This window comes from Cololabis saira, chromosome 13 (assembly GCF_033807715.1).
Source record: "Cololabis saira isolate AMF1-May2022 chromosome 13, fColSai1.1, whole genome shotgun sequence".
NCBI classification, from domain to species: domain Eukaryota; kingdom Metazoa; phylum Chordata; class Actinopteri; order Beloniformes; family Belonidae; genus Cololabis; species Cololabis saira.
In genome coordinates this window covers 23,390,532-23,462,471 of record NC_084599.1, presented here as the reverse complement: position 1 = coordinate 23,462,471, position 71,940 = coordinate 23,390,532, and the positions used below count along the sequence as shown (strand labels likewise).

The 71,940-nt window shown below is 39.5% G+C and overlaps 4 protein-coding genes across 6 annotated transcripts; all 4 read right to left on the bottom strand.

Moving 5' to 3' along the window:
* Positions 1-682: 682 nt before the first annotated feature.
* lpar3 (lysophosphatidic acid receptor 3) lies at positions 683-7,384 on the bottom strand. Its single transcript, XM_061738371.1, has 3 exons — positions 7,253-7,384; positions 5,794-6,547; positions 683-1,741 (listed from the first exon to the last, which is right to left on the bottom strand). Exons 2-3 carry the CDS (start codon positions 6,530-6,532, stop codon positions 1,413-1,415), a joined length of 1,068 nt encoding a protein of 355 aa, XP_061594355.1. The 5' UTR covers positions 6,533-6,547; positions 7,253-7,384; the 3' UTR covers positions 683-1,412.
* Positions 7,385-11,961: 4,577 nt separating this feature from the next.
* mcoln2 (mucolipin TRP cation channel 2) lies at positions 11,962-35,555 on the bottom strand. 2 transcript variants are annotated; one of them, XM_061738368.1, is made up of 14 exons: positions 35,448-35,555; positions 34,567-34,720; positions 33,688-33,861; positions 32,763-32,919; positions 32,368-32,446; positions 32,181-32,277; positions 31,985-32,084; positions 31,623-31,735; positions 31,277-31,426; positions 27,499-27,600; positions 27,188-27,310; positions 22,307-22,513; positions 20,480-20,610; positions 11,962-12,447 (listed from the first exon to the last, which is right to left on the bottom strand). In XM_061738368.1, the coding sequence occupies exons 2-14, from the start codon at positions 34,711-34,713 to the stop codon at positions 12,411-12,413; spliced, it is 1,617 nt and encodes a 538-aa protein (XP_061594352.1). In that variant the 5' UTR covers positions 34,714-34,720; positions 35,448-35,555; the 3' UTR covers positions 11,962-12,410. The 2 variants fall into 2 exon arrangements, with proteins under 2 accessions (XP_061594352.1, XP_061594350.1); XM_061738366.1 differs by having other exon boundaries at positions 35,416-35,540.
* A 2,644-nt stretch (positions 35,556-38,199) lies between these two features.
* On the bottom strand, positions 38,200-53,021 carry LOC133458774 (chloride channel CLIC-like protein 1). Its single transcript, XM_061738975.1, has 6 exons — positions 53,001-53,021; positions 51,565-51,705; positions 51,377-51,476; positions 41,062-41,159; positions 38,780-38,926; positions 38,200-38,694 (listed from the first exon to the last, which is right to left on the bottom strand). The coding sequence occupies exons 1-6, from the start codon at positions 53,019-53,021 to the stop codon at positions 38,200-38,202; spliced, it is 1,002 nt and encodes a 333-aa protein (XP_061594959.1).
* Positions 53,022-55,793: 2,772 nt separating this feature from the next.
* On the bottom strand, positions 55,794-67,719 carry LOC133458468 (chloride channel CLIC-like protein 1). 2 transcript variants are annotated; one of them, XM_061738363.1, is made up of 11 exons: positions 67,319-67,719; positions 65,720-65,827; positions 63,385-63,495; positions 62,978-63,199; positions 62,511-62,651; positions 62,323-62,422; positions 58,635-58,732; positions 58,176-58,322; positions 57,482-58,090; positions 57,331-57,378; positions 55,794-56,811 (listed from the first exon to the last, which is right to left on the bottom strand). In XM_061738363.1, exons 1-11 carry the CDS (start codon positions 67,454-67,456, stop codon positions 56,728-56,730), a joined length of 1,806 nt encoding a protein of 601 aa, XP_061594347.1. In that variant the 5' UTR covers positions 67,457-67,719; the 3' UTR covers positions 55,794-56,727. The 2 variants fall into 2 exon arrangements, with proteins under 2 accessions (XP_061594347.1, XP_061594348.1); XM_061738364.1 differs by lacking the exon at positions 57,331-57,378 and having other exon boundaries at positions 55,837-56,811.
* Positions 67,720-71,940: the final 4,221 nt, after the last annotated feature.

The window sequence follows — 71,940 nt, the reverse complement described above, 5'->3', positions numbered from 1 at the left end:
CCACATAACATACTGATTTTGAAGTTGGCCATTAAGTAAAACTAGAATTTACATAAAATTATGGATTTAAAGGAAAGCTCGGGAGATATAAGTCATAAAATCTTATTCTAAGGAGTCACACATGCAAGGAGCACATTTTATGGCTCACCTTCCACCAATTAGTGAGAGATTTTGCTAAGAAAAAGAATAAGAGAGAAACACAAATATCCAACCTCATGTTAATGTTTTAAAAAAAACTATAGATACTACTTCAAATAAATAATGTTGTGATGTTGCCGTGGTTACTTTAATCTTTTTTACAGCGAGGGGACGTAAATGCTTGAAGATTATGTAGTAAATCCCTAAACAAATGATTTAATTTGATGCTTTACAAAAAGCAGAAATCATCCGTTATATAAAGTCAGTGAATGTTTAAGGTTTGTCTGTGTAGGAAAAGCCTTGTTACGTTATCTTTGGTTGCTGCAGGCGCACATTGTCGGTTAATCCTCAGGCAAGAATTCAATGTGTTTCACAGCCCTTCCAGTGTCAGGCGAGCAGCTGTTTCATCAGGGCACCAACAACTATTTAGAGGTGGGGGCGGCCGCAGGAAAAATGTTACAATAACAAGTTTGTCTCCATTAGATGCTGCAGGCTTTTTTGATTTAGTTTTCTTGTAAAAACTATTAAATGGGAACAAAACGAAGAAGAGAGGAATATTTAAATCGAAATAATGGTGAACTCAATGCGATTACTCATGCGATCTTCAAGTAGATGCTTACACTACAGCAGTTTACAGTATTTTACACAGACTAATCTTAAAATTATGCACTGAAACGTCTACTAGATCCTCAACTGCAGTTTGTCTTCAAAAGCTACAAAGGCAGTAAGTATACAGTAAAGACATGTATGAAAAAATATGTTTTGATAAATGTTAAGTCACACCTGATGTGCTTTTTACCCTTCCAGGAGTAAAAGTGTTAATACATGGGTGTGTAGCTCATAAAGACACATTTTTGCCTTGCTACACAGCACATTACTATCAAAAAATGTACACACGTTAGGATGGGCAAGATTTAAAGTAAAAAAAAAAAAAGAATCAGGATAAAACTGGAACAGGAATCTCCCATTACACAAGCATAAGAGTCGTGTTCCCAAAAAATAAAATCAAGTACAAAACAACACATCTCTGTATCCATCAGGGAATTCATAGTGCATGAAAGGTCTTTTAAACTGATGCAACTGCGAAACCAGCTCCACAATGAAGCAGTTGACTTGACGCGTGCATTCAAGGAAAACCCTTTAACGTGAGGACAAGCACAACTCATCGCAGACTGCAGAAGAAGCCTGTAGCTTTACGAATTCTCCTTCAAGACATAAAATACTCCATTCCTTCCTGGACATTTATGTCACAGAAATCATCACAAGATCCCACTTCATGTCTTGAGCGTTTTGCTGTCATCACTTTTCATCTCTTCAGAGTGCTGCTGACTGTTGCCCGTGTCCTGACCAGAATTCAGAGGCCTGGCGTTGGCCCGCGTTGACCGCTGCCGACGGGTACCGTTGCCAATGCAGCGTATGAGGTTCTTGAAAGTTATCCACATATCCTCATCCTTGTAGGAGTAGATGCAAGGGTTCATGACGGAGTTGAGAACAGCCAGAAGCAGCAGCCAGCGTTTTAGTTTCACAACGTTACAGCGCTGACAGTTGAGACCATCCATAAGCAAGACGAGGAGGCCGGGAGTCCAGCAGATTACAAAGGCCCCTACAGGAAGATAAAAAGACCAAAAAATATATTATTTACAGTTATCTTTTAAAAGCATGGATTTATTTTCTTTGTGCGTGTATGCAAATAACAGAGATTTTGTTGTGTTTGATTGCCAGATGGGCAATATAAATCTACCTATACTTTACATAAGTCAATACTTGCTGTGAATGTAACTTTCCTCATAAAAGGTCCACAAGTCACCTAATTTTCTAATTTTAAGAACCCAAACAACTTGCTACTTTATCTCTTATGTTCCAATGTGACATTCCTGTGATAACTTATACAGTACATGTCCACATTGCTTCAGTTGCAGCCTTGACGGTACCTTCATTACAATGACAGGAGATCTATTTTATGGCTGTCAAGTTCCAAAAATTGCAGTGTGTGCATCAACTTTTGACTGTGATTGCTGAATATTAAAAGTTAGGTCACAAGACTACTAAAACGCAAGTAAGCTTTTTGCCTCAAACATGTTTGGGCACAAGAAGCAAGAGGGACTGACAGGAAGCTGCAAGTAAAAACTTGTCTGCACTAACATCTCTCGTCACTGCTGCAGAACAAACATGCACCTTCTAAAAGAAAAAAAGAGGGGGGAATATTTATACACACACACACACACACACACACACACACACACACACACACACACACACACACACACACACACACACACACACACACACACACACACACACACACACACACACACACACACACACACACACACACACACACACACCTCCTGTATCCCTCTGTACAAAGAAAGCTAAACTGGTAGAATAGTTGACCACAGTTTCAAGCTTAATGGTGATTCTACCTAAAGATCACTTGCCTTGTGACAGAAACTTTACATTTAAAAATAATACGAAATGAAAGGGAGGTTTTTAGAAGAACTGGTTTGGTACCCATGCTCTTTTTGTTATTCAATAGATGGTGGGGGTGGTTGCATTTAGAGGATGAATACCAGCATTACTTTGATGTTTTGATTCAAATGCAAACCCCAACACCCTCATGTATTCTCAGTTTAACTCTGAAGTTGGTGGCAAGCTTTAAACTACAAGCGCTCAAAGTTCAAAGCAATGCGTTATTTCACAAGATATTTCATTATCATTTCCTCTAAAACACTTGAGCGTTTCAATAATTAACTTCAGTGCAAAATGAAAGTAATTTTTCCTTTTATGCCATTTCAAGTAAACCAAGTAGATCTTCGTTCAATTCCAACATTGCTTCATAATTTCACCATTTCTAGCATTTGCAAGGTGCGTCTGGGTTACGCACATCTCAAAACTGGTCTGTCCAGTTGCAGATTCTGCCTCAGTAGACAGCTTTATGTCTGGAACAAAAGATTTTTTTCTTTTTCTCCCCCCTCTTAACTGATCCCTCAGAACTGGAGCTGAAAACACACCCTGTGATATGATTTCTTGTATAACTTATTAGAAAAACCTTAAGCTATCTCTTTAAAAACACTGCTTTGAATAAAATGATTTTTAATATTTATAGAAATAAATCCATCAAGCCACTCTGCTGAGATTTAGGCTGAGCACAACAAAACTTGTTTTGGGGGGGGGGGTTAAAGCCACCTTTTGATATCAAACACTGAGGATCAATAGTTCCAAAAAATTACAATAAACTAAATTTTGAGTAGAAAAAGAGCTTGAGAGAGACAACACTTGCACAACCGATGGAGAACTACATCTGTAAGCAATTCACAAAGTCCTTTAAATACGGCATTTCATTTAGGGGGGGAAGAGGTTGGGACGTTCATTGAAGGCCAGTGTGGTGTGGTGGATGGTACGCCACACAAACTGTGTCCTTGCAGGGAGAGATAATTACACAGCAGCTTGAAATACAGTGTGTAAACAGGCAAACAGCTCCCATGCTACATACAGTACAGTTCGGAGCCATGTGGATGGATAAGCTCCGGTATTTTAACATTAATCACATAACCATGTGATGAATATTTTTATTTGGGGAAACTGTACGAGGAGATAATTAAATATTAATCCACCCATCAACGTCCTCTTATATGGGTTTTGGTTGCTGTCCCCATAATCCAGAGAGGACCAGACCTCCCGCTTCCCAGCTGCCATCATTAACTCCTCCAGGAGGACACCGGGTTAATACCCAGACCTGCTAAGAAATAGAAGTTCTCAAGTTTATCTTTGGTCTGCCATGGGACCACTTCCCAGTTGAGGATGCCTAACACACCTTCCCATGCAGAGTAAAACATTTTTATTTTTCTCTCCTTGTAGCGCCTCTGCAGAGAGCAAAACAAACATGGATTGCAAGGTTTTCTGAAAATGCTTGTCCGACACGTCTCACTTCTGAAGCCATTTGTATTGTGCATTAAAACCGTGTATGACTATTGTTTTAAATACCTTTGGTGCTCCATCACAACAATATACTGTAATATAACAGTCCTTTTGTTCGGGTGAAGTACAGGGAGGGGGAGGACTTAAATCCTGCCCTGCTACTATAAGGTACCCTGATACAAATTCAAAACAAAAGAGTACCTTGCCAGGATATCTGGTTTCCATCTAGTCCCTTTCACACAAAGACACAACTATAATAGCCTACTCCAAGAAAGCTTCCTCATTGTGCTAGTTGTGCTTGTTCAAAGTGCAGGAGTAATGCTATTCCAGTGTCTGCCTTCAGAAAGCATAGCAGCATTTCAGAATTAAAGGCACAGCATGCAAAAGTCTTTACCGTGTGATGTATTTTGCCACACCGGATCTATTTTTCACATAGACGTCAACAACATATCCTGCTGGCTTTTAGGCACAGTAATAATGCTGTGAAATTGGATCCTAATGCAACATACAGACCAATGCAGCACATTGATTCCCTTTTAACTGGCTTATTTATTTATCCGTTCATCTTTTCTTTACATTTACCCCATTATGTTTATTCCTCCATGTTTTGTTTAGGTTCTTAAAGAAAACAAAAAGTTTAAAATAGTGCTCATAATAAATGTTTTTTGCTGGAAAACGGCAGTTGACTACAGGATAAAGAGATCACAGTGTGAGACTGAAGCATTGTTGTCTGACTGGGTGGTCCACAGCGCAGGAGCACCACAGGGGACTCTCATCAAACCTCTACATTTTGTACACCTGAGACTTCCAGTAAGAGTCAGAGTCATCTGCAGAAATATTGACTCTGCAGTTGTGAGGCACATCAATGGTGGGCAAGAGACTGAATACAGAGAACTGGTGGACTGCTTTGCGTCCAGGAGTGGGAGGAATCATTTCATCTTGAAAGTGAACAAAATAAAACATATTGATGTTGATTTTAGGGAGTTTAGGGGTCCAGCAATATACTGAACACTATTTCAATCGGTGAATGAGTACAAGAAGTCTTAGCTCCATCACTACTTACAAGAAGTGCCAGAGCAGACTGTATTTCTTGAGGAAGCTTCGGTCCTTCAGTGTATGCAGCAAGATGTTGGACATATTACCTAATCCTATTCTGGATCGTGCTCGTCTCATTTGCATTTGTCGCTTGTTGGGAGTTGTTTTTTTTTTATTAACTGAACAAAGTAATGAAGAAGGCTGTCTCTGATCTGGAGCCTCTGGAGATGATTTTGCAAAGAAGCAAGCTTCATAAAATGGAAAACATACAAGACAGTGATTAAAAAAAAAAGAGTTTTCAATCAGAGAACACTGTTCCAGATATGCTGCAACAGACCGCTGCAGGAGATCCTTCCTGCCCACATACAGCCATAACCATCTATAAAGGGATCTTAAATGATGTCACTGCAACTACAATATCCTTTCAGGCTTTAGTAAAGTATTATTGAATTTAATCGATGTTTACAAGTATATTTTTGAAATGGCGACGATGTTGTTGCTCCCAGTGGTGCCTTTAATGACTTACCAGTTGAATGCAAAGACTAATCTACAGGCAACCCTTATGCATAAAATGTTGATTGAAAACCCACAGCTGTACACCACAACTACTCCTCTATGCTCTGACTCACAGATTTGTACTGACTCACTGTGGTGCATCATCAGTCAAGCAACACAGACAACACTTTTACAAGCAACACGTACCGAGGACAGCCATGACGGTCTTGATGAGCTTGATTGGAGTCCTCTTACGGTTGAGGGAGCTGCGGGTATGTGGCGTAAGCACTGCCGTCTTCTTCTTGACATAAGTGTATATCCTTATGTAGATCACGACCATGACCAGGAACACCACCAGGTTAGAGACGGACCAAAAGACCAAATAGCTTCTGCTAAAAATTGGAGCGAGCTGAGAGCAGCTGGCCAGGTCACAGATACAGTTCCATCCCAGGCTCGGCACGGCCCCCATGAGGATTGAAAGGGCCCACACCAGAATAATCAGCAGGGTCACCCTCCTCTTTGTCAGGTTGCTGTGTACTTTCCAGTTCATGACAGAAATGTAGCGCTCCAGAGCGATAACAAGTAAATTTGCCAGTGAGGCTGAGAGACTGATATCCAAAAGACCTTGTCGGATGAAGTATCCTCTCACTGAAAGTTTCTGCGACACTGGCCCGGTGTTAAACATGAGGTACACATAGGCTATACCTGCGAGGAAGTCCGAGGCAGCAAGGTTGGCAAGAAGATAATAGAAAGGATAATGAAACCTCTTATTGGTGATGACTGCAGCTATGACCATAGCGTTGGAAAACAGGATGAAGCCACAGAAGAAGGAGCCCACCACCTGGACCAGGATGAGCTGAGTGTTCTCCCAATTATCCGGGGTACTTTTGTTGTAGAAAAAGCCCATGGACTCATTATAATGACAGCTGTAGTTCTCCTGGGCCATTTTATAAGTAGGTCTCTGAAATGAGATGAATGACAAAATGCACTGTAAACGTTGGAATGGGAGTACATTACCATTTAACATGCACACTCAGTAGCATTAGAGTTAAACATAATGTTTCTACGTGTATTCTTCAATACCTCAGCAATGATAAAAGAATGCCATTCAGCTACTTTACAAGGGCTTAAACTCATATTCAAGGGATTCAGTTAATAAACAAGCAGATAAATAAAGAGCTGAAGTCTGCTATCAGATCTGTGCACCTTACCAACCTTTATTCAAGGACCGATTACTTTTAGAGACTTTCTCTGATTTGAATTTAAGAGGAAAACTGATTTGTTAACCCTTTGTGCAAGATTTGACACAATAATATATATATCTGTAGTGATGTTACAATCAGAGAGAAAACAGTAGTTCTGTACATGTACGTGACATTCCGTTAAAAAATAAATAAATAAAAAAAAACTAACCAAGAACAAACAACCTTTAAATAGGCTACTACAGGTATGCTGCAAGACAAAAGTTTCCTCTGTGACTTCTTTTATTATGCAACTTTACGACAGTGTAAAGCAAACAGGAAACGAAATCCCAATCGAAGTCAAAGATCTGTATCGGATAATAATAATAATATAGGTAACTAAATGAGACCTAAAAGAAACAATCGGAGTCAGAGAGTAGAAGAAACAGTTCAAGTTTAAGAAAAAGTACACAGGTAAAACTTACCTCTGGGAAGGGCTTTCCCGTGTTGCCCTAGTAGATCAAAAGTTGCGAAATCTCCTGTACAGCCGCGATGATAAGCATTGCAGCATTGTGTGTCTGCTGTGGACTGAGGGAGGTGACTGACTGCAGCCAGCAGGACTGACATGAGCGCACAGAGGAGTTGAGCCTGAATTATGGTTCCGCGTTAAATCAACGCAGAGCCTACCCCGTAGGGTATGCGGGAACGCGCACCGTACGGTGCGTTTCGCCGCGTAACCTACGGCGAAAGTTCTGCGTTGGTGTAACGCGGAACCATAAATCAGCCTAAATCAGAGGTTTCATGGCAGTGACGCAGAGGGCGTGAACCGCCCCCGCTCGCAATTCTTCACCAGCTCTACACTGATGATGACGATCAATAATAATAATGCACTTGAAATAACACTTGAACTTTTTGGTTTTGTTTTGTTTTAATATTTTTATTAGGGGGTAAGGCACAGTAGAACAGGAATTAAAAAAAAGATATACAGTCTACCTCCTAGGATGTTTTTTTATTTTTTATTTAAGAACATTAGACAATTCTACGAAAATAATGATAAATAACTGAAAATGATTTTAAGTAATATTTAAGTATTAAAGCTACACAGTATAAATTAAAAAATAGATTGATTGATTGATTGATTGAATTGTTTATTTCGAACACATAAAAAAATATAAGATTTTAAAACAAATTCAAAACATACAGAAAAAAAAGCAACAACAAAAACGTAATACAAACAGGGGGGGAAAAAACAGTGTCCGAAAAGGAGCAGGTAGAAGTAAAACTTATTTAACCCTGCCCCTTTGTTACCTCTATCATAAATTAAACATAAATCTTAATAATAAATAGCTGCAATTACCTAATAGATGAATAAAAAGGGGGAAAAAAAACAAAAAAAAAACAAAAAAAACAAAGGAAAAGTAAATAAATAGATAAATAGGAGGAAGAAAGAGAGAAAAGAGGGAAGAGAGGGAGGGGGGATCTGTCAATCAGGAGGCAGGGACTGGAGAGAGTGGAAGAATGTAAGAAAGGGAAGCCACTTATTGTAAATTTTGTTACAGCTACCTCACTGAATATCTGATCTTTTCCAGCTTCAGAAAAAACATGGTATCGTTGAGCCACTGAGTACTAGAGGGAGCCTTAGTGACTTCCAGTGGAGAAGAAGGTGGCGTCTTGCCAGTAAGGAAGTAAAAGCCAAAATGCCTATTTGAGTTGAAGGAAACCGGCCATGGTCCTCTGGGAGCCCGAATATGGCAACATGGGGGGAGACTTTTTTTATTCATTGGAAGTATTTTTGACATATGAACTTTTTTTTAAAGTCTTAATAGTGTTACAACTTGGTTTATTTTTTCACTCGGAGTGAAAACTAAAACAACCTAGAATATGATTATCTTCCTGGCTATTGAAAACTACAACTAGTTAATGAAAAAAAAACTACAATTAAGTTCACCTGAGTTCGCGGGTAATTGTGAGCAAACAGACTTCTGGGTAATGATTTCAAGAAAGAAAATAATAATTCACACCTTCCTCCATACAAGGAACGAAACCACGAGGACATGAAGTTATTCTGGATTAATCTTTCAATGTCTGTGTTTATTTCCCTGGCTTCTCTTTGTTGTTTAAAAACTCATGAGGCTTTTTTTTTTCTTTTACATTTTTGTCACAATTTTAGTATTTCTGATCCCCATGAAGCTTAATGGTCTCTGTCTTTCGCATCATTGTAGCCTCTGGTCATTTTAAATATTTTTTCCTCCTTTTAATTAGGATGCCCCTTTTTAAGTCTTATTTTATGCAGTCATCCTTTATTCCTTCTATTTACCTCTGAGTTAAAAAAAAAAAAAAAAAAAAAGGAGTCTAAACTGCTATAGTTCATACTAGAATAACCAATAAAACCAATAAATGTTACTTTATTTTTTATTTTTTTATCTTCATACCTGCTAAAATGTCGATTAATGTAAGCAATAACTGGGTCATATCCTAACACTCACTGGGCAGGGGACAAATAATACGAGGTAAAAATGGTCAGTGTGAATGCATATGTGTGAATGAGTCGTCTCAGATCAAGCTTTTCCAAAATTAAGTTTGCAAAAGTAAGCACTTAGATGGGAAAGTTTTTGGTGAATCAAACTGATTGCATGAACAGAATATAATTAAATACTTTGTAATCCGTACCTACAATATTCGAGAAGAATATTTTCTTCTACTTACTTCATTTAGGTGACAGCCTGGTTTTGGAAATATTTTGATATAGAAAATGTATAGAGTTTATGAACTGCTGTGCAATTTGTTACAGATAAAATCTTGTTTAGAAATGAAATTGATATTCTTGGTATTATTTCACCTTATTAGAAACCATCTTGTAAAATGCAGTATATAAGGGGGTAGGGCTTCGTCTTGAAAGAGACAGCAAAATAGTTCTCTCATCATGCAACTTTCAAAATTACTACTAGAATAGCCTCCAGCTACGTATGAACCTAAAGGAGTCAAAGCAAGTGTAAAACATGAATGTAGAGGTAACCAACAATTCAAATTCACTGTTTAAATGGTTAAACCACACATGGTCTCAGGAACAATTTCTACTTCTACTTTATGAGCACTGACTGTATTTTGTCTGGTGAAGTTATATTACTGGAGACAGAATTTTAATTAAGTACATTTACTTGTAAAAGAGGATTTCTTCTAGTTGTATTGGCATTTCAAGTCTAATGAAAGTTCTGCTGAAAAAGGTTACAAGCCTATTCAACTAAATCCAGTTCACGCCGCAAATGGACCGATTAATTGTTTGCCTGAGACCATTAAAACCAACTACATCTGCGTGTCTCTACACATGAAAATCCCCAACTATTGTGGTGTTGAATTTATTTTAAGTGCTCACTCTCTTGTCTGATTGGCAGCTGATGGGCGGCGGGAGTGGTGGTGCTGCCGCTGGGCTGTGTGGGGTGGGGCTTCGCTAAATTGTTTGCCCTTGGCGGCACCATTGCCATGCTATTGCTATGTATACACTCCTGATCAAAATCTCAAGACCAGCTAAGAAATTGCAACAATTTGCATTTTGCACTGCTGGATCAAGAAGGTTCCAAGTAGAGCTTTCAACATGCAAAAAGAAGAAATAAAAGCAAGAGAAGAAAAAAAAATTGAGCATGCAATTTGTTGAAAACAACAATTTAACTGAAATGGGCTGTTCATCAGCTGGTCTAAAGTTTAAGACCATAGCCTTTAAAAGCCAAAATCTGCCCAAAAATGTTATTTTCTGTCAAGTAATCACTGTCAAGATCTCTTGATGGCTAAGGGAAAAAAGCTCAGTCTTTGCTTTGAACGTGGTAGGATTGTTGAGTTGCATAAGCAAAGCCTCACACAACGTGCCATCGCTACTGAGGTTGGATGCAATAAGAGTCATTTGTAATTTTTGTGGTAGAACCAAAAAAAAAAATGTTACTGGCACTGAGCTGAAGGATCCGAATGGCTGTCCATCAAGACACAGGACAATCCTTGATCTAAATTAAGGCCATTACTGGTGCTGACTACAGCCCAATAACCATCACACGGCATCTGCGAGGAAAGGGCTTCAAAAACAAAAAATGTCTTCCAAGGCCACGTCTCCTTCAACACCACAAAATAGCCCGTTTGGACTTTGCAAGGGAGCGCTCAAACATGGGACATTCAAAGGTGGAAGAACGTTAACCTTGATGGCCCTGATGGCTTCCAGCATTACTGGTATGCCCTTCGTGAAGCATCTTCACCACTTGGCACAACCTTCCCACTAGCCTTCACACTCGCATCAAGCGTGCCACTGTTTGGCTTAAGGTTTTTCTCCCACTAGGGGAGTTTTGACCTGACAATGTTTATGTAGTAATTGCTCAGGGGTCATGTTCTTCTTCTTAAAATCCAACAGTGCAAAATGCAAATTCTTGCAATTTCTTAACTGGTCTTAAGATTTTGATCAGGAGTGTATGTATGAACATCATAGACGTGTAACCGCCTATCCACAGATAATGTGTATAAATTACTTTTATGAAACCTCTCCATAATTATGCATTAAAAAAATAATTAAAATGAAAAAAAAAAGAAAAGCTCAGTCTTAGCTTGAACAAATTAGTATTCCTGGTTTGAAACAGTCCAAATACAGTGACATTTGTTAATCAGTTAACTTGATTGACCCTGATTGCACACAACCATGTTGAAAGAAAATCTTCAGTGACAGTGGAGTGACACGTTGGGACACGTTGTGACTGGTTGTCTCATGAGATAGGTGCTGTAGAAACCCCTCTACCCTAGTCATGCTTGAGACGTAGGAAATAAAAGTCAGGATACACTCTAGTCTAGACCCTCCTCAGCTCAGACAGAATAAAAGTAGGCACAGAAAATGGATGGATGTTTTGATTCCCACCAAAGTGAAGACAGGAATGAACCTTAATAGTGGGCCCATAAAAATGTTATGAATTTCCCTTTGAATTATGTTAAGTGTAAGAAGAAAGAAATCACTTGTTTAAAGTTGCTAAGTGAGAAAGTGGACTTATCTGTCATTCTTATGTCATTAAAAAAGAAACTTCTATTATATCCCGTTGCTGCGTTGTGGAGGAGTTCTTATGATTTAGAAAGGTTTGGAGCACGTATTTTTCTGCACACAGAGGGAACTGACTGTTCTGTTCTTTTATAAAGTATCATAACTTCAAAATTAACAAAGTGAGATAGAAGATAAACATTACTGCAATATTTAATCAATGACAAATAAATTACATCTGGAACCACAATATGTTACATAATACCCATTTACAAAAAAACACTTTCGATTCTGAGAAACCTCAATCCAGTTTTCTGGCATTGAAATGCAGGTGCAGACCTTAAAAAGGCCCAGAATACAGTACGAAACAGTACCCTCAATCTTATTCAATACCAGTGACAACTTCAGATTTTTTTTTAAGCTTGGTCTCAGTCCCAACAGAGCAACTCAAGGTCCATTTATACATTCAGAGGGAGGAACCTGATTTATGTTTCACATTCCACCTCACAGAATCTCACTCGTGCAACTCTTCGAGGGTTTTTCCACTGAAAATGTTTGAAGTCCATAGCGGTGGAAAAAAAAAAGTCCTTTTCCAAGAAACCTTCCCCTTTTTTGGACCAGCTCATCTGAGGATGGGGCGGCTATCAACTGATCAGTATGACATCATCATTTGCTGGAACTCTGCAAAGACATGATAAAGGAAGAAGAACCATGATTCATCCTTCATCTGCACAGCAACACAGTAATAAACAGCAGCATATTCTCCATATTAAGTAATTAGTAAGGGTGGCTGGATGGGAGATCTGCAAATGCTTTTCCATTAAATCAAAAATTAGACACTCTTCTCCTAAAGTTTTTTAAATGTATTCAAAGCAGAAAAAAAACCAAAACAAAATGCTTTAAGACTCAAAAATATTGCTCATCTGTTTTCGCAAATCGGTTTCAAGGTCTCAGCTTTACAGAACTGTGGCATAATGTTCCACAAATGTGTGTCACTCTCAATTGTGACTGACATCTTCAATGGCCCTTCAAAGGCCCCGGCATGTTTACACGCGAGTAAACCAGAGCTTGTTGCACATGTTGTGAAATGACGCCAAGCTTCACACATGAACGGTGTGTATGTGGTTTTCTAAAAATGTACAATGAAAGCTTGAGCCAAACTCCCATAAGAAATGTTGATTAAAATCAAATAGATGACATCTGTATTCCTGAACTGCATAGAAAGCTTTTTTTTTTCCCCCTCATAAGAATTTCAAAAGAAATTCTTTAAAAAAGGTTTGCTATGAATTTCCCCTGAATGTTAGGTCCAGATAAATCGAACATTGAATGACAGCGAGGCAATGAAGTACTTAAAATTTGGTAATTTTTGACGGAGATTACTTTGCATTTCTCGTTGAACACAACCATTCCAAAAGCAAAAGTTAAAACAATAATAAGACAAAATAGAAACAAGGAAGACTTTACTCTAAAATCAATATACACTTGCCAAATGAGTCAGTCAACAATAGCTTGCTTGATCACTTGTTTATGCCAACACCACATTTGCTAGCCTTGACTGCAACCTAAAAGAAATGAGCCATCCTTCCCTAGTTCATATCAAACAGCAAAACTATAAGCATGTTAATGAAAAAGGGCTAAATCCTGTTGAACATCTGTGGAAAGAGCGGCCACATGCAATCTGGAAAAGAAACCCCTCAAACCTGATACAGCTGGAGCAGTTTGCACGAGTGCACCAACTTGCTCGTCTCCAGGTGCAGGAGTCTTATTGAGAGTTACAAAAAAACAAATGATGGCCTCAAATGGTTGTGCAACAAAATTTTAAAGTTGTTTTTACCAACCAATTAACACCAGAGCCTGTTTCATTAGTATTTTTCCAATGATTTAACTGAACCACAATTCAAAAGCAATAGGTTCAGGTTTAAGGACACTTTGCCATAAATTTTGTCAGTTTCAAGTTATTTCAGTAACCATTGTGGGTTTTTCTTTTAATGGAAAGGTACCAGCAAATCTGTCCATATCGATACATTACTTTGAATTCCTGCGTTTTTTGTAAAGTCTGCTCATTCAAACTTGTGGGGTTTCGTCTAAATTAATTTAACATTCTTTTTGTTGCTGTAATTCCCAGATGTGTTGCAGATCATTACAATGGATTTTAAGGCCCGGTTTCACAGACAAGGCTTAAGCCTAGTCTCAGACTAAAATGCTGTTTGAGCTGGCTTAACTTTAAGTCACTTGCACAGACATATCTTAAAATAGTCATAGATTTAGTCTGTTCTGGATTAAACAAAGCCAATTGCAAGAGGGTGGATTAGAGCTACTCTAGGACTAAATTGAAGTTTATATTAATCCTGCAAAGAGGCAGGTTTAACTTCGGCTTAGTCCTGTTTGTGAAAGGGAGCACAGATAGTTTGGGAGCATGGAGTATTTGGAATATCTAAATGAAGACCAATATTCGCTACAGAGGCCTGCCAGACAAATACTTGTGGATAGGAATAATCCATTGAATCAGTTTGATGAAATAACTTTCCAAGACCGCTTTCGTATGTACAAAGAAGATGTACTGGAGATAATTACTTTGCTTGAGCCTAGACTTTCCTCCATGTCTCAAAGAGGAAGGCCTGTACCCAGTTCTCTCCAAGTTCTGATCACTTTGAGATTCTTGGCATCTGGAACCTTTCATCGTGAAACTGGTGATTTGTGTGGTGTCAGCAAAGCAACAGTGTGTAGAATAGTTCACAATGTCTGCAGTGCCATTTGTGAACTGAGAAATCTGTACATTAAGTTCCCTGATGCTGCTGAGCAAGCCAACTATAAATCGCGATTCTACGAATATGAGAACTTCCCAGGAGTGATTGTATTGATGGATGTCATATTGAAATCAAGTGTCCATCAACTCCTGATGCTGAGGAGTACAGGAACCGTAAGAACTGGTTTTCCATCAATGTTCAGGCTGTATGCACTCCCAATTTAGAGTTTTCAAACATTGTTGCCCGTTTGAAGGGAGCAACACATGACTCAAGGATTTTTCACAACTCTTCATTGTGTGCTCAGTTTGAGAGAGGGCAACATAGCGGAATACTAATTGGTGACAGTGCATATGCGCAGAGAATTTATTCACACCTTGGCCACATCCCACAACAACTGAGCAGCAAAGATATAACAGAGCTCATATTCGCACTAGAGGGATGGTCAAGCGTATGTTTGGAGTGTGGAAAAATCAATTCCAGTGTTTATGCAATACACTTCATTTTGAGCCAAGAATATGCTGCAAGGTGATCATTGCTACAACTGTTCTGCACAACTACCCGAAGCTGCACAACTACCTAAAGCAGTATAATTGTCCTGACCCTCCAATGGAAGACCAGAATGATTCAGACGTGGCCATGCCAGTCCAACGAGGACTTGCACTCAGAGCTGCTTTCACATTGCAGTGCAATAGTGTGCTGAAAAATTAAATGAGAAACTCAACCAAGGCTGTCCTAAAATTTAGGTTGTGGTGACTACAATACTCACACTCTTGTCAAGTGTATTTCATTACATTACATACCTATCTCAAGCATCTTTCTTTGAACAACTCTCTCTTCTAATTTCATATCCAATTCGACCTGTAGAATTCTCATTTTCATGTCATGCTCTTCTTTCAGATATTTCATTTTCTGCTCATGAACTTCTAAGGCTAACTTTTCATGCATTGACATCCTTTTTGGTCTCTTCTGGAAGGTTTTGGCAGCATCTTTTCTCTGGGATGCCATGCCAGATGTGGAGGGTGCACAGTCATACATTTTTATTTGCATTGAATTCACTGCAAATGGCAGCCCAAGCATTGTTCGTCTTATGTTCAACAGCAGCATTATGCACTTTACTTTCAATAACAGCATGATTTCCCAAAAGTTGTTTAAGTAGAGTTTTTTTTCATACATAGTATAGGTCTTTGAGCGTGTTCTTTTAGCTTCAACCATGTTTTGTGTCAAAATTCCCTCCAGCAAAACTGTCCTCAATTCCATTCCAGGTTTTTGTGAGCACCATTAGGCTAACAGACTGTGCTCCCACTTAGGCTAATGAGGCGTTCTCATTTAAGCTTACTCCAGGACTCCACAGTCTGGGACTAACTAAGACAAATATAAGCCACGCTCATGCAAGCCACTTAAATGACCTAGCTTTACTAGTCTGACTTAAGCCTACTCCTGGCTTGATATAAGCCTTGTCTGTGAAACCGGGCCTAAGAGTCATTCCAGGGCAAGCATGGCTTTTTATTGTTTGATATATTTTACCTCCATACAGGTTTGGCACGGATGCCTACAGACACAATGAAAGGATATATAATAGTTATTATACTGCTTTTAGAAAGAAATCAGATTTGACAGTTTACAACAAGTGGTCGTGAGACTTTTGTCATCCGAGGATACCACATCATGTGTGGAAGACTACAACTACAGTACAGACTACAACTTGTAAGACAGTATGAATGTAATCACAAGCTGGAAGTAAGGTCCAGTCACCTGTCTCTTTTAATCAAATGTATATTTAAAACTGCTCAAAAGAGCAAAAGTACCTGCGGACCGACTGTTGCAGATATCAAAATTTGACAATCTTCCCTTCCCACTCCTAATACAATAAAATGATCATGGTGATTTCTGTTTGAAAGGGATTTCTGTTTATCAATCATTTGAAATTTGCTTCTGTAGATGCCTCATTTATGAATTGTTTGAACAGTTTTACTGTAGATGACTGCATATGAAGTTACCAATTTTGCCAAGAAATTTCATCATCAGCATGAGTAGCAAGCAGTTTCTTGATTGAATTTTCATTACAGTTTCCTGTCATTTCTTTTTACAAATACATTATTTTCCTGAAAGAGTGCTGTGATGGACTGCAGTGCTATAATGTGTCAGTGACACATTGCATAGTAATTATGTCATTATTGACATTACCACATCATATGCCCATAGGACACTAAACACGTAAACATGTTTTAAAAGACAACCATTATTTATGGTGAGGGTGCTACCGGGTCACAAGCTCGCTTATTAATTTTTTTTAAAGATTCGGAGAGACAGCTATGTTATGGCTTCTTATGTAAGAGGGATATTACAATTCTGGTTAGCATGTGTATCAATTTTAACAATCAATGCATAAATCAAGCAATTTAAAAGTCAGCTAGCAAGCAGATCAGTTTTTCAAGCTTGACTGATCAATGGAATCAAGTTGGGGGAAAAAAATTTAAAATTAATTTAGTGACTGCAGACTGATGATGCTGATGTATAAGAAAAAGGTAGAAACCTGCCTATCCTATCATTTCTTTTGTCATTGGGTGTTCTCTCATTAAATACTTCATAAAATGGTCATTGCATTTAACAAAGATTTTTCAAATGACGTTTTAGACGTTTCTTAAATAGATTTTCTCTTGGGTTGAAATTCGAGTCATTCGTGTTTTACGTCTTACCGACCAACTCTCAAACGAATGAACTCTTCAACCAAATTCTCTTGAGATATACTTACGCCACACCGTTTACGTAAATTGCAGTCAATATGGTCAAGTCTAAATATTCAGAAATATTACTGTCATGGGGCTTAATGGTTATTTCAATGACTACCACAAACTTCATTTTGACACTGAATTTTATTCACATTGAATCTGCACTTGATTTAATTTTCAAGTTGTGAGAAAGCCCAATAGGAGCGCTTGTATCGCATCCAACACATCTTTACATGGGTCACTGGTTAGTTTTGCACATTTATATTAAAACAGTTTTAAAAGTTTAACATTATATGGACCTTTCCCCGACCCTGAACCTAACCTGGGGTTAGGGAGCTGCGTGCTGGCCTGCGGTCCCCACCCCCCGTCATCCCATTGCTGCTTCCACCTGCCTGCTGTGCTGCTGACGTCCCCGACGCCCCCAGTCTGGCCTTCGGCAGGAGGGTCCCCCCTTATGAGCCAGGTCCTGCTCAAGGTTTCTTCCCTCCTAAAGGGGAGTTTTTCCTTGCCACTGTTTGGCTTAAGGCTTTTCTCCCACTATGGGAGTTTTTACCTGCCATTGTTTATGTAATAATTGCTCGGGGGTCATGTTCTGGATCTCTGGAAAGTGTCTGGAGACAACTTTTGTTGTATTAGATGCTATATAAATAAAACTGAATTTGCAATACACCAACATTAAGTTTTATGGCTCATAAAAATGAAATACTATTTTTATAAATGGAGAAAGCTCCTATATTACAATTACAATTCTTCTTGAACTGCAGCAACTTATTAATGTTCCTATTCATTTTCAGCCTTTCATATTGCATTCTCCTTTTTCTTGGGGTAGTGCTTTTTGTTTGAAGTGTGCTTTATAAATTGAGTTTTTTAACTTTTTAACAATTATGATTTCAATCAATAAAAAAGGTTCCAATGACTAGGTGTGAAAAAAAAGATCCAGATGCACTTCTTAACTTGTAAAATAACCTCTCAAACTGAGATAAAAATACTACAGTAGAAAAAGACAGCAGGAAAAAGCAGCTAATTGCGAGATGAAATTTCATCCATCTAGACATGACCATGTTTACTGATCTAATTTTTGCCAGCACATCGAGACAAGATACTCAAAAGCAAAATTCAGTCAACAGCAGCAATTATATACAATTACACAGACTCTGAAACCTAAAACGACTTGATGACAACTTGGCTAACTCTAAAAGGCCACTAGATGTTTAGTCATTTGCATTGCTTAATATTACATACTGTAATGGCTCTGTAACTGAAACTATACTTCCTGAAACGCTTAAACATCCAGAACGGGAAACCGAGATTGATCAAATGGTAGACAACGGTTCCTCAACATGCATGACAGGCTCCATAGTCAGAGCGCTAATGAGCCATCAAACTACGAGTCCTGAAACCAGAAACGGCTTCACTTTTCAGAGCATCCAAAAATCACAAGAAATGTAGTCACAGCTGATAACTTGAATACTTGTAAAACTAACTTTTACAACCGTTACATTGTGTACAAACACAAAGCGTTTTGAAGATAATATTTTGATGTGGAAAAGCTGCACGAAGATGCATAAATGACTATATTAGGTGCTTTTCTGAGGTAAATTAGATCTTTCTGCACTCGGCCAGAAAACAGTTCAACACTTCTGAAGCGGAACGATAAGCCAGAAACTGAACCTGTCCGTTTACAGAGGGGCATTTTCCTGAACAGCAACCAGACACAACAAAATAATTTGTTATAAAACATTTTGGAAATCTCAATGCAGGACCAACCTCTGACTGGTTACAATATCCACCAATTTGCAGAATGTTTAGACAGTATAAGAGGAAGAAATAACTTAACTAGGATGTGGTGTTAAAATAAACATAAATTGGAAGTTGCCATTTCTTATTAGAAAGCTATTGTCGGACAAGCCATTAAATATAAAACAAGATTGGGGGGAAAAAAAAAACAAGCTGGAGAGACACTTAACTCCATTTGGCGTGACATTCAATATGCCTTTTTTTTTTTAATTCTCAAACCTCATCTCTGCTACTAACGACTGTACTATAAAAACTTTTCTGGCTCTGTTTGTGAACCAGCGATGAGCGTGACTTGTTTATTTAGAAGTCAACACAGCAAAGAGGGAGCTGTGGGTGAAAAGGGGGGGGGCGGGGGGGGGGGGTGTAGTGCTGGTGGTGGGAAGGTGGAGGGGGGTTCTTCCCAGTGTTCAGCCTCAAAGTTTCTCTGTAATCAGTCCATCAACTGGGTGTGTCGGCATAGCTCCCACCACTAATTTCATTGCACTCAGACCATGTAAGACTGAGCCAAACCACAGTGTAGAGGAAACATTGCTCCTTGCGAATGATAGGAATTGCCTCACAGAACAGGAATGCCAATTTAAAAAAAATAAAAGAAGGGGGGACACAGTAGAAAATGTGTGTCTAGTGGTAGAAATGTGGTGCTAGCTATGCAAATAAGTCCTAGTTTCCAATAGTACAGCTTTTACTGTGAGAAGTGATTGTGCACTTTGTGTGTCTGTTCTTTGCCGTCTATTTTTTATTACTATTTTATTGATCATCCTAGTACATTAATGATTTCATTGTTTCTGCACTTTGTACTGTATTTTCTTTTGGTATTGTTTCATTTTAATGTATACTGTACAGCACTTTGGTCGACCTCGGTTGTTTTTAAATGTGCTATATAAATAAAATTGACATTGACCTCCTTGTTATGTCATTCCTTCTCACAACGTTTAAAATGCTTCCCGACGTTGAGGATACCAGGAAAGGATGCATTTTAGTTGTAATTGTGTCCGTTATTCTGACATTTTTATTTCAAAATTCTGCATGTTCTCTGTTGGGAGAAGATCTTGACTGCAGGCGTGTCACCCGAGTATCCTTTTCTTTTCAGCTGAGTGTGCCATATGTGATCCTCCTGTTAAAAATGTTCAGCACTGAAACTCCCCCAGATTCCTTGAGCTGTTGAATTATTACATTTCACTGAGGAAGGTGAAAGTTGGTAATCTTACCCAACCTTTCATTGGGACAATTTATCCTTATGGGAGAATGATAATGGCACCATTTATTTTATCAGGCATGAAAGTACAAAAGAATCAGAGACAAAGAAAGTTACGGAATATTAGCATATTAAAACTAAAGTTGCTGATAACCTAATTTTGGCATCATTTCCAGGGATTCCTCTAGAAGAATACGAATATTGGTGGACTATTGTTTAAGCAGTGAGGGTGAGCACCATCATACCGTTTGCAGCAGCAGAGCACATTGTGGCTGATCTCAACATTCTGGCCATTCTCCTCTATGATTGGAAAATCTGTCTGATCCCGAAGAAATTTTTGCAGGTCTGTCAGTGGGAATCCAGTTCTCTGGTAGTTCTGTTAGTCAGGGGAGATTAAACAGCACATCAAGACAGAGAGAAGGTACAGAGCATTGACTTTTAGGCAAAATTTTAGTCATTTATCCCTTAATAGTGAATTAGAACCTGGATATGTCCCGCATGAAACAATTTACTATGAAACCAACTAAGATTTTCCATTTTTAGCCAAGTATAACACACTGATATGATCTAAATACATTAAAATATTGGTATTTCTGGACTCTATGACAATGCACAACATACATTTTGATATTTGGAAATATCCTTTAAAACGCTTAATAGATTAAGCATTTAGTGTTTAAAACCTATTATGCCAAATAAATGACACCAGTATAATTATCTAAGTAGATCTTCTTTTGGGGCTTTACAAATATGCATTCAAAAAGGTGAAAATCTCAGTGAAGTTCAACACAGGAAATGTTTTATTCCTAACCATATTACATACTTACCCCCATCAGATTTAATAAATAAAAATAATAGTATACTTGGCCACTCGGTGGCGCAGAGGGTTAAGCAGCGGCTCATATACTGAGGCTACAGTCCTCCTGCAGCGGTCGCAGGTTCGAATCCCGGCCTGCGCACCTTTGCTGCGTGTCATCCCCGATCTCTCTCTACCCCTTTCATATCTGCAGTTTGAATAAAGGGCCACTAGAGCCCAAAAAAATCTTTAAAAAAAAAAATAATAATAGTATACTTGGTCTTTCTACCTTAGTCTTGGTGATTGACCTAGTTCTCAAAACCCTTTTAATAATAAAAAAAAAAAAAAAGTGTCTTTCCATGTCTGTGGTGATGCATTTGTGTTACCGTGGCCACAATCCCTCGATCCCCCACTTTTTTTTTTTTTTATTACATGGAGTGATTTGACAAACCAAAAAAAACCAGAGTAATTTGCTTCATGGCTGATTCAGTTATCTATCAGATTCATCAAAGAGGTAAACTGATAAAAACACCACAAAACAGTTATATTTGAGGAATTTCAGAGATGAAGCATCAAATATAATCAAACATAACACTGAAGTGCGTAGTTCCTTCAACCATTATCCTGGACCCTATTTTTTCCACTTTATGAGTTTGACATTAACCACCTCAACAGTCCATCTCAGTGTTTTAGTCCAAAAACTTGAAAAAAAAAGAATGTAAAAAAAAAAACTGGCAGTGCTTCTTGGTTGTAAAATGTTGGTGCCGTTTCGGAATTGGTTTTCCTTGCTGACAAACGGATTTCAAATTCTTAATAAATTAAATTATTTGAAACCAAATACATTAAAAAAAAAAAATTTAACGGCTTTAATTAAAATGGGATAACTAGGGGCACTGCATATCTCACTTGGTTGATCAGACGCTTCATGTTGGGAGGCCATCGTCCTTGTGCAGGCAGTCCAGATTAAAATCCCGGCCTAATTTACAGCACCCATAAATTCATTGATATTTTCTTGTTGGCTGGTATATACATATTTCCAAAGCAACAGATTCTGTTGTACAAGCACTAAATTTGGTGCCGGGGATAAAACTAGCATGAAAAAAAAGAAAACTATTCTAATTGGTGCATATTCTGTGTGCAACTTTAAAGTGTTGAGAACCACAATGTGCACAGGACATGAGACATAACCAACATTAGGTTTTAATGTTTTTCAGTCAGTCATACACCTGTGATGGCATAGCAAGATTCAACAATCAGTCAGGCAACACCGAATTACCTTGATGGTCTCATAGGAGTCAGTGATGAGGGCAATGAAGAGTGACAACACCATGTAAATGAACAGGGAGATGAAGGAGTAGAGGTAAGCCCGACTGAAGAGCCACACCAAAGTGTTTTTGTCCTTTAGCTCGGCGAACGTGGAGAACATGTCGTCCCCATTCAGGAGAGAGAAGAGGCACTCTGCTACACGACTCAGACCCTCAAACTGGAGAGAAGACAGCGACAATGCAATCAGCAACTAACGTAGGACATTTAAAATTATGGAAAACAATAGCAAAATACTACTGAAAGAAAGAAAAAAACAATAATCAGATTGGATGTTTCACGAAAATGATGCCAAGCTGTAAATTATTTCTTTTGATTAAAAATAAAATGCATAAAAAAAACATCAACAAAAGATAATACTAACACTAAAGGCAAGTTTCTTGAGAAATTGTATTAACTTGTTAATTTTTTTTTCTTTGCAATGGCCTATAATAAACAACATGTGACTAAAGAGGATGCAGAAAATCAAAAGATGGATGACAGTTGACGATAAAAAGAATGAAAAGAAAACAAAGTGGCAAAAGATGAGTAGAGAGCCTGAAAGCCAGACACATGCATTTTGAAAGAATCTATGTTCCACCAGAATCTGATACCATCTAAAATCAACATCCCTCTGCGACACCGCGGATCCAGAGCACAGCAGCCGAAGACGTGTGGAAAAGCAAGTCCGGAGACATCCTTGTTTATTCATACCGTAAATACACAGACAAGGCTGGAATGGCTGACACTTCACTGCAGGGGATTACCCCAACAATTGCAGAGTAAATATCCTGAATCTGTATAATTATTGACAACAGCTTAGATCAAACTGTGCATTTAAAAATCTATTATACCTCCATTGTCACACAACTTTCAAAGCCAAAGATTAAGAACTAAAGGAGACTGCAGTTGTAATGAAACTAACAGTGATGTGGTCTGCATAGTGCCCCCGTGCCGGCATATCTTTTTGTTTTTGTTTGTTTATCCCCTTTTCCCCCCACGGTACTCCAGTCTTATCCCTCATCAGAAAAACATACATATTAGTTTAATTGGTGACACTCAACTGTCCATAGATATGAGTGAGTGACTGCGTCTCCCGTGGCCCTGTGATGGACTGACAACCTGCATTTTTACATACTAATGAAATATGTGAAAACGTATTGGCCTTTTCTTTCGCCGTATATCATTCAAGTTAATATAGCCAATTAGAACCCCTCAAGAAACAACCAATTTAGAATAAACAGACAGACTTGGAATTATTATAAAAAATGTGTAAAATATATAAACCCGATACATGTTATACTCACTTATACACTTATACATAAAATATGCACGTTTTGTCATTTACTGAAGAAAGTTTTTTTTTTTTGTTTTTTTTTTTAAAAAACCTTGTATGCAATTCAGGTTAATTTTTACAGATTTAATATTCCTGCATACTTAGGAATTTGAGTCAACATCCAGCCATTTCTGAATTTAACTTTTTATACTAGTCCCATCTCCTTAGTTTAAGATTAATAATAAATCTATATTTGCTCTGGAAGAGTGGAAGTAGGCCAGCTGCTTTCTGTCCAACTTCACATCTGCATCTGAAGAGTATGACTCATTTCAACGCCCACTTGTGTTCAGACATCACTAAATAATTTGTCTTATCAAGTAGGATGGCTAAACAGTCATTTTCTCTAATGGCGCTTTCTGTCCAGGGATCTTCCACTTAAGGTGACCATCCCTCTGAGTTAAAGAGGAGCTCCAATCGTTTGAAGTAAAATGTTGATTTTATATTTGCAAGTGCTACTGGCAAAGATCATTTTTGATTTAAAAAAAATGTGTTCTCTACAGATTATTTCAACATCTACAAATAATTGAATGTGGAGCATGTCATCTATTAAGCACACAGAGCAGCAGTCAGGGAAACTGAGGCATTCACAGGAAACAGCGACATCTAGTGGCTCTATTGTGTCAAACGTCAATATTGAAAACAGTATCCTTGACTGCACCTGAACTTCTTACTTTTTTTTTGTTCTTGTTCCATAATTACAAATGCATATTTCTGAAAAAGCAACTCAAAACTATCTGTTGCAGAAAGCCTGATTGTTACATCCGTCCTGATACAGGAAGTAAAACATGGGTTTTGATAAAAACTAAAAGGTTCCCAACACCATCATGTCAAGCGAAGAAAATATATTTTTTAGCTACATTTACCAGTGTTGAGCAGGACAAAACTTAATGCTACCTCACTTTTGAAATCTGTTCTTCATTCACAGGAACTCAAAAATAGCCAATCTACAAAAAACTTTCCTTATGCGATTGAGCAACACAACTTCATGGTCATTCGTTTCCAGTCATTTAGATCACATTCCATATACTGGTCAAATGTGTGACCATGTGACAATTTTTGCAATGTCAGTTAATTGCCTTTGGAAAAAGAGAAGAGGATAGCATATTTTTCCAACCACATCAAAAACAGAAGATGTTTGTTGCCAGGTCAGCCTTTTCAAAGCTAGATATTGTTGCTCAGAATATGGAGAGGATCATAGCAACCTATTTGTACCGACAGGGATTTTGTCTTCAAACTGTAACACACTGCAGTTAAAGTTCAGTCATGAGCCTCTCCATGACTAAATTGTAATTGCTGATATTTCTTTAGTTGCGTAAAAAAAAGATACCTGGCGGAGCACACTAATTTTAAACATTTTCTAAAATAAATGTTTCCTATATAAAATTAGGATAGGAGGAATAACTACCTCGTAACGTGCCTCAAGTCTCTGGATGTCGTAGGGCTGTCTTGGTTGACACGCCTCTGCGACATTGCATGGAGGAAGGGGACAGTACTGTTGGAGTGGCAAACCGGGGTGGTGGTCCCTCTTTTTAAAAAGGGGGGCCGGAGAGTGTGTTCCAACTACAGGGGGATCACACTTCTCAGCCTCCCCGGGAAAGTCTACGCCAGGGTACAGGAGAGGAGATTACGGCCGATAGTTGAACCTCGGATTCAGGAGGAACAATGCGGTTTTCATCCCGGTCGTGGAACACTGGACCAGCTCTATACCCTCCGCAGGGTGCTCGAGGGTTAATGGGAATTTGCCCAACCAGTCTACATGTGTTTTGTGGATCTGGAGAAGGCATTTGACCGTGTCCCTCGTGCCATTCTGTGGGGGGTGCTGAGTGAGTATGGAGTCCGGGGCCCTCTACTAAGGGCTGTCCGGTCTCTGTATGATCGGAGCAGGAGTCTGGTTCGCATTGCCGGCAGTAGGTCAGACTTGTTCCCTGTGCATGTTGGACTCCGGCAGGGCTGCCCTTTGTCTCGGTCCTGTTCATAATTTTTATGGACAGGATTTCTAGGCGTAGCCAGGGGCCGGAGGGGATCCGGTTTGGGAACCTCAGGATTTCATTTCTGCTTTTTGCGGATAACGTTGTCCTGTTGGCTTCATCGGACCAAGACCTTCAGCATGTGCTGGGGCAGTCTGAGGCTGAGTGCGACGCGGCAGGGATGAGAATCAGCACCTCCAAAACCGAGGCCATGGTTCTCCACCGGGAAAGGGTGGCGTGCCTTCTCCGGGTGGGTGGAGAAGTCCTGCCTCAGGTGGAGGAGTTCAAGTATCTCGGGGTCTTGTTCACGAGTGAGGGAACGATGGAGCGGGAGATTGACAGACGGATCGGTGCAGCGTCCGCAGTTATGCGGTCGATGTAACGGACCGTCGTGGTGAAGAAGGAGCTGAGTCGAAAGGCGAAGCTCTCGATTTACCGGTCAATCTACGCACCTACCCTCACCTATGGTCATGAACTTTGGGTAGTGACCGAAAGGACGAGATCGCGGATACAAGCGGCCGAGATGAGTTTCCTCGGCAGGGTGGCTGGACGCTCCCTTAGAGATAGGGTGAGGAGTTCGGTCACCCGGGAGGAGCTCGGAGTCGAGCCGCTGCTCCTCCACATTGAGAGGAGTCAGCTGAGGTGGCTTGAGCATCTGTATCGGATCCTCCTGGACGCCTCACTAGGGAGGTGTTCCAGGCATGTCCCTCCGGGAGGAGACCCCGGGGAAGACCCAGGACACGCTGGAGAGACTATGTCTCTCGGCTGGCCTGGGAACGCCTCGGTCTCCCCCGGCAGAGCTGGAGGAAGAGCTGGAGGAAGTGTCTGGGGTGAAGGAAGTCTGGGCATCCCTGTTGAGACTGCTGCCACCGCGACCCGGGAATGGATAAGCGGAAGAAGATTGATGGATGGATGGATGGATGGAATAACTTTTTCTATCTTGTATTTTCTTTTTCCTGCATCAAATCATTGTCTTATCTGTCACCAGGCTACCAAATACCTGAGGTGAAATCCAGAAGCAAATAAAGTGTCTTTATTATGGCACCTGGATCAGTTTGTCAAAATATACTTTGTGTCATATCAGCATTTTCACTTGTTGTTCATAATCATAATCTATTTAATCATTCTCAAGTACTTTTTTTTTTAATATATTTTTTTATCCCGGTTCTTTTCCCCATTATATCACCCAGTGCTCCTATCAACTGACAGTCCTGGGCATTGCCATCCTCTACCAACCCCGGGAGGCCCTGCACTGAGCTTAGGTCTCCTCCATAACCTGAGGAGTGAGCAGGCCGCATCTTTTCACCAGGCAGGGTGGGGCACAGTTCCCATAGATTTAAAGATGCGCACACACTTGGGTGTTTCTTTATTCCTATTTTAAAATGTGTAGCTTCAGCTGTTCTGCATGCATAAAAAGGATTAGTCAATCAAAACAGATGTTACATTTCCTCTATTCTGAGTTTCGCCACACCTCTCGCAGCAACATTCAGACAAGCAATAATCCAACCCTCTCCACTGCTTCTGCTTTCCTCAAGCCTGTTAAGACACTTACCTTCTCATGGTAAGGCCCTAGTACGATCCATCCGCAGAACGTATAGCCAAGATAGATCATGCCAGCACAGCAGCAGAAACGGAGGACTTTGGGGAATGCCGCTTTCATCGTTAAAATCAGGACCTAAGGAAAAAGTATGCAGACAAAGAGTCTTTTTTTATCCGTAAAGGTAATGGTTAGGCTAAGGTTACACCTGAGAACTGCTTCAAAAACACTCAAACAATATATTTTGGAGTATACAGAGCATTTATTTTAAGGTCTGTTCACTGCTAAGGCTAAAAGGAGAAAAATAAGAATAACTCCCAACTCACATTGTACTTCTGAAAGTATCCCAGGTATCTTATCACTCCAACCCACACCATTAATGTTGATGTTCCCAGGAAGATACTGCACACATCATAACTCGTCAGACTCTATAGAAGAAAGAGAAAAAGAGACCTCATCCAAAAACAGAACTCAAATTGGTGCCTGTCAAATAAAGCTGGTATGGCTTTTATTTTATTTTAGCATAGGGAGCAGGAACCTCAGGCCTGCAATCCTTCAGACACGAGACTGCTTTCAAAAGAGGATGTTGATCTAATTTCATCAGAAATTGCTCATCCCCACCCATAAATGTTTGTTTTTATGTTATTGTTCAACCTGCTGCTAAGTTTCTGTTTGGCAGATTTGAGTCCTCTACCCACTGCTGACCTGGTTGCTGCTGTGTATTTGGATCTGAATGTAGCATCCCAGCCTTTTGAATACATCCCACAACCTTTGGTTTCGGAAACATTGCATTTTCCCTGCTGATGATATTGTCCACACACCAGCTTATGTAACCCATTATGATAACTGATAAGAAGGTTAGCTCTGTTCTGGAGCTTCTGAAGCAAATTGTACAAAGAAAGAAGCTTCATAAAATGAAAACATAATGGACAACACTGAAGATCCTCTTCACAAGACAGTGCCTTCAGTCAGAGGCTTCTTTGCATCTCCTGCAACACAGACCACTACAGGAGATCCTTCCCTTTCAAAGCTATCTAGCTCGCGCGCTCACACACGCAAAACTAGTGTGGTAGTTTATATAAGGTGAAACCTTGAAACGCATTGATCACTGCTTTCATTCCAACTTTTCTTAATCCAATGCCATTACTTTTTCCAAATCACTTCTGACATTTTATGTAAAAGGTACATTTGTACAGACAGTTTTTCCTTCCTTAGATAAAAGGTTTAGGTCTATAAATAGAATAGACTAGTTAAAATGGACCTTTACAATATTTACTTGGAGTCATTTAATTCCAAAGTTCAAAGAGGATCACTTAATTGCCACAGCGTGGCCGGAGTTTAACATACCACTTCTTAATGAATAACTGGAAATAAATTCAAAAGGTGATGCCCCAAATTTTGTCCTACACCGACACAGTACGTATACTGCAGCTAATAGAGACAACCAACCAGGGGCCTTTATACAACAGCTGCAGCAGACAAAAAAAAGATTTGTGCACCATTTTGGATGTTCAAAAATCAACTTTGTTGATTTGTCCGTACCGCCACACACACATATCTGCCCTGGCATGAAAATATATGTACCACCATGCAAATTTTGCCAGTTGACGGTACCCAGCTATAAAGCAGTGAAACTCACTTTTATACATCAAAATATGTTCCTCTACATAAACTGATAAGTTTTCTGTTTGTCACAAGATGTTAACATACATCAATGAGTGATCGGTTCTGAGGAACACAGACGTAATCACATGAAATGAGATGAACTCTCATTCTCACTGAGAAGAAAACAAAGTTGTTAATCATATTAAAAGGAGCTGTATGTAAGAGCAATAATAAAACGAATCATAAAATGACCCCGATATGTCAACAGACATTTAAAAATCATGTTCATTTCAAATACTTATGTCACTGACAACAGCACTCAAGCCAGGATATTCCAGTTTAAAAAGAGGAGTTGCAGCCCTCAACTGATGTTTATGTTGTCATTTTTTGTTTTGGCCTGAAGCTCCACCCTCCACCTATCTCCCAATCACAAGGTCAGTATTGTTTCGGCATCCAGCTCGGCTCTAATTATCGCAGCCCTGGCATCCTCTGGTCGGGGGGAGGAGGGGGAGGGTACACGCCGCTCAACAATATTTTGAAAGTGACTGCAGTACCAGTTTTGGACATTTCTTACAGACGACTCCTTTAAATAAAGGGGACCTATTATGAAAAACATGTTTTCTCTTGCTTTAACATATATAAAGGGGTCTCCCCTCAGCCTGCAAACTCAGAGAAGGAGGAAAGCAACCAAATTCTGCAGTGTCTGTACAGCCGCCCGGATGAGCCGTCCAGTGTGATGTGGCTTCTACGAGCCGTTCAGATTCTGCGCCCGTCGTTACGTCGGTTGAACTCCGATGCGTGAAACCACGCCCACAACTAACTCCGCCGGCCAGAGCTTCCGCCATTTTTTCGTAGCGGTGTATCGCGTCATTCAGGCAGCCAATCAACACAGTGCCTCATTATCATAGCCTCCCCGCCCACTCAGAATCCCTCAGAGAATGAGGTTAGAGACTGGGATGATAAAGACATGGTTTAGAGGCTGAATTTCTAATTTATTTAGCAAAAACAATCAAAATCTTGTTTTTAAGACATTCAAGGCCTGTTCAAAATAGATATTAGATGCCATAATAGGTCCCCTTTAAGAACTGGTCACATGTCAGTTATAAAATGAGATGGTTAATGAGATGGACAATTATGTGTTTCCTAGTAGTAGTAGTAGTAGTAAACCTTTATTTTACCAGGCAAGAATTGCTAAGAATACATTCTTATTAAGGCAATTCATTCATTCATTCCTATGAATGACTGTGTGTAGTCGTGCACAATTGCGCAACTTCGCGTTACCCAGAAGATCCTTCTGGATCTGCTTAACTGGACACATGTCCGAGCAACATGAACTTTCCAGCAGGAGCTGCTGACTGGTTGGATATCTGTCATTGTCCCTGAGCAGCACCATGCTGGCTGGATGAAACTCAGAGCCTTAAATATCCCAAAAACTGAACAATAAAACATTAAAATGCAATTTGCAAAGAAGAACCGTTTGCCCAGTGTAGTCTTAACATAAATCTAAGATGTCGCTGAAAGTTTGTTTGGTACAAATTGATGTGATCAAACAATACCTAAATAATGTTTTTATTGAATGTATACTTCCAGAGTCTTATATGGAGTTGCTTCCAAGTGCTGCTCCAGAAAGTGTTTCTCCAGTGATGGAGGCCGGTCTCTCCATGTGGCAGTAACACTCTGGGCAGTGACTGTTTTCGCGTTGATTTTTATGTCAACAATATATTCTTTACGTCAGTGAAGATAACGTGTAATGCTTTTGTTGTTTCACAGCTTGAAGAATTTGCAAATTCAACTCGCGCGGAATACGTTCAACAGGAGGACATATTTGAATTTGGGCTTGCTCACAAATGCTGGTTGGGAGAAGGTGGAATTAGGAGTCATTTATCACCCTCCATCTTCATTTATGGTGTCAATTCTTAAAATACAAGAATGAACAAAGAGTGTTACGCTACACTACAGCTGTACATAACCCCACAACTCTGCACTGAAGACAACACATAAAGCCACCAACAACAACAACACCCATAATCCACTGCAGTCACTACAACCACATTATGCCGCACTATTTCTTTTTTAGATTTACAACAGAAGAAATACCACCAAAAAAATGATTTTTCCTGGCCTCAGCTTCTGACAGGAGTGTGTGCAGCTCACAGCCAATACATTTTTTTTCCCACTTACTTTTGCCATTTCCTTGTTTGGATGAGCAGTTTCTCATTGATACTTATAGTTGCATATCAAATTGATCTACTTTTTTGCGTTGGCAAGATTTCTGCTCAAGGATTTAGGATGAAATGTATGCAACTTTTGAACATAAGGCCCCGAATCCAGAAAATGAAATGACACAGTATGTAGCTCATAATGGTGAACGGTCATTAGTACATAGTATAGCCTTGTAAAACGACATGATCCTATGAACACTGACACCATCTCCTGCTGTAATGGCACAGTCCATTGTCAGATAGTGAGTAACCGAAGCAACATGATTGTAAACCTTACCTTTGCCTGTATTTCCATCTTCAGTATGGATCCAATTATGGCCAAGATATCACTTATGATGACTAACACATACCAGCCATTGAGAAACTCCTTCTGATCATCTGCACACACACTGCGGTTGAAGTTTTCACGAAAGAATCGTGAGAATCTCTTTGGGAGGAAATAAAAAAACAATTTAAATTCACACTCTCATGTAAAATTCTAGATACATGTAAATGTCAAAATAATATAAGCAAAATCTCCAAATTGGCCGACGGTAAAATGAAGGAAGGATTACAAAAGGGGGCAAGATGACTTTTTTTTCATATATGATATTAGACTATGCAGTGAGAGTGGGTCACCTGACCTGGAGTAACCTGATGGCCAGTATGATGGAGCGTGTGCACAACACCACTGATATGATGCAAACCAGAATGACAAACCCATCAAACACCAGCAGATAGTGCGTGTTCTTCTGAGCTGAAACAGAAAGTAACAGTGAGTGGCAGAGTGTGAAGGTTTATCTCTTACACAACTCCGCCTAGTGGCAGATGGTGAAAAAGGTCTTAAATGTGCTAAACAGCTTTTAAACATTTGACTTCAGGAATCAATTAGAGAGTAATCCAAGGAAATACATTACTCATGAAAGGTCAAACTAGGCTAAAAAGTGTCTAAGATCTGCTCAGCTGTGGTAATTTTTTCTTTCAAGTTAAAGAAGTAAAACATTACCTGTCCCAGATATCTTCCAGTCTCGGCATGCGCTGCTTTCAGTATCTATGTCCAAGAATATTTTCACCTTTCCACTATGACACTGGTTATCGAATGTGATCTAATGAGACAATTTAAAAGAAAAACAAAAAAGGTTCATCATAACACAACCCAGTCAACTTAATTTCTACATTCACTTGTACTTCTTAATGCATACCGTCACATAAAAGGAGTAACAGTCAGGTAACTCCCGTGAACGAACGGTCTGCAAGTTGATTCCTTTAAGCTGGAAGTTTATCGTGATTTTAACAAGCCTGAAAACAAAGAGGTGCAAGTTAGACAAAGCAATGATTTTAATGAGTAGAATAAATATATAAGCAGTGCACTTGAAAGGCACTGTGTACCTGTGAAAGTGCAGATCAAAAAAGGATGCATTCTGGGTTTTCCACTGGTTTGCAGTTTTGGGATCATGTGACATACACTCTAAGAAAAATATATACCATTATTGATATATTCCGATTCTTCAGAGTGCCTTTTTCTAGGAACGTTCATACAGTATATTAAAAAGAAGGTATTTGATGGAATAAGAGCACAAATAAGCCCGTCACACTGCAAAATACAAACACATAGTTCCACTTTTAATGTTTACTGTGAAAAATATTGACTCATTTGTTTTTGCAATCATTTGAACCCACAACATTTTGAGAAACCTTGCGGCACGACTGAAATGACTGCTTCTAACTTAAACTGTTATAGTGGAGATCATCTAAATAAATTAATAAATACATAAAACTCTTACCTGTCTCCAGCCGTGCATCAATGTCAAAAGCCTCATCTGAAGACTCTACACTACCTCTTTTGTAGTGGTCTTTACAGAGTTTGACAGGAAGCAGCTTGCCATAATCATCCTCAGCATAACTGATGGGACCCACAGAAAGCTCGCCTAACTGACTGTACTGTAAATACCAGAAGAGAAAGGTCAAAACCACTATCCCAGGATAAGTTCAGGGGCAGAAAAGGGACTGTGTAACAGTTAATCCAGTAGATGGCAAAAACAAAACAAGATAGCAGCACAAATATCTCATCTCAACTGTCAAGCACAACGGTCCAGCAACAGCTTCTGGACAGCCTGCAGTCATCGAGTCATTGTGAACGCTGTATACCACGGTATTCTACAGACAAATGTGACACCATCTGTCTGAAAGCTAAGGTTTGGCTGAAACTGAGTTTTGCAAAAGTGCAATGATCCCAAGCACATTAGCAAATCTACATCAGAAAGGCTGAAAGATGATATTCCAATGACCAGATCAAAGTCTAGACCTCAATCCGATTGGAAGATAAGAGTGGTGTTCATGAGTCAGTCCTCAGAACCCTTGATAAAATAAGGCAACCTTGTAAAGGAGAGAGAGCCCACATTTATTGACAGTGACGTGAGAGACTGATAGCATCATAATGAAAATTATTAATTGTAGAAAATGGGTCTGAAAGCTATCAAACTTCAGGTTGTACTTTTTCCAGCCATACTGCTTCTTCACTTTGATTTATTTTTTGTTAAATAAAAGGCACAGTGCAACAAATTGTACTGTTATTCATCTGTGAGTAATGAAAATGATTAAAAATGATTAAACTGAAATTAGTTCAGGTTGTTTTTGACTGATTTTGACAAAAGCAATTACAATCATAATAAGATGCAAACAGCAATGACTCCTCTTTTTTCGACTTGCCTGATCGAGGACATAAAACAGGCTGTCGTAGAGACCACGCTGCGTGTACACAGCAACACTGTAGTCATCCTCATCCACCCCACTGTAGTCCTTCAGGAAAAGTTTTTTCAGGGCCATGGTGTTTTCCTCCTTATAGGAAACCACCAGCTGGTTGTTGAGACCAAACAGAATGAGCTGTGAAACAAAACAAAAGAGAAAGCTGATCATAAGTAGGAATTCAGGCAGAATTATTTTAGCTATTAACCTTTATTTTTTTAAAGATCTACAGTAACATTTATTTAAAGTTGTACTAAGACAAGAACAGACGTTTAAAATTCTTGCATGCGTGTTTTTGATCCACTTCAAATGTTGACTTCTGTATCTTTCGCTCTGCACACAGAACACTTTTGAAGTACGGTAGTCTTGTATTTTTACAAAGTTGACACTCAATATTTAGCCGTTCCTGGTTGCTCTGTTTTAAAAGTGAACTTCTACTCAGTTAGCTAGAGTCCAAAACCTTATGTCATTTAACATTACATAGTTAATCCATCTAACTATTTTCCAAAGATATAATTTTTTCTTGCAAAAAATATCAAACACGTTTATTTTTTGCTAATTTTGCCATTTGAAGCTTAACCAAGAACATAAAAAAGAAGATACATAACTTCAGTCTATTTTCTATAAAGAGAACAAGAAAATGTTCATGTGCAGTTAGTACATGATCTGAAATAATTTGGCTATGTAGGACTTTAAGTGTAAATAATTGTTAGAATGTGTCCATCATCTACAAGAATTCATGTGTATCAACTACACTTGTTTGTATGCATTGGATATATAACTGTTCCGGTTTTACAGTTATTGGGAGTCTCCCGGTTTTTCGTAACCTGTGACTGCACATACTTGCGTAGTGATCATGGCAATCTTCAATATTTGGACTCCCATTTTCCAGGGTAAATGCCGCCGGGCCCTGTACTTCTCACAAGGGCTCATGAAGTAATACTTTAGATCATCTCTCAGGCTCTCTTCCTTGATAACATCTTGAGTCATGACAGAGCTGGAACAAAACAGCAACATCATGAAAAAGCAGATGAGGAAATGTACCTTATCTATGACTGAGATAAAAAACACATTGAAGTTTAGAAGCGTTTGTTGTGTTTTTTCAAGTTGCTGCCATTTTCTCTGTGCAGATGAATTCAGTGTCAAAGCCTTCAGGATGAGAATGCAGAAGTGAAAGCGAAATGTGAGAAAAAGCAATTTCATAATTTTTTATTTTTTTTTTCAAATAACTACACCAGATTGGTGGAAAACTCCATGAACTGAGCACAGTGTCTGCATTCAGGCTGCTGCATGGGTGCAAGTCCAAGGTTAACTCAGTAAGTCAGTATGTGTACCGTCACTATTTTCCCCGAACAGTTTGTCAACCACAGTGTAAATCCCCTCCCGCTGCAAGTTGTAATGAAGAGGTTGTAGAAAGGTTTCGTTTCACAACTAAACAAAATAAATACATTAAAAAAACATGGAACTATCTTTATATCTTTAGTTCTGCCGTAAAATTATCATGTATAACTTATTTACATTCTGGTTTTATTGTAAGGTAACAGCCTTCATGATTTTTGACGATTTACTTCTAGTTGAAGGAGCTCTCAACACGTGTCGGATCTATCTTATCAGAACTTATGTGGTTTCAAGTCGTAAACAAAGTTTACGGCTCCTGGCTTGTATATCCTGGGCTTGCATAAACATACTTACCTAAGAGAGTTGCTCCTCTCCAAATAACGTACCAATAACTCCATGGCTGATGGCCCAGGTGGAAAAAGGGCTTTAATCGAGTGAGAGGAGTGACGGACAGCTCACACCGAGACCTTCCCCGGCTGCGCTCCCAGCGCGTCCACGCAGCTGCGCGCCAGCCAATCAGGACACGAGTTTCAGGCGGCGCTCAGGTGCGTAATCCACGGTGAGGGGCCAATTCGTGAGAGGACAGGAGAGTGTAATCAAACCCCCGTATAATGGGGATATTACATTGAAAAGATGTGATTCTGAAATTGAAAGAGTATCTGATATAAAATTCTCAGGGGTTGTTATTGATTGTAAATTAGCATGGAAACAACATATTAGATACATAAAAGGAAACTTTGCAAAGTCAATAGAAATCCTGTATAAGTCCAGAAATATATTAAATCATAAAGCACTACATTTAATTTATTGTTCACTAATACTAGCTTATATATCGTATTGTGTGGGAGTGTGGGGCTTGACATATAAGACAACAGTAAATGCTATAGTCAACAAGTTACAAAAACGAGCCATACGTATTATTATTAGGGTGGGATACTATGAACATACAAATCCATTGTTTATAAAATCCCATGTTAAGAAATTTTATGATTTGGTTTATTATAAAATAATGTAAATAATGTATAAATCTAAATTAAAGTTACTCCCTGTCTGTGTACAATGTTTTTTTCTCAATACATGAGTCAAAATATAATTTGCGTGATGTTTGTAAATTTGTTGTACAAAAAGCTATGAAAGAGACTAAAAGGAGATGTTTATCGGTTGTGAGAGTTAAACTATGGAATGAGGCTGCTAAGCTCATTTTCATTTTCGGTTTACAAAAAAAAGATTTGTAGAGCAATCTTTGAAAGCTACAAATGTTAATGTTTATTTGTTTTTGTTTGTTGCTGTTCTCTGATATTTATATATAAAAAAAATGTCTTTACTACTATATATGTAAACCTTATTGGTCCTCCTTTTCTGGTTTAGTTTTGCTATTGTTTGTTTGTTTGTATGTAGGACAGGCATTAATATAAGCATGCTCTGCCTGTGCCTTTTCAGTCACTATTTTTTCGATAATGTTTGTGTTGATAATGCTTGTAGTATGATGTGACTGAATAAATCATTTCAATCAATCAATCAAATCTATAATTAAAACAGACGTAAAAACTTGAATAGTGAAAACTTTAAAAAAGAAGATGAAACTAGACATTCAAATTAAAAAAAGAAGAACACATTTATTGTGTAATTAAATATGTGACTAAATCATAAAATAATAAGTGAGAGCTGGTGTCGCTGTTTTACAAATGATCGATTGTCTCTAGATTTTCAAGCCAGAGAAACTCTTCCACCTCCAATTTCCTCTGCAGAATGTCTGCGTCATCATTGTTACTGCTGTAGTTTCTTAGAATATCCCCTGGTAGACTTGACTGTATAAACTTCCAGCATATTGTACGTTACTGTTGATACATCCTCATTCATTTATTTTGACAGAATTGTTTGTTTTGCATGGGATAAGATTGCATAACTAAAACCATAAAGTCTAAATCATCAGAGAAAAATGTATTTATCATTCAAAAAGATTTGTACAACAATGTGATTAAAACTAAATAGTTTCCATGCAAGTGACATACATTTTTAGATAATTAAATTTTTTATTAACAGTGTGATATACAGATATTAATGTATTTTTGTCTTTTTTTTTGAATAGTCATCACTTTTCATGATCATGTAGAATGTAATGTTGTCTCCTATCTCATAGCTGCAGTTTTTCAATTTCATAATTCAATCATTTCTAATCAATCTCTACAGAGAAGTTATGTTGCTGCCGTTTTAATCTCATCTGTCTTGTATGGCATTTGCAAGTACAGCTTGTCATCCTCTGACACTTTTTTAAATGAAATCTTGAATTCCGGTTTTAATTTCTCCGGCGCATTTACAATCATGTTTAAGTTAGGACACACAAATGTGGAAAAAATTGGTATCCTTCCATTAAAGAAACAACAATTCATTGAAATAAAATTAAATTGATCAAAGTAATAATGAATATTAGTTTACTAAATATTGACAAATGAACATGAGGCATTATTTTTGAAATATGGGTCAGATGAATCATGAAAACGTTTTAAAATCAAATTAATAATTGCAATCAAGTAGCTCAATGAGACTTCTGCACCAATAGACAGATATTTTATCTCACTCCTCATGAACAAAATGCTCCCTTCCAGTTTGAAGAGTGCTTTCTCCAGATTGCATGTTTCAGCTCTTTACACAGGATTTTCAAAAGGATTTAAATAAGGGATTAATGAAGGCCACCTCAGAATCATCCAGTGTTTTGTTCTTAGGCATTTTTTATTGTTTTTGGCAGTATGTTTCAGATAATTGTCCTATTAGAGGAACCATGACCTGTGACTTGTATGTGTTTAAACAGAGTTGAATTTGATATTGACTGCCAATTGGTTGTGACAATGCCCTATTTATTGTTATTTAATCCAGCAAGTGAGCAGAAATTAATTCCCTCAAGTCAGGTGAAAATTTCTATTGTTTTCATTAAGCAGGTAACCAAAACCACTATTGACAAAACCATATTATTAAAGTTAAACATCAGAAATTGTACCATCTATGACAAAAAAAAGGCTAAAAATCAAAACAAAACTAACATATATTTGAGTGAAAGCATCCTTAGGCTACTGGCTTCACAAATACAAGTCAAACAAACTGTGTTAAACAGTATGTTTAAATATGATAAACATTCACCATTCATTCAACTCCTCCATGCATTTCCTTCTGGTTTTCAGAGTCTGATTCAGCAAATAAATTCTCCTGTTCCTCAGGACATTCCTGGTGCCGCTGAGCATCCATCTCTATCCTCACTGTCCACTGCTCCTCTATGACACTGGCAGGTCGCCGCTGATGAATGTTATTCCTTTGTATTCGGGCATTGTGGACTCGGTGCCTAGGAACATACTGAGGTGCAGGGGTAAGGGCAGGTGCAGGTGCAGGTGCAGGGGCAGGGGCAGGGGCAGGGGCAGGTGCAGGTGGAGGGGCAGGGGCAGGGGCAGGGGCAGGGGCAGGGGCAGGTGCAATGGCAGGGGCAGGTGCGTCACCTCCTCCTAAGTAACGATGGTCCTCAAGCCTCAGAGGACGGCGTTGCGGCTCCTCCAGCTCTGGAGGCGGTGGATCCGTTCGAGGGCGCCGTAGCGGTGCCATGATGCCATACTGAAAGACTGCCTGCACACTTCCATACAGGAACACCTTTGAAAGAATGAGATGTACAATTAAAGCAAGGAATTCCCTAATTTTATGAATTTGCACAAATGTAATTCAGCTCTATATTTACCAAAATTGAGAAGACAATAGTGAGAAGGACTGGGATCTGCAGAGTGAATGGCAGATCTTTCAGGAGGGCTCGAAGAAACTCGCTGATTCCCTGCCCAAGTTGTTTCAAAGGGTCTGTGATGAAGGTTGTTATGGTATATGTAATTGCCTGAAAAGAGATGAACTTTATATTCAGCTTCCTGCATTTTAACACAGAACTGGCCTAAGCTAATACTAACATGTAATAGCATTTGCTAAATCAAATGCATATCAGTTTAATGTCAATATATAAAACAGATACATTAACAAATTTGCTGTTTGGTGGTTCTGTTGTCGATGTTTAGTGACTCTGACACTTTGGCCTATTGAAAATGCACCAACAACCACAAGATTAAAAATGCACTGTTAAGTGACTAAAGTAGTTTTATGTTGTTGCAATTAAATATTCTGCTGTGAAATCATAGATACAGAGGGTTGCAAAAGTATTCACCCCCCTTGAACATTGTGACCTTTTGCCACATTTTAGGCTTCAAACATAAAGATATAAAACTGTAATTTTTTGTGAAGAATCAACATCAAATGGGACACAATCATGAAGTGGAACGAAATGTATTGGAAATTTCAAACTTTTTTAACAAATAAAAAACTGAAAAATTGGGTGTGCAAAATTATTCACCCCCTTTACTTTCAGTGCAGCAAACTCTGTCCAGAAGTTCAGTGAGGATCTCTGAATGATCCAGTGTTGACCTAAATGACTAATGATGATAAATGGAATCCACCAGTGTGTAATCACGTCTCCGTATAAATGCACCTGCACTGTGATCGTCTCAGAGGTCCGTTTAAAACGCAGAGAGCATCATGAAGAACAAGGAACACACCAGGCAGGTCCAAGATATTGTTGTGGAGAAGTTTAAAGCTGGATTTGGATACAAAAAGATTTCCCAAGCTTTAAACATCCCAAGGAGCACTGTCCAAGTGATAATATTGAAATGGAAGGAGTATCAGACCACTGCAAATCTACCAAGACCTGGTCGTCCCTCTACACTTTCAGCTCATACAAGGAGAAGACTGATCAGAGATGCAGCCAAGAGGCCCATGATCACTCTGGATGAACTGCAGAGCTCTACAGCTGAGGTGGGAGACTCTGTCTATACGACAACAATCAGTCGTGTACTGCACAATTCTGGCCTTTATGGAAGAGTGGCAAGAAGAAAGCCATTTCTTAAAGATATCCATATAAAGTGTTGTTTAAAGTTTGCCACATGCCACCGGGGAGACACAAACATGTAGAAGAAGCTGCTCTGGTCAGATCAGACCAAAATCAAACTTTTTGGCAACAATGCAAGACGTTATGTTTGGCGTAAAAGCAACACAGCTCATCCCCCTCAACACACCATCCCCACTGTCAAACATGGTGGTGGCAGCATCACGGTTCGGGCCTGCTTTTCTTCAGCAGGGACAGGAAAGATGGTTAAAATTGATGGGAAGATGGATGGAGCCAAATACAGGACCATTCTGGAAGAAAACCTGATGGAGTCTGCAAAAGACCTGAGACTGGGACGGAGATTTGTCTTCCAATAAGACAATGATCCAAAATATAAAGCAAAATCTACAATGGAATGGTTCACAAAAAATATATCCAGGGGTTAGAATGGCCAAGTCAAAGTCCAGACCTGAATCCAATGGAGAATTTGTGGAAAGAACTGAAAACTGCTGTTCACAAATGCTCTCCATCCAACCTCACTGAGCTCAAGCTGTTTTGCAAGGAGGAATGGGCAAAAATTTCAGTCTCTCGATGTGCAAAACTGATAGAGACATAACCCAAGAGACTTACAGCTGTAATCGCAGCAAAAGGTGGTGCTACAAAGTATTAAATTAAGGGGGATGAATAATTTTGCACGCCCAATTTTTCAGTTTTTTATTTGTTAAAAAAGTTTGAAATATCCAATACATTTCGTTCCACTTCATGATTGTGTCCCACTTGATGTTGATTCTTCACAAAAAATTACAGTTTTATATCTTTATGTTTGAAGCCTGAAATGTGGCAAAAGGTCACAAAGTTCAAGGGGGGTGAATACTTTTGCAACCCTCTGTATTCCTTTAACATGTACAACCTAAAGACAACTGCTGAAAACTGAGATCAATCACAAGCCAACTTGAGATCAACACACCCTCCCCCAACAGAACAGCACCCTCTTCAAAACTGCAATAACCACAAGGCCCCAGATTAAACAATAGTTCAAAGATCCCAAGATGCTGATCCAGTCTGATTTACTCAAAGGAGTTGTAAGCAAGATGAGCTACCTTGGTTGGAGGTACCTGCAGGACGGGGTTGACCATGAGGACTGCATAATATTTCTTACACGGGTCATCTTGAATAGTCCAGGTGCTTCTGAACCACTCTGGAGGTAAACAATGAAAGATGTCTGAAGTAACTAAATACATAGTGTTAGTAAAGTGACAAATGTATGTGTAGTGTAACTGTCTTTAAAGGCTTTTCAAAGTGACTCTGCAAAATATATATACTGAAGTTAGCATTTGATGGAGTGAAATGACCAGAATTCAGTTCTATACCTCTATGTTCATCAGTCTATACTGTATAGCCTTAAGAAGAAACTTTATCAAAAAATAAATAGATAAAACAAAATAAATTGGAGACAGAAATAATACAAATATATCATGATCTCAGAAATACACACTGTAGGAGCCATTTCTATGTGGGTGTGGGTGTGTGTAAGGTACCAAATTGGGCCAGTAGGTGTCCTCACTGTCTCAGTTTCAATCAGGTGTCAGGTGTTGCTAGACGGAGGAGCATATAGTTTTTTTCGGCCGCTATGCTCTGTCACTTTTGTTTATGGTTGTAGTGAAACAAGTCACAGATAAATGGACTTTTACATGCACTGGTAATGGATCCTTGCACGATATTGAAGATCCTGAAACGGTGATCAATAAAGAAAGCACCAATAAAGAAGTGAAGCTGTAGTTGGGTTTACAGAGTTTCATGGTGAAACTACGTGTTCATTTTGAAACCACGGATGTGAGATGCGTGAATGTTTGGAGTTGCGAGTCCTTATTGGAGCGGTACCGGAGCTGCAGGATCAGCTGGAACCAGGACAAGCCGAACCAGCACCATCACACCGGACACAATCATCTCAGCTGGCCAACTGGGAGCTCACCTGTTAACATCCGCTGTCGGCGGGAGGACACCGGAAGCTGATTTTCGGACGCCAGCGGTACAGGAGTCATTCATCGGGATCATCAAGGTGCCCAACGTGAGTAGTAGCGCTACAAATGTATGAATGACCATTCATGTTTATGTGCACAATTGTTCTTTATATATTTCGGGGCGTAAATCCAATGCATTGGTCAAAACGGGAGGACAGTTAACTTCATAACTTTTGCGCGCGTGTGGGGGAAATCCTGGATGCGCGTGAAACTGTGGACAAGCCCGTGGAGGTTATTGCGCAATCGGCTGAAAGGAACATTAAAGGAGCATGAGGCTCCTTTTAAGAAATGAGACTCATTAGCGCCACCATTCGCCACGACGGCCGTCGGGGGGTACTGCAGCCAACAGCGAAGCCGGCACGGGAGAACGGGGAGAACGCGCATGCAGCGTCATGTGACGTCACATCCGCAGCCCAGTGCGGGAAATTCGGCCCCACAATTGCAGCACATTTTGCAGCACACAGCCTGTTCAAGGCAACGGAGAGATACGCTAGAGGGCTAATTTTTTTTGGTTTGGAACATTTCATTTGACATTATTACTAGAAAACTTCAAACGTATACAAATTTTTTTCATAAATCCTGCCTCAATCCTGCCTCATGCTCCTTTAATACTGATGGCATCGGTACGCAAAGGACGAATGAAAAACGTGTTGTAACACTTACTGCTAAGGCTTTTGCTGAAAAAATTGAAAGGTTACAAAGTACTAGGAAAGCTAAGCTAAATAAGACAGGCATTTTAAGACAAGAAATGCAGGTGCTTATGCAAAACAAAGATAAACTAAAGGTACAATGTGCTCTTGATGATCTTGTCAATTTGTGTGATGAAGCTAAAGGTATTCATGGTTCTTTGGTTGGTATTTTACCTGGTGAGGAAAAGGAAAAACTCAACATATGGTTCAAAGCAAAAATTATATGCAATGATGAATTTATGTTTAATGTGAAAAATGGTTATCATGTGAACAAACATCAAAGGATGATGATGATGATGACGATGATGATGATGATGATGATGATGATGATGATGATGATGATGATGATGATGATGATGATGATGATGATGATGATGATGATGATGATTATGATTATGGTGTGAATTCAGAGGACAGGGTTTCAAATGTGGCTAGCAAACACTCCAGCAGAAGAAGCTCATATAGTGGAAAGTCAAGCACTACTTCCTCTGCAAGGATTAAGGCAGAGGCTGAAAGGGCTGCGTTGCTTGCTCATGCAGCAGCTTTGCAGAAAATGCATGCTCTGGAGGAACAAGAGCAACAGCTTAAGAGGAAAAAGGAACAGCTTGGACTGGAAACTAAGCTAGCCGCATCCACTGCTAAATTAGCAGTGTTACAGGCCTCTGACTCTCAAAGTGTTTCTAAAGCATCATCAAATGCAATGAACTCCTACCTGGACAAGCAAATAAAGGCAGCAGCTTCTAAGCAATTCAACCCAATGGCAAAGGAGTACAGACCTGTAAATCAGAGCAAGTGACAGCCAAAGGATTGGTCACTGCCAACATATGACCCACCAGCAGCTGCTATGCTAACACAGGAGGCCAGTCAGCAATGTACAGCTGGACTAAGGGAGTGTACGGATTCAAAAAGGCTAAATGTTTATTCAACAACACAAGTGGAGGCATCCTTGCCACCTTTGGAACCCACACTGTTAAATGCTCAGCCTACGGATGAAAGGCAATTTGGAAATATCTGTGCCATAATGGAAAAGCAGAATGAAATAACATCAGCTCTTGTACATCAGCAACGTTTAATGTTATTGCCAGCGAGAGATATTCCCATATTTGATGGGGATCCTCTTCAATACGTTTCCTTTAAGCGAGCGTTTGAGCAAGGAGTGGAGGAGAAGGTCAGCAGAGGTGATTGCTTATATTTATCTCGAGTAGTTTACCAGAGGTCAACCAAGGGAACTGGTGCGCAGGGTTCTCCGTCTCTAAACGGATTTCCGAACAAAAAAAACATCATCAATCATGTTAGACCTTAAACTGACGCTGTTGTAAACCAATAAAGCTAGCCAGTAGCCGTAGCCTCTGTGTCGATTTAACGCAGAACCATAATTCAGGCTTGAGGGAGAATGAGCCGTGTCGAAAACCCCCTGCACATAACCACGCCTCCAGCAACAGATCCACGAATCAGGAGTTTTACATGCTCAAACACAGAAAATGAGAAAATACGTTTCAGTGTTTTTTTGTCTAAAAGAAAATAAAGTTTATAATCACTGCCTCGGTGCTCCCGTCTGCCCACTGGTATCAAGAAAGAGAGCGACATTGGGCCGCTCGGTGGCGCAGTGGGTTAAGAGGCGGCTCATATACTGAGGCTACAGTCCTCCTCCTGCAGCGGTCGCGGGTTCGAATCCAGCCCGTGCACCTTTGCTGCGTGTCTCCCCCGTTCTCTCTCTCCGTTCTTTCCAGTCTGCATCTCCACTAAAGGGCCACTAGAGCCCAAAAAATCTTTAAAAAAAAAAAGAAAGAGAGCGACATCGCCGATTCGCCGACATGCATCGTTTCTTTAAGCAAAAGCCTCCGAGACGCCTCTCTCCATCCCGGCGCCGGTGCAGGTGGCGGTGGCTGCGGTGCCGTGCAGGCTCTGGAGCCACCAGGCTGCCGCGGGACCTTTTAAAGCCACGCAGAGCCTACGCCGTAGGGTACGATTGATTGATAAAGAAAAAAAAAAAGCAAACAAAAAAAAGCAAAAAATAAATGCAGCCTCAACAGGGCAGAAGCCAGTGTCCTATTTGTGCCGGTCCCAAGCCTGGGTAAATGCAGAGGGTAGTGCCAGGAAGGGCAATTGGGTTAGCATACTGTTGGTCAAAGAAGGAGAAGATAGATGAACTGATATGATAGCATAGTTTTCTATGCATTTCGGGGGTTCGACCCCCCCAAAGTTTTTTCACAACTTTGGGGGTGGGCAGCGTCACCCACCCTACATTTCAGTCTGCCCACCTTAATGGGCCTCGCTAAATCCGGCCCTGTGCGGCGCCCGTCGGGGACCCGTTCGCGCCTTGGCTGGCGCCTAGCAGCTGACTTAAGGCTGAGTTATGTTTCTGCGTCAAAACGACGCCGTGCCTTGGGAGGTACACGTCACTGACGCGTACCTCCCAAAAATTGTAACTACACGTCGAGGCGACGCAGACCAAACGCAGACCAGAAGGCTGTGATTGGTAGTTTGGTAGCAACGCATTTCTGGTTTCCAGTTTGAAGCAGTCGTGAACTTTCAGCGCTCTTTTCTTTGTGTATGTGTGTTTTTTTTTGTTTTGTTTTTTTATTTTTTGCACAATAGTTGTCCTTATCTCTTTGATTCACTGTGACCGGAAAAGTCGGATAAACCGGAAAAGGAAAAGATTGCGACCTAGCGGTTGCGGGGGGTACTGCACTGCAGCGAAATGGAGTGACGGAGAAGTCCGAAGGGTTCACAACGGCGTCACGGTGACGGCGTAGGCACAGCGTCGATTTCGCGTCAAATCGAGCTTGTGTGTGTTGTTTTAGAAGTCATTCATTGGAAGAATGTCAAAATTTTGAAAGGAAGAAACACTGAGATAAAATAAGCTTTCTAAAGAAAAAGGAGCTTTGTTTTGGCTGTTTATGTGCTGGGCACAGGAGTCGAGACTGTGACAAGCGTTTGACCTGCAGGGTTTGTGGTCCAAACTATCCCAGTGTGCTTCATGTTGACAAAAATGACAAAGTTAAAGCAAACACAAAGTATTCCAAGAAGCCTGTGGCATGTAACATCACAGCATCTCACAAAACTTGTGGTCATACAGGGGCCGGAGATGATCGCTGTCTTCTTTCCATCCTCCCAGTCCAAGTTAAGTCCATCAAAGGAGACTGTATAATAAACACATACGCATTTTTGGATCAGCTTGTGTTCGGGATTTGTGACAGAAAAGTAAGAGAGAGATTGTTACGTGAGACTGATCTCACTCTAACAAGAGCCGTGAAGATATGCCAGGCCAGTTAATTAGCTTTGCAGCATGCTAAAACGTTTGGGGAACAGGACAAAGACAGCGCAGCCGTTACCATGGTGTCGGGACCGTCTGGACGGACACAAAGACAGAAAACGGGGCAGGCGAAACAGCAAAAAGGTACAGAGACTTTTAATTGTAAAACATGCGGCACTCGTCATGCACCAAGAGAATGCCCCGCATACGGGAAAGTTTAAGTGTAAAGGACAGAATCATTATGCCAAGCAATGTTTTTCGAAGGGGAAACAAAGCAGGGCTCCACGTGTTCATGCTGTGGAAGAAACTAATCTCTCTGACTCGTTCTTTGTTGGCATGGTGATGCAGGAGGAATCCACACACGCACCTGAGCCCTCACATGCACCTGAAGGGGAGTGGACAGGTGTGAGTGCAGTTTAGCGGCCCAAGTGGACAGCGCCACTGCATGTAAATGGAGCTGTCATTCTTCTCAAACTGGAAACAGGAGCACAAGCCAATCTGGTGAATGAGTTGGACATCAAAGCCATGAAGGTAAAGCCCCAAATACATCCAAATGCAAAACCTCTTAAAGCATATAATGGTCAGCCCATTGAGAACAAAGGCACCTGCAGACTTAAGGTTAAAGTCAAAGGAAAGGAACACAATGTCATGTTTATAGTAGTTCCAAAGGGATATGACTCATTACTTGATGACGAAGCATGTGAACGGCTGGGCCTAGTCAAGAGAGTGTATTGTATCGATGCACAGGACAGTGTAAAGACAATCTTGGATCAGTATCCAGACATCTTTTAGGGGTTTGGTGTTTTGCCATTCACCTACTTCAACTTAAGGATGATGCACAGCCAGTAGTTCATGCTCCCAGGCGGGTTCCGGCTCCACTAAGAGAGAAGCTAAAACAAGAACTTGACCGAATGGAGTCACTGGGAGTAATAAAAAAGGTGGAGCTGCCCACCGAGTGGGTGAATTCAATGGTGTGTGTTAAAAAGCCAACTGGAGCCCTACGTGTGTGCATGGATCCAAAAGATTTGAATGCCAACATAAAGAGAGAACATTATCAGATTCCAACGAGAGAGGAGATCATAAGTGAAATGGCTAATGCAAAATTCTTCAGTAAGTTGGATGCATCCCAGGGCTTTTGGCAGATAAAACTGCATGAAGATAGCACAAAGTACTGTACATTCAATACACCGTTTGGCCGCTACTGTTTCCAAAGGATGCCTTTTGGAATTTCCTCTGCTCCTGAGGTGTTCCACAGAAGCATCGAGCACATCATAGAGGGCATTGATGGAGTAATGGTGTACGTGGATGACCTCATACTGTGGGGATCCACACTGGAGCAGCATAATGAAAAACTCATCAAGGTGCTAAAAAACATACAGAAATATGGGCTAAAGCTGAATCGAGCCAAATGTCAGTTTGGTGTCTATATGAGATCACTTTTCTGGGAGACAAGCTGTCAATAGCAGGTGTGGAGCCAGATAAAAGTAAAGTGAATGCAATACTGGAGATGCCCAGGCCTGAAGATAAACAAGGTGTGTTGAGAGTGCTTGGAATGATCAATTTTGTTGGAAAATTCATACCAAACCTGTCCTCCAAAACTGTACACCTGAGACAGCTGCTGCATGATGGAAGGGAGTTCAAGTGGACTACCGGTAATAAGCATGAGGAAGAATGGGCACAGCTGAAAACCTTTCTCACAACAGGGCCAGTGCTGACATTCTTTGATCCATCTAAGAAGATTAAAATATCCACTGACTCATCAGAAAATGGACTTGGAGCTGTGTTACTCCAGGCTCATGGAGAAGATTGGAAACCAGTCACCTACGCATCAAGAGTGATGACTGCAACTGAGTGTCGCTATGCACAAATTGAAAAAGAGTGTTTAGGACTGGTGTATGGATTTGAGAAGTTTCACAACTATGTCTATGGCCTGCCAAAGTTTGTAGCAGAAATAAGCCATTAATATCCATTATCAAGAAAAATCTCAGCGAGATGTCACCGAGAATTCAAAGACTGATGATGAAGTTACAACGCTATGATTTTGACTTGATTTATATACCAGGTAAACACATTGTGCTTGCTGATGCTCTGTCCAGAGCGACAACACCGAGTGAGATTTCTACAGAGACTGATGTCAATCTCCATGTCAAGCTGATCACTGAATCACTGCCTGTGTCTGATATGAAATCTAAGCAGATTGCAGCTGAAACAGAGAAAGATCCTGTGCTACAGAAGGTAATCAAGAATCTGAATGACGGCTGGCCTAGAGGTGAATGTCAGCCATTTTACAACATCAGAGCAGAGCTGAGTGTTGTTCATGGGCTTTTACTCAGAAAGAACAGAATTGTCATTCCTCAGTCACTGAGGTCAGAAATGCCGAAAAGGCTGCACGAGGGGCACCTTGGAATGGAAAATGCAAGAGGAGGGCCAGAACAGCCATTTATTGGCCAGGAATTAATGAAGACATTGACAGAATGGTCTCAGGATGTGATACCTGTCTAAAGTATCATGAAAAACAGCCAAGAGAGCCTCTGGCAATAACTGACATCCCAGATGAACCGCGGCAGAAAGTTAGGACTGATTTGTTTCATCTGGATGGGAAGAATTATCTGCTGGTGGTGATCGATTATCTCTCCAATTATCCAGAGATAGCGCTGCTGTCCAGAATGACTGCTACCTGTGTGATTACACACATGAAGTCAATATTTGCAAGACATGGAATTCCCCGGATTGTCTACAGTGACAAGGGACCATGCTACAGCTGCAGGGAGTTTAAGAACTTTGCAAAAGAATATGACTTCCAACATTTGACTTCCAGCCCCCTGCACGCCCAGTCAAATGGTAAAGCGGGGAAAGGTGTGCATATAGTCAAACATCTGTTAAGGAAGGCACAAGAAAGTAGCTTGGATCCATATCTAGCTCTGTTGAGTTATCGAGCTTCACCACTTGAACATGGCATGTCTCCTGCTGAGCTTCTGATGGGACGCAGGTTGCACACCACACTGCACCATCACAAAAGTATGCAGAGGTAAAATGGAAACAGAAGCATCTGCTAAGGAGAGGGACGTCAAACTATGACAAGTCATCCCGAAGCTTAGTGCCACTGGAAAAATATGACACTGTGAGGCTCCATGATTCCTACAACTGGAAAACAAAAGCCACTGTTCTGGAGGAAGTGAATCCAAGATCCTACAATGTCAGAACAGAGGATGGTCAGTTCCTGAGGAGGAATCAAAGGAGCTTGCTGAAAACACAAGAGAAAATGCAAGAACAACTAAACTATGAAGATTCAGCCTGCACCGCAGTTGAAACATCAGCTGAGCCACCAGCTGCTGAACTTCCAGCTGAACCTCCAGCTGAGCGGGCACACTCTTCACCGGTGCTGAGAAGATCCACATGCACTGTTAGAGCAGCGGATAGACTGATTTTTTAAAGCGAAGTAACTGAGAAGAAAAAAAAAAAGACTGAAAAAATGTTTTTAATAATATTGTACTTGTTGGTTAGTCTGTAGTATTAGTGTGTCTAGTATTACTCATTGGTATTAGTGTATCTGGTATTAAGCATTGATATTAGTCACTGGTATTAGTGTGGTCATTAGTGTTAGTGTGTTAAAAGAACAGCTAAAAGAATGGGGATGTAGTGATAGTACTCCTGACCACCAGAGGGCAGATTAACTACCATTCCTGCCTAGTTACTTATCCAGGTGTACTGATTATCTCTGGGTACAAACATTATATGACTGTGCCTCTGTAACATGTGCTACAGTTCACAAGTGAATAAACAAACCTGAAGCAGAACCCAAGTTTCTTTATTTTCATGTTAAGAAACATTACAGACTGGATGACGATGGACTTCAAACAGTAATGTGTGAAGCTGAAGCTATTTTAAATGATCGGCCCATTACCAAACTCTCGGATGATCCAAACGATCTGGAGCCGCTCACTCCCAATCACATCCTCCTCATGGAAGGAAAACCATCCTTACCACCTGGATTGTTCGAGCCACATGATCTGTACGTGAAAAGAAGATGGAGGCAAGTCCAGTACATTTCTGACCTTTTCTGGAAGCGATGGGTACGGGAATACCTACTTCTGCTGCAGGAGAGGCAAAAGTGGAACCAGGAGAGGAGAAATCTGAAGCCTGGAGATATTGTGGTCATAATGGATGCTACGGCCCCACGAGGCTCCTGGCCACTAGGAAGAGTCTTGGAGGCTTTTCAAGATAAAAGGGGACTCGTGCGTTCAGTGCGTCTGAAGACAAAGTCTAGTGTCATTGAATGTCCGGTGACAAAACTTTGTTTTTTACATGAGATTACAGATTAGCAGGTCATATCAGGTTTCTGTGTATGTGGTACATGATATTACATTGTGTGGTAAATGTATTCATCTTATCATTTTGATTACGGCTCCTTGGTTTGTATTTGAAGGAATTGTATGTCTGTTAGCCATTACAATAAGGGGCCGGTATGTAGGAGCCGTGTGTGTGTGTGTGTGTGTGTGTGTGTGTGTGTGTGTGTGTGTGTGTGTGTGTGTGTGTGTGTGTGTGTGTGTGTGTGTGTGTGTGTGTGTGTGTGTGTGTGTGTGTGTGTGTGTGTGGTACTAAATTGGGCCAGTAGGTGTCCTCACTGTCTCAGTAGTAAATGTTATATAGGGTGAGAGCTTTCAATCAGGTGTCAGGTTTTGCTAGACATAGGAGCATGTAGTTTTTCGACCGCTACGCTCTGCTCCGCTCTATCACTTTTGTTTATGGTTGTAGTGAAACAAGTCACAGATAAATGGACTTTTACATGAACTGGTAATGGATCCTTGTACGACATTGAAGATCCTGAAACGGTGTTCAATAAAGAAAGCATCAATAAAGAAGTGAAGCTGTAAGTCCTTTTGTTTCACTAGACACAAAGTTTCAGTAGTGCAGCAGCAAGCGCGTCAACTAAATTTAGCCTGTTTATGCAGCCCCTCAGTGGCTTTAAGTTTTAGGCTTAGCCGCTACACACACATTTCTTCTGATCATACAATTCTATAAATTATCTGGAGTGCTATGGAAAGAACAATCTCCAAAGCAGGTATGTCGAAGCACAAATAATTGCTTAGTTTATGGAGGACAATTATAGTAGGCCTATATGGTCATCTCAGAGGGGCAGCATGGTGGCTTAGTGGTTAGTTGCTGTTGCCTCACAGCAAGAAGGTAAAAGTCTTTCTATGTCTGTGTGGAGTTTACATATTCTCTCCATGCTTGTGTGGCTTTTCTGGAGGTCCAGCTTCCTACCACAGTATGTCAGGTTAATTGATTATTCTGGATTGGCCATGAGAATGAGTGTGTGAATATGTGGCACTGCAATGCACTGGCAACCCAGCCTTTCGCCAAAAGAGAGCTGAGGTAGGCTCCAGCAGACCATTGTGAACCTGAGTCGGATTTTCTAAGAAAATTTGTGTTTATGCTGCTTGCTTACCTTTCACGTTATTAATCCAGCCATTTCTCCCCACTCCAGTGCATTTCTCCCTGATACTTTCCATCTGTTTTATATTGTTCTGGTGCTCAGCAAGGGCAATCTTCACAAAACATTGAAAAGATCTTATTTAACATGCTGTAAACACAGATAAAACTAAATGTAAACGATGTGAAAGAACTCGTCTTTACCTTGTACAGATAGAACCAGTTCCAGAAGATGCTGACAAAGAAAAAGATGGCAAACAGCCTTATGAACAGCACAAACCAGGAGACCGTTGACCAGAGTTGGCTGAAGATGAAAGCTGATAAAATCAAAACAAATATCCCGATCTAGAACAGAGAGAGGAAGACGACTGCTTACACAAGATTGAAACCCTTTACATACAAAAAATGTCACAAGAATTTAGAAGACTCGTGCAGAAGTGGGCAACTAAACAATATCCAAAAGCTACATTTAATTAATAACCCAGCAGTTACATGGTAAACCTGTCTTAAATGCAGACATGCTTTTGTTGCTAAGGTTTTGAATCATCATACATGGGTACATAAATCAACAGACTGGAGATTTGAGCTTTGGTCTGTTGACAGGTATTCACAGGTGCTTCACTAAACATGTTGCAAAAATAATCTGAAATGGGAATTTAAATTATTTAGATTTAAAAAAGAAAAAGAAAAAACGTCCCGGAATGAACTGTCTAATTTTGGATCATCGTCAGGTTGTTATCAAGGTCTGCAAAAGTCTGTTAATGACACCTTCATCTGGATCAAATGTATTGAAGCAGAAAACTCATCTAAAACATGCAGAAGCCCCAGAATAACCATAATCAGACAATCATGTGTTTAAGCAACCAGCTCTAAATTCCTGGAGATGAATTTCAGCATATTAATTTTAGGGGATTCTGTATCAAAGCATAAAAATTCTGATAACATGTCTCTGTTCCAGTGCCTGGGCTTTGGGTATTGGTCAATACTATTAATTGATCAAATACCATGATTATTTAAAATATTTCAATGGATCCCCTATTGTTATCGTTTCCTGACATTAAATACCTTCAGTCAGTCTTATATCCATTGGAGTGAAAGAAGTTTCTGAGCTTGGAAACGGCACCACAGCTCCTGATGTTTAATTATGCAGAAAAATCCAACATTTTCAACAACCAACAGGAGCTAGTAATTGAGCACAATGAATTCTACAGTTGTGTTCATCAATGCTCTGGCTGTCCGACTTATGAAATGTCTCTCAGAGCAAAGTAACCTCAAGAATTTATTGCTACTCTTCTCCTTTGAGTTAATTAACTTGCGTTCTTTCACCTGAAGGCTCAATAAAAGTCCCACAAGGTTTGTTTGTATTATTTGTAACAGCCACCCACCTGAAATTTTCCTACTATGCATCAGCACATATATATGATGAATGTCCTATGACTGTACAGTTTTCTGGGAGCAGCACAATGTTAGTGTCTAGTAAACAATAACCTTTTTCTGTGGATCTGCAACTTATTAGTTACAGGATGTCTGCTTAGCTTGGCTCAGGTCTATAATATGTTTTCCTCTTGACCACATTAGTGTAACTTTTTGAAAAAACAAAAATACAGCAGGTTGAGTGTAAACACTCAATGTGTACCAACCTCAAAATGGTTACTCATCATTTTGGTTCTTGCATCAAGCCGGGAATCGTCAATCTGCTGGCCCTCGGCAGACAGCGTCAGGATACAAACCTTGGCACTAGGGATCCTTCTTGCCAGTAGAGACTAGTAATTTCCTTGCGTGACAATATGTATCGGAAAATGTTGCATATCAGGAAAGGTGCCACCCAAGCAGGTTTGATAACTACCTGATGTACTGAATGTAAGTATAAGAATGTCATCATCCACACTAACAAAGTACTTATTAAAACAAACATTCAGTTTTACTATTTAATTAAAACGAGTCAAAGCTGTTACTGCTAAACTGCTATAAAGGAATGCATTTATTATGGGTTCATTCTGAAAGAAAAGTAAAATATCTGATTCTCAATTGAGTGAAATACCCATAAATAGTTGATTAAAAAATACCTAAGGGAACCATCTGTTGATGAGAGAATGGCAGTCACAGTTAAAGTATGAGTTTTCCAGGCAGTTACTAAGTTTGTACATTTAACAGCTCCAACTCCATGATGAGCCATTAAGGTTATAACTACTTTTTTTTTTTTAATTCAAGATCTTTTTATTAAAATTTTCACAAAGTAAAAAAGGTGAAATGCTGCATGTCAATTACAAACATTTTGATTAGGCATGGGCATGTTAATCATAGCATACACCAGTGTACAGAATATAAAAAACAATTAAACAGTATGAAAAAATATAAAATAGTAACAAAAACAAACTACAGACCAAACTAATCCCTCCCCTGTCACTGCCAGATTACTAATCACAATATGAGGTCACTCTAACATCAAAAGCCTGCACTAGGAATATAAAAGAAATATGAAGTATAGTTCACAGGGTCTGGAATGCTTCTAGAAAAGGTCCCCACACTTTCTGGAACTTATTTGATTGCTGAAGCGAGTATCTAATTTTCTCCAGTTTTAAGCAGGACATGATGTCTTCCAGCCATTGCGCACGAGTAGGAGGGAAGGGATCCTTCCACCTGAACAGAATTGCCCAGGTTATAACTACTTTTAAAACCAACAACATAAGGTTTCTAATCACTGACTATTGCATGCCATTCTATTGAATAGCCATTTACACTAAGTAAATTGTTGTAGTTCATTGCAAACTAACATTTTTGAACAATCAACCAATGGCCTTGGCCTCAACTCATCTGATTGGCCTCTACAAAAGCAGCCAAAACGTAGCCGCCAATTTGGAAATGTACAATAATAGTATACATACCCACATCAACTGATACAAACACTGCAAAAGATTTATCTCTAAATGACTTAACAGATGTAGTGTTAAATATATCAAATAGCACAAGTTACGTAGCTCCTTGAACCATCTTCCTGTTCCTTTTACTCTTTTCAACTTGATGAGTCTGACGTTAACCTGCCCAACCTTCCTGAAGGCCACTTGGGTCAAATGAAATCTGTTTTAACATTAGATTTGTTCTTGAATGATCCTTCTGGTTTATTTAAAAAAAAAAAGGCAATTTCTCTCCTCTACAGACAATACGTGCTATGACTTCATATCCATATCCAAGTTTTGTTTGGTTATCTTTGTTAGATTCAGCAGGATACAGACCAGAGTAGTTCTGCTTTTTGAAACAAAAATATACACAATCATTAATTTATGTCCAAAAACTGGCATAAAAAAACTAGGAAACTGTTTCTTGGTTATAGATAGGAATTGGCGCTGCTTTTTTATTATTTTTCTGGCTGACAAACAGCTTTTTAGCTACTTAAATGCAGAAAAATTATTTGAAAACAAGTACTCTTAAAAAGCACTTTTTGAACTAGTTAATTAAAAAGGGTTAATTGAAAACAGCCACTGACTCACTGATATTTTCTGGCATGCTGGTATACATACAAAAAAGATTTAGTCGTATTCTGTTATACAAGCACTAAAATAAAAATCGCAAAAAGACACAAACAATAGTTGTAATTGGTGCACATTTTGTATGGAGTTCTAAAGTTTTTGTCACCACAATCTGCACAGGACATGAGACACAGCCTACATTTAGTTTTAAAGTTTTACAGTCAAAGTTAAAGTCTAACACCAAACCAGCCTGGCATACCCAGATATTTTCTTAAATGCAGACTAAACCAGATTTTTTTATTTGAATTTAAATATCTCATAAGAGCCATTTGTGGTGTTCTTTCAAATGTGTGTATCTTGTTTTTAGCCTATCTGCCCACTAGGGGGAGTAGTGATACCATCAATTGAGCACGGTCTATATAATCAGGGTGTAATCACACCCTGATTAAATGACCCTGGGGGCTGTGTGGAGGCAAAACGTTTTTTGACCGTGCGTTCGGGCAAATGAAACAAGTAGGAAATAGCAGGTGGATATTTATGTTTGTTTGTTGTATGTTACAAGTGGCAATACCTGGTTGAACACTAAGGAATAAAATTATTATAAAATTATATTGAAACCATTGGAAAGGCTCGTATTTGCACGCGTCATACTGAACTCTAATCACAGCCAGGCAGTGGCTGTTTGATAAGCAAATGGTAGCTACAATCTTTTGGGTTTACAAGAGTGTCTCACCTGCAGCAATGAATTGTATTGACCCCATATTAGATCAAGTGTAATCTTGTGCAATCTGTTAAATGATTAAATGAAGCGTGAACTCTCAGGTTCATCAGGTTCCTATGCTGGGCATGAGAGGGAAAAAAAACACACACACGCACGCGCGCACACACACACCTGTATATATATTATTACTTTATGTATTATCCACACATCTGCAGCTGCTTAACATTATTCAACCATTCATACACTTATTATAGAGTGCGTACATGCACATACACACAGATGAACAGTTTAAACACGGTATTCAGCACACATTGTGTCTGATCAGCCTAACCCCGCATCAGGAGAAATGTGGATTTGAGTGTCTTGCCCGATGACACTTCCAACACACGGAGGAGCTGGGAATTAGAATACCAGAGTTCCAACTGGAAGATGTGCTGCCTCCGAGCTGCAGCAGTCAAAAGCTACACGGTTGAGTGCAGCTTTAATATTAATGTATTCATTTGTGCTTTGTATTTAATAACACCATTCTCACTTAGTTTACTTGAATTGCTTTAATCAGTTCCTGAATTTATAAAATTCACACATTCTTTGCGGCACTGGCCAAGCCAACTGTGCTTTATGCTCTTTATTGGTTTCTTGATGTCAAAATCAGACATTTCTTTACTGTTCGGCACGTGTCAATATTTTTAATTCCTCTATACACAATAAAGAGCTACAAAAATATATTAACAATAAAAAGATTTTCTTCCATTAAAATTGAAATTAAATTTAAAAACTGAAAGTCTCATTTGTAGACTGTAAAGCCAAGTGTCCTGGAAGACCTTTATTCTATGACCGTGAATCCTGTCAGTATTTAAAACTGTACAAAAAAGTAAAAAACTAGATTAAGTATACTCATTAATCGTAAACACTTCCCGTTTTCCCAGCACTGGTTTTCCTCACGTTATTGAAGAGGTGATAGAATATGTTGCACTCTTTGAATAATTTAAGCATGCAAAACCAAATCACAGAGTGCAGTTTAACCACAAACAGCAAAATCATCATTCTGATGCGTGGTCTTGGTACCATGGTGCTGGTTCTCATTCCATTACGGTATCAGTTCTTGTGGTCCATCGACCGTCGAGCCCATGGAGTACCAGACCCTACTGGTACTAAACTTGCTGCTTTGACAGAAGCCGTCTACTCAGCTGCTGGACCCGTCTCCTGAACAGGAACTCCAATGAGCTCAATGCGTCTCCTGTCTTCCGCTGACACATCTGGATCCTGCAGAGTTTTAAACCTCATGTTACACAAAACAGTTAACATTAAACACACACGCACACTTAGAACAACATATAATACAAACCTTAGGAGATGTTTTCCCAATTGACTGTATGTCAGTTATGATAAAATAATTAAACAATTATATAGACTATTAGTCCTTATGATTTGATATTGACCGGCAGTTGGTTGTGATAATGCTTTGTTCATTGTTAGTCACTGCAGTCGGTCAGTTAAACCGAATCCCCTAAAGTCACGTGAAATTAATTTTCTCCCATGTTTTTCAAGTGGGCACCACCAAACAGCATTAACTAAGCCATCTGACTAAAATTAAACTCCAAAAGCTCTAAGAAGCAAACTTTGGAGGTAAGGAAGCAACTAAAGTAACATTTCAGTGAATATATCCTTGGGTTAGTGGCTGAAAGCTTTCACATGTACAAAGAAGAGTTTAACTATTAGTTTATACTAATATACTATACTATACTAATACTTAAGTCCTTTAAATATTAAATACCTATTTACCAGTTTATTTAGAGGTTGAAAATTCACCATCCCATTTGTGCATGCAGGCTGCAGCATGAAAAAAATTACAAGGTAATTTATAGTATTAGACACACTTAAGCATCACATATTTAATTTGATCTGTTAGCAAGCACGTTAAAAAATAACTCACATGAACATCAGTCTGTGAAGACTGTTCTTCAGGTGGTTGAGATCTGGCTCCTGCACCATCTCCGCTGGCTTCATCTTGAGAAACGTCCTCCTTCCCTCTTAACTTGGATTGTGATGAAACTGATTTAGTGTGTTTTGGTTTTGATTGGACTGTGTTGACTGCGCCACCATTAGCACCTGCAGTATTGATCTCCTTTTGCATTTCCTGCTGGTTTTCAGAGTCTGACTCAGCAGATAAATTCTCCTGTGGCTCAGGACTTTCCTGGTGCCGCTGATTATCCATCTCATCCTCACTGTACTGAGGGTCGGCAGCTCTTAGTGTCTGTACTCTAATGGGTGCTGGCTCCTCTCTGACACGCCTCTGATGAATGTTATTCCTTTGTATTCGGGCATTGTGGACTCGGTGCCTCGGGACATACTGAGGTTCAGGTTCTGGTTCTGGTTCAGGTGCAGGTGCGTCACCTCCTCCTAAGTAACGACGGTCCTCAAGCCTCAGAGGACGGCGTTGCGGCTCCTCCAGCTCTGGAGGCGGTGGATCCCTTCGAGGGCGACGTAGCGGTGCCATGAGGCCATGCTGAAAGACTGCCTGCACACTTCCATACACAACCACCTTTGAAAGAATTAGATGTACAATTAAAGCAAGGAATTCCCTAATTTTATGAATTTGCACAAACAAAATGCAGCTCTATATTTACCAAAATTGAGAAGACAATAGTGAGAAGGACTGGGATCTGTAGAGTGAATGGCAGATCTTTCAGGAGGGCTCGAAGAAACTCGCTGATTCCCTGCCCAATATGTTTCAAAGGGTCCGTGATGAAGGTTGTTATGGTCAATGAAATTGCCTGAAAAGAGAGAACTTTAGATTCAGCTTCCCGAATTTGAACACAGAAATGGTCTGAGCTAATACTAACATGTAATAGCATTTGCTAAATCAAATGCATATCAGTTTAATGTCAAGATATAAAACAGATACAGATACAGGTATAACAAACTTGCTGTTTGGTGGCTCTGTTGCCGATGTTTAGTGGCTCTGACACTTTGGCCTATTGAAAATGCACCAACAACCACAAGACTAAAAGAATAGTCCAAAGATCCCAAGATGCTGATCCAGTCGGATTTTGGTAGTCAAAGGAGTTGTGAGCAAGATGAGCTACCTTGGTTGGAGGTACCAGCAGGACGGGGTTGACCATGAGGACTTCATAGTATCTCTTACACGGGTCATCTTGAAGAGTCCAGGTGCTTCTGAACCACTCTGGAGGTAAACAATGAAAGATGTCTGAAGAAGTAACAACATACATCATACTACATAGTGCTAGTAAAGTGACAAATGTGTCTTCAGTCTAACTGTCTATTAAAAGAAACCTTGGAGTTATTTTCGATCTCCGTAATGTCGCCAAGATTAGTTGCATCCTATCCCGATGTTGAAAAACTGATTGAAGCATTTGTATCTTCTGAACTAGACTACTGTAAAGCACAATTAGCAGGATGTCCGAGTAATTCTCTTAATAGTCTCCAGCTGACCTAAAGTGCGAGTGCTGACATAAATCAAGAAGAGAGAGATCACTTCTCTCCTGTGGTAGCCTCCCATGGCTCCTTGTAAAATTTAGAAATCACCTACAAAATGTTGTTACTTGCGTATTAGGTCCTAAACAGCCACGCTCCTCGTTATCTACAAGACCTGATACTGCCTAATGTTCCTAATAGAGCTGTCCGCTCTGGAGAGTGCAGGTTTCTCGTAGTTCTTAGAGTATCCAAGTGTAGATTTGGAGGATGAGTCTCCTGCTATCAGGCATCGTTACTATGGAAACAGGTACTAATATAGGTTGAGGCAGCTGACACCACCTCCACCTTTAAAACCAAACTTAAAACATTTCTGTTTAGTAAAGCCTATTGTTGTCTAAACGTTATTGTATTAGGGGCAGCGGTCATAGCTAAGGCCACAGGACAGGACCAGAGCAGGGCCATCTGAAACATATCTTTGTCTTACAGGTAGATATGCTGCTATAGGCAGATTGTGTTGGTGCCAACACAATCAGCTGAGCAGTCCTCCTCAATCTTCTTCTCCTTTTCTTCCTTCAGCTCAACCCATAGCTGTTAATTATATACATATATACAGTATACATAAATATATACATACAAACCCAGTGATTTTTTATTTTTATTTTTATTTGGGGGGGGGGCAAGTCAAGCACTGGAAATCTGCAACAAAAAACCACAAACAAAACACCAAACCGACACGGAGCCGACCAAAACACGAACAGCAATCGACCCAAATCTTGAGATCTGATTGCAGTCTGAGCTAAGCTACCGCTACCTAACCCCAAAAACTACAGAGCAAGCATGCAGGTGAACAAGCCAGTGTGTATGTCTATGTGTGTGTATGTATATGATCATGTGTGTGTGTGTGTGTGTGTGTGTGTGTGTGTGTGTGTGTGTGTGTGTGTGTGTGTGTGTGTGCGCATGTCTTTGTGGCTATGTGTGTGTACGTATATGTTTGTGTGGCTGTGTGTGTATATTTATGTGACTGAGTGGCTATATGTATGTATGTATGTATGTATGTATGTATGTATGTATGTATGTGTGTGTGTGTGTGTGTGTGTGTGTGTGTAATAAACCAAACAAAGTTCCACCTGAAGTGTATCTATAGTGGGGGAGGGGGGGGGAGCAACCCCGCCACCCGCAAGACCAGAGGCCGACAAGGAAGAACCCGGAACCCAGGCCACCAGCAACCCCACAGAGGGGAGAAGTAGGAGGGAGGCAACCCACCGCCTGCGAGACCTCCACCCCCCCCCCCCCCCCGCCGGCGGCCGAGGGGGCCCGCGGGCGGGGCCCCCACGGCGCGGGAAGAAGCAGCCACAGATCCCGCGGCGGCGGACCGCGACCCAGGCAATCCCCGGCCAACCGGTCCGGGCCGGACACGTGGCCAGGAGGCCCTCACCCTCAAGGCCAACCACCCCCACCCGGCAGGGGGCCAGCCTGCCCGGAGAGACAGAGCTGCCCCGGCCGCCGCCGCGGGTAGGTGCACCCGCCCCCACGAAAGTGGCCCTCCAAGACCAGAGGGGCGCCCCGCCGCAGAGGCAGCGGGGGGGACCGGAGACGGGCCCGGAGAGAGGGAACCCCCCAACAGGGCGACACCCGCGCGGGCCCGACAACGGAGGGCCCCAGACCCAGACATCCCATTCATTCATCCATTCACCTATCCGATACCTGTACTAATAATAAGATATACTATACATAATAATATATCTTATATAATAATAATAATAATAATAATAATAACCATCTTTGTATAATATAATAATGATAAATTATTAAATTTTGTTGTCCTGCCAATGGAGGCCCAAATCCTCCATGGCAGGACCCTTCCACACCGCATTCTCACCGATACAGACACACAATCACGCACCGTTTCCCCCTCCCCGGGGGGGTCCAGCACCGCCAGAAGGCACCCCAGGCTGCGCGGCGAGCCCCGCCAGGCCCGGGCATCACGACCCACCTATCCCAGGCCGGCAAGGGAACGCGGGTGATGTGGGACCCCCTCCTGACCCTGGTGTTGAGTGCATGTGATTAATGCCATAAAAACAGGGAGGGGGAGGACCAAGTATCAATTTGACACCGACCCCCTCCTCCCGAACTACGTGTCCTTGTCAAATGTATTTATTAAGTGTTGAATGTGCAGTGTCTACATTGCTGTTAAAATCGTGAGGCGGGGAGTGCCGGGCCACGCGGGACAATGCCCCCCACGACCCGGACCCCCCGCCCCTTCGCCTATGTGCGTATGAATCGTGTAGGGGGGGGAAGGAGGGGGAGCAGAGGCCGAAGCCAGGAGGCAGGACCAGCAGAGCCTGCCCTGGTAAGACGCCCACGTTCCCCCACCGGCCATCCAGTAGACGGGGGCCGGCCCTCCGAGCCGGGCCAGGGCCCCACCGTAGGAGGGACTACAAACTTAACTGTGCTCCACTACTTCTCCTCTCTCTGTCCCATCTCTCTCTTTACCCGGGTGGCCTTCGACAGGACAGTCTCTCCCCCATGAGCCAGGTCCTGCTGGTCCTGCTCAAGGCTTCTTCCCTCCTTGAAGGAGGAGTTTTTCCTTGCCAATGTTTGGCTTAAAAGGTTTTTCTCCTGCATGGGGAGTTGTTTTTTTGGTTTTTGTTTTTTTTTTACTTGTCACTGTTTCTTTTAATATTTACTCAGGGTTAATGCTCTGGGTCTCTGAAAAGTGCCTAAAGACACCTTGTATTGTAATAGAGGTGATATGAATAAATCTGAACTGAATTGAATCAGATAAAGACTTTACAAAATGACTCTGCAATATTTAGCTTTAGTTAGGGCATTTGGTGGGTCAATATTTGGAGTGAAATGACCTAAATTATATTCCATAGCTCTAAATTCATCAATTTCTAGCCCTAACAAGGGAAAATGAAATTGGATCGCAATAATATCATGAACACACACAGTCCCTGTTATCATCATAGTCCACCATTGCTGGGCAAACAAAAAACAAACAAAGAATCTCCAAAGCAACTGTTTCAAATCACAAATCATTTCTTAGTTTATGGATGACATTTACCCCGAGAGAAATAGGCTTCCCAAGGCCAATAGGAATAGGTATACATTTTCTTTTATACCAACCACTGTTAAAATGATCAATTCACATAAATTTGAATATTTTTAATACATTTTTATCATTCTGCGGGCACTGCTGGAAGCACTTCTGCTTTTACTCATTTATTATGGTTACTATGTCATGTTTTAATTGTTCTTATTTGTATGTCTGTCTTTGTATGATGACTCTGACTCTGACTCTGACTCTGAAAATGTGTCTTTATGCTGCTAGCTTACCTTTTAGACTATCGCTCCAGTCAATTTTCTTCACTCCAGTACATTTGTCGTTGACACTGTCCATCTTTATTATATTGTTCTGGTGCTCGGCAAAAGCAATCTTCACAAAACATTGAAAAGATTTTATTTAACATGCTGTAAACACAGATAAAAGTGAATGTAAATGATGTGAAAGAACTCGTCTTTACCTTGTACAGATAGAACCAATTCCAGAGGATGCTGACAAAGAAGCAGACGGCAAACAGCCTTCTGAACTGCACAAACCAGGAGACTTTTGACCAGAGTTGGGTGCAGATGGTAGCTGATATAATCAAAACAAACATCCCGATCTAGAACAGAGAGAGGAAAACGTACATACATGTTACAAGTATTAAGAAAACTCGTGGAGAAGTGGGCAACTAAACAATTACCGAAGCTACATTTAATTAAAAACCCAGCAGTTGCCTGGTAATCCTCTCTTAAATGCAGACATGCTTTTGTTGCTGAGGTTTCTAACCATCATACATGGGTACATAAATCAACAGACTGGCGATTTGAGCTTTGGTCTGTTGACAGGTATTCACAGGTGCTTCACTAAACATGTCAGCAAAAATAATCTGAAATGGGAATTTACATCATTCAAACCAAAAAGGGAAAAAAAGGTTTATAAGGTTACTTTTAACACAGTGTCAAGATCGACACCAAAAGAGTCTTCAAAGTGCCACTTCCAGGCCTCATAATCGTGAGGTTTAAGGTCCACGAGTATCTGACTGATGGCGTCGTCCAGAGCCCCTGTTCTCCATCTGTCTTCACCATCCAAGAGGGACTGAATCTCTGCCACGGCTCGCATGGACAGCTTGACTTTGGCATCATAGAAAACATCTGTGGAATCACTGGGCTGGAGACAAATTGGGGAGAGTGTGTGAAATAGGACTGATTTGTCTTTTTTTCACCCTTTCAATAATTATCGAACAAGTGTTTGGATAGATTTAAGAACAAAAAGACTGTCACATTTAAAAAGGTACAGAGATTCAAGTGTTTCATAATTCATCATGTATGATATGTATGAAATCATGGACTTACCACACCAACTCTTTTTATTTCCTTCAGGAGCCTGCTAAGGAATCTCTTGAACACTGGATTGCATGTTGGTTGCTGTGACATAAGCTTGATCGTCTTCTGCTGATCTCCATGCTAAATAAAAGCAAATATCCAAATGAATCAATTCTAAATTCCTTATTAAAGATTTGTCTACATTACAATCAGCAGGTAAATGCCTAGTTTCAAACCATATGAGCAACTACTTTATCAATGTCTCCAACACATTTCTGAAGTTTCTTCAATTTCTTTAAAGCACTCAGCTCTAAAATGCTGGAGATTAATGTCAACTATGTACTGGTACTTTTTTTTTTGGTTTCCGTATTAAAATAGAAATGTTCTGACATGCCTTTTCTCTTTCCAAAATCCAATTTCAATACCTGGGCTTTTCATTATTTAAAATTTTTCATAATTATTATTACTTTTAGATGACATGAGATTAAAAAAAAACTCTCACTCAGACATTTTAGATGCATATTTGCCTCATTTTTATTAAACTATATTCTGTTCCACTGATTTAAATCAGATTTACTTAATACAAATACAATTATTTCTATTTTGAGTTATTTTTTCTCCCACATTTTTAGTTCACATAGTTTTCAATGTTTTTATGACAGATCGGTTTGAGTATGTCTAATTGTACGTATCTATCTATCTATTGAGAATGTGTGTTACAATTTTGGATGTGAAAAAAACCTTGAAATTCATATAAACAGACTTATTTTCCATGTTATAAAAATATCTATCGTTTTTGCTGTTGTTTTGGGGGATTTTTTTTAACACTATTTTTACAAACCACCATATAGGAGCCTACCAACAAATGAAAGCAACTGTAAAGCCCTCATCAGAATAGTTGAGAGGCACAAATGTTTGAGGTGACTTTCTTGAAATTTGGCATATTTGACATATTTCATGGCCACTGAAGGAAGCAAATAGCAGGACTGTTTTATCACACTTTTTATGACACTGTAAGGAAATAGGGGAGGAGACAGAAATATGACTGTAAATACATTTAATTTGACGAAATATAAAGCATCAAAGAAGTAAGAACTTTTCCATCACTTTAATGTTCAGTCACTCAATGTTACTAATTATTGCATCCCCTACTGGTGTGAATTGAAATTTGGTGTCCTTACCAACAAATAATGTTGCGCAGACTGTCAGTAACAAGTTACAATAACATAGCTTTAAAACAGATGTACAATGAAAACTCTTTTAACAACTAAGCATCAGCATTCTCAAAATATGGTGTACTCAAAGTTTATTAAAAAAGGGTTGGATGGGTTGAAGCTTGTCTTTTTAACTTTCACTTTCAGTTTGGAAAACGGCATGAAAAACGTAATGGTCGTCAAAGGCGGGAAGGGGGTTGGATTTAATTTGGGAGCTTGAGGTAATAAATAATCCTTTGGGTATCCTACACATCTACAGTATAGTGTGTTTAGTTTTTGCTTCTGAGACATTTGGGGCACAAAAAAAAGCAAACAATCCTTACAAATGCAAAGCTTTACTGTATTAGCCAATGTAGGATTTTAGACGATTCTGGCACCTATTAAAAAGTTGTAAACAACCAAAGCCGTGTGCAGCTGATGTAGATATTGCCTACTAATGTGTGCAGTTTTCCTGGAAGCATCACCTACCCAATTGTTTTGGTGTTAGGGTTGCCAACTCCCTGTAAAACAAAAAAGGGACACCTCATCGGCAGGGCCGGCCAACCCGATTGCCTTCACCCTTCCTGGCGTGGTGAATTTTTTTAGACCCTTTTTTTGTGACTGAAACGATTTTTTTAACTATTTGACTCGAACCTGAATTGAATTAGATGCATATTTTTGAATGTCATGAACACATGGAAAACAAATTATTATCCAGCAATTCACTTTAAAAAAAAATAACAAAATGAACTGAATAAAATAAGTATGTTTCTTAAACAGAAACCTTTCCTAATTAACTTAAAACTGTATAAATTAATATAAAACAATAGAAAGAAAGCAGAACATCCATTCTGTAATAGTGCACATTTTTAGTGCAATAACAAAAGTGCATACAGAAAGTCTAGAAAACTTGAAAACATATTTGTGCCTCAAAGGCCATGACTGTAGGCTACAGTTGTAGTAAAACAGAAAAAATAACTTATGAACTCAACAGCTAAATGCCATTTTCCATTGGCATTTTATGACTATTTTTTGACTCTCACAGTAATACGGGACAAAGTGCGTCCCTTTTGAGCTCAATACGGGACGCGTACTTTAGTTTATAAATACGGGACGGTTCCATTTTTAAAGGGACGGTTGGCAACCCTAGTTGGTGTCTAATAATAAAAAACCTTTCTCTGCAGCTCCGCCACTTCTTGACGACAGGCTGTAAGCTCAGCCTGGCTCGGGTCCTGAATAAGCTCTCTTCTCTTGGGGGGCTCATCAGTGTGGCTTGTTGGCTGAAAGACAAATACACACAAACTAAATCTTTACAACAGTTTTAAGAAAAAAAAGAAAACGCACGTCGGGTTCAATGTAAACATTGAACCCGACGTCTCGGTTTTGCCATACCTAAATTATTGTTCAGAGGTGTTGGGGAATACATATAAATCTTCAATTCATGCAATAACTATACTTCAAAAAAGAGCTATAAGAATTATTCATAAGGCTGGATATCGAGATCATACTAATATACTTTTTTTTAAATTCAAATCTTTTAAAATGTATTGATATTATTGCTTTAAAAACTGCCCTTATAATGTATAAAGCATGGAATAATCAACTCCCTGGAAATATCCAAGTGATGTTCTCAGAGAGGAAGGGGGTTTATAACTTAAGGAGGGAATTAAATTTGAAAACTCCAAGTGCCCGGACAACAAATCATTCTGTATTTCAGTATGCGGAATAAAACTATGGAACAGTATCAATGTGGAGATAAAACAATGCTCAAGTGTGACTACATTCAAGAAAAGATATAAAGAATCCCTCTTTATGAGGTATAAGGATGATGAATTGCATTAACAATCTATATGGTCAGTATAGTAAGTAGCAGTATGTATGTGTATGTGTGTACCGTTACGTAGGTATGCAGGTATGTGAGGATGTAAGTATGTTGTATATGTACAGTATATGTGTATGCGTAGGTGTATGTAAGCATGTGTATATGTGTGCATATTATGTACATATACACACACACACACACACACACACACACACACACACACACACACACACACACACACACACACGACTGTCTCAGAAAATTAGAATATTGTGATAAAGTTCTTTATTTTCTGTAATGCAATTAAAAAAACAAAAATCTAATACATTCTGGATTCTTTACAGGATATTTGAGTTTTCTTAAGCTGTAAGCCATAATCAGCAATATTAAAATAATAAAAGGCTTGCTATATTTCAGTTGATTTGTAATAAATCCAGAATGTATGACATTTTTGTTTTTTTAATTGCATTACAGAAAATAAAGAACATTATCACAATATTCTAAATTTCTGAGACAGTCCTGTATATGTATGTTATAGTGTATACAATACATATATGCACAGAAGGATGAGTGATATTATAATGATTATGTAGAATATATTTATTTACATAAGATTTAATACTGTTAGTACTGTAATAGCAAAATATTTACATTAATGTTAAAATACAATATTTTCTCTTTTCGTTCAAGTTATTCCACATTGGGATAAGATTTTGTAAAAGTCAAGTGCTGACGATGATAATCTAAATAAGGGTTAGGATTACATAAATCTATGAACATGTTTGAACATGTTTTGGTTGCCTGTGAGGCTTGTTGATTTGCTTTTGTGTTTTATCTATAGATATTGCACTGTTTTCATTTGTTTTTACTTGTCTATATATATATATTTATTTATTTTTTGTTTAACCAAGTTCAAATAAAGGATTCAAGCAAGCAAACGTCCACCCACCTCAGCAGGCTTCCTCATGGTTTTGGTGCTCGCATCGTAGTTGAGCATGTCGTAGGGGTCGAGCCAGTCCTCGTCTGCCCGTTGCCCGTCGGCAGACAGCGACAGCGACAGCAGACTCACCAGCACCAGCAGCCGCATCCTGCTGTTATTAGACGAACGCGGTTTCCCCGGATCACCGGCCAGATGCAAAGGTGTTACCTGAACAAGAGGTTCAGCCAAGAGGCAGCCAATACAGACGGATAATCCTCGGTATGTTTGCCCGAGTCGTCAGCTACACTTATCAAATACTTTATCAAACATCGACTAAGTTTCGATTGTTTGTCTGAAAGGTATAAATTATGTTTCTAATCTGATGTAAACGACACAACTTTATCTTCGGAAACAGCAGTTTCGACACAAGAACCACTTTATGGTATATTCACTGTGGCGGACCGAAAAGGCTCATGGGAAATGTAGTTCTTTTTTTTCTTTTTTTTCAAACTTTATTGAACAAATTTCTGTACGTGTACAATAAAGGGCACACGAAACAAACAATCAATTATCCACAGATATTCAACACTTGGGGGGCTGAGAGAAAAAAAAAAGATACATTTACTGACTTAAGCATGGGAAGTGTATTCATAAAATTTAAGAAACAAAGACATCGTTTCATATAAGCTTTTGACAATATCATTTTTTTCACACATCAGTTTAAGAGACGCAAAGTAAAATTTACATTCATTTTTCAAATGTACAATGGAGGGTCTGCTGTTATTCCATTTGCATTTTTGTATGTAACCTAGTAAAATAACTATATTGACCATGTGATATATTTCTTGGAAGATTATCCATATAAATTAAGATTTGATAGGAGTCAAAAGATAGGTTGTGAATCCCAATGTTTAACCAGCTGTAGGTGTCCTGGCAGAATTGTAATGAGATTGGGCAAGAGTAGAACAAATGCTCTACAGTTTCCGGCTCTTTTAGGCAAAACCCACACTGATACAAATATTGTGCTTGATCTACTTAAAAAAAATAAATCAACTTTTTGCATGAGATTATTATGTAGATCAAGAAAGACTAGTCTTTGTATAAACTACATCATTTTTTGTATGTAAATAATACATTTTGCAAGTACAGTCAAATTAAAAGTTTACTTAATTTACCAAAATTAAATTGACTTTACTTGCCAAAATTAAGTTGACTTTACTTGCAAATGAATTTTGTACATACTAAAAATTCAATAGTTTATACAAAGACTAGACTTTCTTGATCTACATAAAAATCTCATGCGAAAAAGTTGCCTTATTTTTTTTAAAGTAGATCAAGCAAGATCTTTTTTTACTGTGATGTTCTGCTTAAAACAAATAAAGCATGTTTCATCTAAACGTTGGTCAATCTGCCCAATAGATTAAAATTGTTAAAGGAAAGGTAAATACAACAAGATCATTGCTTGTTGTTCGTGTGTAAATGAAAAGATTGCCTGGGATTACATAAATACTGCTTGTTAAGGAAAAAATGCACAATGTCTTGTTTTTTGAACAAATACAGATTAAGCTCAAAACTAGATGTATTCATGTAAAGCAACAAATGTAATGTTTAATTATTAATATCACAGATTTAAATATGTTATATTTACATGCGCTTAGATTTATTCTTTCAGTGCACAGGGTTCTACTACAAAGATAAATCTTTTGCGCAGAAATTCAGCAGCTGGGTATACATTGTTCAAAATCTTAAAATGCATCTCTTATTTTGGGGGCTATGGGCCATTTGATAAATGTACAGAATTTATTAGTTATTATTTTGTCAGTTCCAATTTTTAATTTGGCTGGTGAGTTAAAATAAAAAAATAATTTGCATTTTAGAACCTTTCCAATAACCTTGTTATTACATTTCTGGTCGCTAATGTGTAGGGGAGAGTGGGGTAAGTAGTGCCATTTTTTACTTTAAGTGCCTTTAAAGCAAGGGGATAGCAGCAAAGCCTCCAACTAAAATTGATACATATAGTTTAGGATGTTGTGCATCTCTAGGAACAATCACTTTGAATCTAAAGTAAACTATATGAGAAATATAGCTTTTGAAAAAAAAAGGTGGTTTTGTGGCACAAATTGCCCCCAGCGTGGGGTAAGTTGTGCCGTTAGAGAAAATACACTGGGGTAAATTGTGGCATTGGCAAAACATATAATTTTAATCTCACAAAAAATTATGCTATATTAAAGCAAAACAAATTCAATACAAAATTGCTTATTTATGTTTATTTAACATTTTTGTCTGGCTGCGGTTGGAATAGGACCCAGATGCAGGAGCACAGGAGGCAGGAGTTCCCAAAATAGTGATTTATTGTACTTAAATCAAAGAAAAGTGCTGCTTAGCAGAAATGCAAAACACAAGAGCCAAAAAAACAAAACATGACATGACACATGGAGGTAGAAACAGTACAGACCAGAAGGGAGCAAGGGAAAGACAAGATGAGATATACACAGAGGGGTTAACGAGACAAAAGTGCAGATGATCAGGAGAAATGGGAACAAGGGAAGTCAAGACAGAACTGAAACACAAAGACACAGGTTTCAAAATAAAACAGGAACTGACAAAACCGTGACAATTGTCACAACATCAAATGCCTGTTTGCAAGGCCTATTAACATATGAACACAGCCTACTCCTACTCCTCAGAGATTTGGCCTACTGAACATCCCACTTGGTGATACTGCAGGGGAATATGAACTTGTGCTCCCTTCTTGCTGTACCACCAAGTTTTTGTGGTGGGGGTAGTTTTCTTAACGCATCACCTCAAGGGAAAGCCCCCTCATCATTCTCTCTAAATGTAAACACGGGCTTTCCATCAACAGAACTCTTAAGACTTTGCTTCAGAAACTTTGCACTGATGTCATCTGTCAACTGTCTCCACCAATCCAATGTAGTTATAGGATTTGGATTTTTTACCGGCAAACTTCACAATGACAGTCACTAGCAGACAGATCCTTGTCACCATCATCATCATCATCATCATCACTCTGGACATCTGAGCTCTCATAATCATCGCTCCGTGTTATCGGAAAGTCACTCTCTGAGCTACTGGAGAACTGTTTCTCTTTGGTTTGCTTTTCTTCAAGCTTTTCAGAGCCCTATCTAGTATATTATCATAAGTGCCAGTGGCACAACTTAACCCACACCCTTTGGCACAAATTACCCCAACCGCCACCATTTGGAAGGAAATGCATCCCCTAGCTGTTTTAAGTTACTATCATGCTGCTAACTGTATAGATTCATGGTGTACAGCACCAAAACATGTGTGAACTGTTTTCCAAGTTGTCTATAATTGTTCAAACACTGCAATCAAAAAACCTTGTTCATAGAAATTTTACTTTGGAGGGCATACAATTGTTTTTTGAACTTAAATGTGCTTATCTCTCAAGTCATGTGCCTCCCTTTGTTGCAGGATGATTGAAATGGATGCCTCTCCAAAAATATGTGATCATATGACCAATTTCTTCTATGGTTTTCTAGATAACAGGGGTGGAACAACTTGCCCCATGGCACAAATTACCCTATTCTCCCCTATTTTATCAAGTTTTAGTTCTGTAATTTTGACTGAAACATTTGAGTATATTAATGTATTTTGTATCAGGTGTATTAAAGGAAGTGGATGGCTTTTAGAATACAATGGAATTCTCTGGAAGAGCCATTTTCATCCATCAAATCAACAAATAAAATATTTTTCTGATACCATTGTTGTTTAAATAAGATTTTCCCATTGATTGTAATGGTCCTGTTATTCCACAAGGTGGAGGCATGTGGTGTGAAATTGTGTGTAAATATCATTTTCTAGTACTGCAAAATTTGTTTATGGAAGTTTTATAACTTTGATAACCCTCCAACTTTCTGGAATAGGCTCCTTGGTATGTGGAACCATAAAGAATCAGGCTTTGCAAAGTAATTTTTAATCCAATTCAGTTTGAAAGTTCCATTCATAGACAAGTTCAATGGCTTTCAAACCACCAAGGTTGTAGTTTTTGATAAGGTAAGATCTTTTTAGATAGTGGGATGTATTTTCTTTTGTGCTGCTGCAGAATATCCCAGCTGAAATATTTGCGTGTCCTGTATCATTGAACATTTAAATTAATGTATAATAAAAGCTGTTAAGAGCACCCTTTGGCAAGCCGGGCTAATAATTTAAAACAAATAGACCGTTATTACACGTTCTAAAAGAAAAATGCAACATTTGCTTCTCAATGCAGTGAAATACAACATAATAGTTATTACCGGTAGTTTAAAAAAATTAAAAGGGTAAAGAGTCACAGTTCGATTATAAGCTTTTTAAAAAATAGTTTGGGCTTTTCACAGGTCCAACCTTAAGATGTGTCTTTTATGAGGTTACTTTACAAAAGTTCACACTTACACACAAAATAAGTCATATCTCCTGCCAGATTAAAATGGAGATATATTTAATTAAAAAAAATTTTTTGCCAACAAGGAAACTAACCAGTTATATATGCAGTTGTTAAAAAAGGTTCCTTTTCAAATATACAAAGTAAGGTTTCTAATCATTTACTGATGCATGCCTTCCAACTGAAGTCATTCATTTCAAGTCGTCATGCTGTAATGTTTTATCAAATGGATTAAAAATGAAAAATACTT

Coding starts and splice junctions, on each gene's coding strand:
- mcoln2 (XM_061738366.1), bottom strand. CDS start 35,459: ATGGAGTTATTGGTACGTTATTTGGAGAGGAGCAACTCTCTTAG. Junction 34,721..35,415: donor GAGAGGAGCAACTCTCTTAG/GTAAGTATGTTT, acceptor GTTTTGTTCCAG/CTCTGTCATGACTCAAGATG. Junction 32,085..32,180: donor GTTACTCCTTTTATGTGACG/GTATGCATTAAG, acceptor TTGTCTCATTAG/ATCACATTCGATAACCAGTG.
- lpar3 (XM_061738371.1), bottom strand. CDS start 6,532: ATGGCCCAGGAGAACTACAGCTGTCATTATAATGAGTCCATGGGCTTT. Junction 1,742..5,793: donor GACCGTCATGGCTGTCCTCG/GTACGTGTTGCT, acceptor ATCTTCCTGTAG/GGGCCTTTGTAATCTGCTGG.
- LOC133458468 (XM_061738363.1), bottom strand. CDS start 67,456: ATGCGGCTGCTGGTGCTGGTGAGTCTGCTGTCGCTGTCGCTGTCTGCC. Junction 65,828..67,318: donor CCATGAGGAAGCCTGCTGAG/GTGGGTGGACGT, acceptor TTTGTCTTTCAG/CCAACAAGCCACACTGATGA. Junction 56,812..57,330: donor TTCAACCTCTAAATAAACTG/GTAAATAGGTAT, acceptor AAAACTCTGCAG/GATCCAGATGTGTCAGCGGA.
- LOC133458774 (XM_061738975.1), bottom strand. CDS start 53,021: ATGATGAGTAACCATTTTGAG. Junction 51,477..51,564: donor ACTGGTTCTATCTGTACAAG/GTAAAGACGAGT, acceptor TGTTTTGTGAAG/ATTGCCCTTGCTGAGCACCA. Junction 38,927..41,061: donor TGCAGGTACCTCCAACCAAG/GTAGCTCATCTT, acceptor ATCTCTTTTCAG/GCAATTACATATACCATAAC.